The following is a 72,089-nucleotide window of genomic DNA, read 5'->3' as shown; positions in this document are numbered from 1 at the left end:
TAATTAATCAGTTTTAGTCCACATTATCGCTTGATTAATCAGCTTTGGTCCACATTATTAATCCAATCCCTACAGTTTTGCCCGGGCCTCAGCTACATGCACCCAACATTAAAGTCATACATGCAACACATGTTTATACTTAACAACATTAATTACACTAATATCTTCCTTCCACTGTTGGAATTACTTTTTAATGCATCTACAAGACTCATCTAATACTAATAAAGAAGTCATCTTAATGCCACATGGCATTATCTCATAATAAAGGGTTTTATCAAAATGACATGTGGCAAATTATTATATAACATTAACCATAATAAATAATTATATTTATATATCATCTCACTCAAAAGAAATTGATATACCATTATAATTGAGTTACTAAATTGTACTATATTATATATAGATAAAGATATAAGAATTATTTTATCTCTTGAATATACCGATTTTACATATTAAACAAGTTTATCTTCACCTCTATGACATACGATAAAGGGTCATTATATTTTTTTTAATATGTCTGTATTTAATATGAATATCCTTTAAAATCAAAAATCTTTTAATCATTAGTTTATTATTATCTATAACAAAACTATTATTATTATTTATTATTATTATTTATTATTATTATTATTATTATTAATATCTTCGATTTAATTATTTATGCATTATTATATTTACATTATTTGATAATATAACATCTCATTAAGATTAACCACATATATTTCTAAAAGCCAATGATTTAAAATATTAATTATAGATAAATATGATAAAGTAACAAATCTACTAATAAAGAAGTCCCCTGAATGTCACATGTCACTCTAATTTAAATTTTACTAAACATCAAATGTTATTTAACTTTTAATATAAGATTCCAATTATTGTCACGTGTCATTTTCTCCTTCAACCTTACAATTTAGACTTACATTTAATTTAAAAATATTTTTTAATCCTTATCCTTACTAATATAATAAATTTAATTTAAATATGTTAATAACCATATTAAGATGCACTATTCAATTAATTTTATAGATAAATACAATGTATTATTAATTATTATCATAAAATAAAAAAATATAACAATTAGATCTTTTTTAGTAAACCATCCTTATATTAATACTAGTCAGAAAAACGCAATAATCAGACTATACTAATATTACATTTTTTAACTATGTGATCAAGATTATATAGAAGTATGATTTACAATATTTTTTTTTTTATTTTACATGTGTAATACACGGATTTGTAACACTTATAAATTAAAATATTATCAATCTAAGGTTTTTTATATTTAATCCGTGTAATACACGGGTTTATAGACTAGTTCATAATAACCATGTGCCCTCGTTCTTAATTCTTAAATCGATATAATATTTTTCTTTTTTCATATTTATACACATATTATATTCATGTTATGTATACAGTAGGGCTCAAAACGTTGAAGCAATTTAATGTTTTTAAGTCTTTGAACGATGCTAATGGTTCATCGCTAAATCATGTTTAACGTCATGGGCACAAGAATGATTTTTTTTTTTTTTTTGGTTCATTTGCAATTGTCATTTTCGATCTCTTTCCAAATCATTGTTATCTTCATAGATCTTTTATAACCTTTTCTTTAATTTACAAACCTATGATAAAAAGGATAGGAAAGAAAATAAAAAATGTGATACTAGTGACATCAAAACTGAGGTATAACCATCCAAAATAAATGCATCAATGCATCAATACAAAACTAATATAAATAGTTCTAAGACTTTTACAGTCTTCACACATAAACAAAAAATAATGTATCAATAACTTTTTATATTTGTTAAATCGAAATTCACTTTGTGTGTGTACACATGTAGCATCATATTATATTGTCAAGTATAGTTTATCTAAGAACTCGAAAGGATCCATCTTAATCATAGATTAAGAGTAATCAATGGTTTTAATGTATCATGATAACATTTAGGTAAATGGTTGAGATTACCGACCGGGGGGGGGGGGGGGGCTTATATACCCAAAATTTTCGATAGAACTGGGGAGTCGAAAACGTATATACTCAAAAATTTCTATACAAAAACCACATATATTACATGCTATCAATATAGTCCGCTGAGCACCTTATGTTATTTATAGTTACTACCAGTATAATTAGTATTCTCAATTGAAGAAACTCTAATCTAATCAGTAGGGATAGATCAATAATGTCTCGACCGGGGGCTTTCTCTTTAGGGAATCAATTTGCAAAACTAAACAACATAGTGAGCTCTTTACGAGAAGGAGAGACGGGGAGTTCTTCTCGTAACCACCTTCCGACGTGAGAATAAGTAATGTTTTTTTTTATAGAGAAAAAGAGAACAAGTTGTGTGTTAAGAGTGAGAGTGGGGAGATCGGAATCCTTAAGCCTTTGGTGGGGTCTGATATTTATAGTTGAAGGGTTGGAGAAGGAGATGAGCTGATTGAACGAGACATCGCTGTCAAGGACTATCTTTTTGGTCCTCTATGAAGCTATGGGGTTGAAAGATTCATTGCAGTGGGAGTTTGCAATGAAAGATGAAATGAAGTCGCTTGAGATGAACAAGACCTATAATTTAACAAAGCTTCTAGCTGGGAAGAAGGCTCTTCAGAACAAATGGGTTTTCAGGGTAAATGATAAACATAATGGTACCAAACGGTACAAAACAAGATTAGTAGTTAAGGGAATTAAACAGAAAGATGAAATTGATTCCAATGAAATATTCTCTACAATGGTGAAAATGACTACTATGAGCGATGGCGAAGCTTGAGGTTTCCAACCCCGGGGGGGGGGGGGGTGTCAAAAACGTATATACCTAAATAATTCTATAAAACAAGAGGGTCGAAAACGTATATACACAAAAATTTCTATACGAAAATCACATATATTACGCTAATAAGTGAAAAGTTCAGAGGGTCGGACCCCCCCTCTTCCGGCCCCTTAATAGCTACGCCCCTGACAATGAGACTTGTTCTCGGTATTGTAGCAGACTAGCAGTAGAAGGCTTGTATCTTTTCTACATGGTGACATAGGAGAAGACAAGAAAACTTGGTGCGTAATAATCATTGTATTGAGTAAAAAATCGCGACCACTCATGATTTGTAGGGCTGTAAACGAACCGAACGAACACGAACAACGCTATGTTCGTGTTCGTTCGTTAAGGAAATTTGAATGTTCGTGAACTGTTCGTGAACACATGACGAACAGAAGTTTGTGTTCGTGTTCGTTCGTTAAGGAATTTTGGTTGTTCGTGAACAGTTCGTGAACACTAACCACGAATGCAAATGAACACAAATGAACTTTAATTTTGAAAATTAAAAAAAAGGCACTGTTAATCTTAAACATTGTACGCAAAGAAAGTAATTAAATATAATCATTTAAAGATTGAAGGGATGGATGATATTGGGTTCAATCGATTGGAGATAGGCTGAATGAAGGAGCGTGATATCAAAGAGGGAGAGGGCCAGAGAGAGGGAAATACATATCGGGGAAAGTAAAAAATTAATAAAACATTAAAAACTTTTAGAAAAATAAACATAAAATACCGAACACGATGGACATAAAAGAGCGAACATGAACGAACATATTACCGAACGTTCACGAACGCAGTCGAACAAACGAGACCTTTGTTCGTGTTCGTTCGTTAAGCTTATCGAACGAAATTTTTTGTTCGTGTTCGTTCGTTAAGCTTATCGAACGAACATAAACGAACTTCCCGCCGAACGGTTCACGAACTGTTCGCTGAACGTTCGGTTCGTTTACAGCCCTAATGATTTGATATCCCCATCCAACGGCTCTCATCCCACTTAACCCTCACTTCATCCTCCACAACCACATACGTCTCACACTACACACCCATACAAATAGGGCTACAGAATACCGACACAAACCTCAGACACCTTCACTCCGCCGTTTCTCCTCATCCACGACAATGGCAACCGCCACAACCTCCTTCTCCACCTTCACCCCGACCACCTCATCCTCACCATCTCTCAAAGTTTCCCCCAAAACCTTAGTCTCCAATGTCGGCTTCCTGTCTTCCAAAACACCCTCCAAACCCCTCAAAACCCGCTCCAATGTCGCTTCCGGATCTGCTCTCGGAGCCCGCATGGTTTCAGCCCCCCCTGCAATAACCAAACCTCCAACGCTTCTCGATTTTGAAACCTCTGTTTTCAAAAAGGAAAAGATTAACCTTGCCGGTCATGATGAGGTATGTATATGTATATTCATGTTCACTGTTCAGCCACGTGTCCTGTTTGTATCTAATTACTTTTTATATGTTTTTTAGTATATTGTGAGAGGAGGAAGAGATTTGTTTCATTTGTTGCCAGATGCATTCAAAGGTATTAAGCAGATTGGTGTTATTGGATGGGGTTCTCAGGTTTGTAATTTATTTATTTGATTAATTATTTCTATATTTTTATAACAAATTAGTGTTAATGTTAATAAATTATATATGGGATTAATTTAATAGGGTCCTGCTCAAGCTCAAAATCTCAGGGATTCTCTTACAGAAGCTAAATCTGATATTGTAGTGAAGGTAGATTTTAATTTTAAAAGGCTTCTTTTTGTATGTTAAATTGTTAATGGTAGTTACAGAGTATAAATGTTGACTGTTTTTGTGTATTGTTTTTGTGAAATAGATCGGTTTACGAAAGGATTCGAGCTCGTTTAACGAGGCTCGGGCTGCTGGCTTCTCTGAAGAAAGTGGAACCCTTGGAGATATTTATGAGACTATCTCTGGCAGTGATTTGGTTCTGCTTTTAATTTCGGATTCCGCTCAGGTTAGTCGGTCGGGCTGGTTTTGATCATTGTATATTACTTTTAACATGTAGTATAATTAACTCTAATGCCCTTTATTGTTGCAGGCTGATAATTATGAGAAAATCTTTTCACACATGAAGCCAAACAGCATACTTGGACTTTCACACGGGTTTCTTCTTGGTCATCTGCAATCGGTCGGGCTTGATTTCCCCAAGAACATAAGTGTGGTTGCTGTGTGTCCCAAAGGAATGGGTCCATCCGTAAGGCGTCTGTATGTTCAAGGCAAAGAGATTAACGGAGCCGGAATCAACGCAAGTTTTGCTGTCCATCAGGTTGTTTATCTTCTTTATGCTTTATATATACTTTGTTACATATAGTTTTTATTAATATTTATTGTTTATTTTAATATATATGTGTGCAGGATGTTGACGGACGAGCCACTGATGTTGCACTTGCATGGTCGGTTGCTCTCGGTTCACCTTTTACATTCGCCACTACACTTGAGCAGGAGTATAAGAGTGATATATTCGGGGAGCGAGGTGAGCCTTTTACATCACCTCACTAACCATAGTCTTAACGTTTTCAGTATGATGATTTTGGTAAAATTTAGGTATTTTACTTGGTGCGGTGCATGGTATTGTGGAGTCGTTGTTTAGAAGGTATACCGAAGATGGTATGAGTGAAGATTTGGCTTACAAAAATACGGTCGAGTGCATAACCGGCATTATATCAAAGATAATCTCAACTCAAGGCATGAAAGCCGTATACGAGTCATTGACCGAAGAAGGCAAAAAAGAGTTCTTGATGGCATACAGTGCATCTTACTATCCTTGTATGGACATTTTGTACGAGTGCTATGAGGACGTGGCGGCTGGCAGTGAGATCAGAAGCGTTGTGTTGGCTGGCCGTCGATTTTATGTAATTTTTTTTTATATTTTTTTATTAATCATAAACATATTATTGATCATTTGTATGAAACTATGAAAGTAATTTTTGGTATCTCTTTTCAGGAAAAAGAGGGTTTGCCAGCATTCCCTATGGGCAAGATTGATCAAACCCGAATGTGGAAAGTAGGTGAGCAGGTTCGGGCTGTCCGACCCGCGGGTGATTTAGGCCCATTGTATCCTTTCACAGCCGGTGTTTATGTGGCACTAATGATGGCCCAGGTGAGCCTTTAGCCTTTTTTCATAAGTTGTTAACTTGAGTGTTCCATCTGCATAGAGTTTGCATTTTTATTTTTGATTAAAATGCCATTTTTCGTCCCTGAGGTTTGACCAGTTTTGCAACTTCCGTCCAAAGGTTTGTTTTTCTGCATCCGGATCCAAAAGGTTTGAAATCTTGTGATTTTCGTCTGGCTCGTTAACTCCATCGTTTTTTCTTTGTTAAGTCTGGGGTATTTCCGTCTTTTTGCTAACTTAAAGTGCGATTCGGTCGTTTTCACATTATGTAAAAAGACTTGTCGAGTACCCCTAAAAAGGACCGAATTGCCCTTGAAGTTAACAAAAAAGACAGAAATACCCCTGACTTAACAGAGAAAAATGGATGAAGTTAACAAGCCAAATGAAAATGGCAAGATACTAAACCTTTTGGATCCATATGCAGAAAAAACAAACCTTTGGATGAAAGTCGCAAAACTGGCCAAACCTCATGGACGAAAATGGCATTTTACTCTTTGTTCTTTAAATTTTCTAATTTAAGTTAAACATGGCAGATTGAGGTGTTGAGGAAGAAAGGACATTCTTACTCCGAGATCATCAACGAAAGCTTGATCGAGTCAGTGGATTCATTGAACCCGTTCATGCATGCTCGAGGTGTGTCGTTTATGGTGGACAACTGTTCAACAACCGCAAGGTTGGGATCAAGGAAATGGGCTCCACGGTTTGATTATATTCTTACCCAACAAGCTTTAGTTGCTGTAGACAATGGGGCCCCACTTAACCAGGATTTGATCAGCAACTTCTTTGAAGATCCGGTGCACGATGCTGTTAAAGTTTGTGCAGAGTTGAGACCGACTGTTGACATTTCAGTGCCTGCTGATGCCGACTTTGTCAGACCTGAGTTGCGTCAAGGTAGCAACTGAGTGGGTTTTGTCTAGTTTATCTTGGCGCTATGCAGATTATTATTCTGTGTACGTGCTTCTTATGAATGTTGTTCCGACTTTGTTGAATTTTGTAATAAAAGTTGTTCGGCCTTGCGTTTGTTTACAAATATGTGCACACATGATCGCGACCAGATCAGTACACAGGTCGTTAGCCTCTTTACGACTCTAGGATACGTGACACACCAACCATCATCTTTAGGTGATAAACCATGGAGAATCGAAGGTCAATCGGTGGTGATCGCTGACAGAAAGCATCATGGCTCTCGTTAAGTGTTTATATCAATGTGAATAGATAATCGAACTGAGCGTATGGACTACCTAAACGAGTTGTATAAGATAAGTAATATGGGCCGTACCGTATATCAAGTCACATATACGGGCCATATAAGAAGAGTAATACGGACTGTATAATACTCATATAATACCTATAGAGGTCGTATAACTTGATCATAATGAAGAAAATCTATATTTTCAAGTTTTACAAGTTATGTGTATGGGAATTTGTGGATGCGATTCCGGATCGAATTCAAATTCTTTACACTATTGCGAAGAACACGTATCACGTGCGGAATCCGTGTACGTGTGTGGATCGACACAAGAATGTAATAATATGATGATTCTATTGAAGATTTGACAAAGTACAAAACCTTGAATCACCTAGTAGCACCTTCTCTCTCTAGATCTTCTATTTTCTAAAGTGCTAAAAGTTATAAAATGAACTAAAGCACTCCTATTTATAGGGCCCTCATTAAGGAAAGACTCGCTATTTACAATTATGTCATTCTTCTATATTTAACCTTGTAAAATCTTGTTTTGTTCAAATTCTTGCTACAATACGTGATTGACGGAAGTGATAGACACTATGCACTCACAAAATTAACGATGTTATGATGTCTCAATCATAGGACAACAAAAGAAACAAGAGTTTGTACCTGAGTTAAACAAGTGTTAGCGTAAGAGGAGGTTAAGGCGAGTTCTGTGAATTTGCGCATTTTACTGTGATTTTGGGTTAAGATGATACTTAAAAGAGTTTTGTTAAACATAAGATAAATAGCATTTTTGACAGAACTATGATTTTTGTGTTTAATCATGCAAGGGAACCTTTGGACTGCTTTTGGTATTGCAATTAAACCTTTGGACTCTTAATTTGATATTCCAAGTTCTTTGAGAACGTTAGGCCTAGGTTTACGTTTTAACTCAACACGCGTGCAATATCAGATTTAACTTTCTGATACGTGCTTTAGTTGAAACACTTCAATTCTTACAACTCCTATGTTCATGGTTATGGGTGTGGGAGGAACAATCAAGACACCTACGTGAAGGTAAAGGATGACAAGGAACACCACGCCCCTCCACAACCATAACACGTTAGGAACAATCAGGTTAGAAATCTTACGTGGAGGTGAGGGTATCCACAACCATAACACGTAGCCTTAAGGACTTATGAGAGGAGCTAAACACGTCCAGGTCATAAACAGGTCATCATAACTTACCTACTTTTCTGTATGTGTCGGGTTCCCCTAACCTAACCATCTCGTTTTGCAGCCAACAACCCGTTAAGATTTTTATTTTAGCAATTAAATTTAAAAAAAAAAAAAGAAATTCACCCTGCCAACCTGTTCCATTTTGTGTTTAAAGTTTTTTATATGTTTCCTAAAAGATTATCATGGTTACCTATCAAAAATTAGGTAATCCATTTATCTAAATTTTCTAAGGTCTCTAAACCCTGCCAAACTTTGCAAACTTCAATTCAAGCATTTCAATCACACTCTTAATAACAATCCAGAAAAAAATGAAGAGAAAAACAAAGGCATTAAGCATAAAAACAGCTAAGAGGTTGAGTTGGAAATGGATAGTCACTGAAAAGATAAAAACTACCAGATGGCCAAACCAATCCTCCAAAATCTAATCATAAACAACCATCACATCACCACCTTTAATCCGGAACCAGCACCAATGCATCTCTCATTCACTGAAATTAATCAACAATCACGAATTAAATCTAACAATAATGATGAGTTTCACCCCACAATATCCAGCTTTTAGGATTCGAGGATTACGGAAATTGATAACTCCTAAAGTCAAAAGATATGGACTATTTGGATATTAATACAGAAAGTTATGAAAATGAACCACCTACCTCTCCATTTTCGATCTCGCCGCCAGTTTTTGTAGCTCCATCGTGTTTGTGTGCATCTTCTGTAACATGATAATTATCGGGTCAAAATTACAAATTTGGTGCATTGGCACAAGTGATGAAACGGAAACTAAAAATATGGGTGCATGCTTGAAGTTTCTAAAAGAGTAAAATGCCAAAATCGTCCGCTAAGGTTTGGGCACTTTTGCTTATTATCCAACATAAGAATTAACTGGACCCTTGACGTTTAATTTTAGTTGCCATTTCCATCCAAATCACTAACTAACTCAGTTAAAAGACTTCATTAAATCATGGACGATTTTGGCAATATCATCAACTCAGGGACAATTTTGGCAATTTACCCTTTTATTTTTCTGTTTTTCAATTGTTTTGCCTTTAAATAAAAAATATTTATAATTATAATATATACATAATACACACATTTATATATACACACACTTAATTTTTACAATTATCTTTTTTACCTCTTTATATAAATGTGTGTGTATATGTATATATACATATACATACATGTTTTGTTTTTTTAGTTTTCTGTTTTTACCCTTAAATAAAAAGCAATAGAAATAATTATCATATATATACATAAAAACACACATTTATATATTTTAGTTAATGAAAATAGTGCTAGCATAAATATGGGTGCATATTTGAAGTTTCTAAAAAGCCGAGGCTACAAAAGACAAACATATCATATACACAGTATAGATAAACATGTTTTCTAGGAAACAATAAGTAGTATACGACATTAACAACTGAAAATCACAAAATAAGTACTTACCACCTTCTTCCGGAATGTCAGAAGTCCACAAAGTGAGGTTGTCCCTCAAAAGTTGCATAATCAACGTACTGTCTTTGTATGACTCCTCATTCAAAGTATCAAGCTCTGAAATTGCTTCATCAAAAGCCTGTTTGGCCAGGTGGCAGGCCCTAACAAAGATAAAAGCAAACGTTTAAAAACTATGTTTGTGCAAATTTCAACTTAACTTTACATAAAGAGCATACATACCTTTCAGCCGAATTCAAAATCTCATAGTAAAACACTGAGAAATTTAAAGCAAGCCCCAGCCGAATTGGGTGTGTCGGAGGCAATTCAGCTTCGGCTGTTTTTGTTGCTGCCTGAAAACATTAAAAAATAAGCAGAGTATGAGAGAGAATTCAAATGCTGAAAATGAGTAAACCAAAACTTCAAGTCATCAAGCATACCTCATATGCTTTCATTGAAAGATCAGCAACCTCTTTCTTGTCATTACCAGACTTAAATTCCGCCATATATCTATAATAATCCCCTTTCCTGCAAAAAAGAAGTATATATCATAAACATTTATACAATACAATTAGATTGGAAATACAAAAGAAGCACTAGCTATTGCATACGCTTTTTACCTTTTTGTAAAGAGCAAAATGCCATTTTCGTCCCTGAGGTTTGGCCAGTTTTGCGACTTTCGTCCAAAGGTTTGTTTTTCTGCATCTGGATCCAAAAGGTTTGAAATCTTGCCATTTTCATAGGCTCATTAACTCCATCTATTTTGATCTGTTAAGTCAAGGGTATTTCTGTCTTTTTTGTTAACTTAAAGGGCAATTCGTTTTTTTTCACTTTATGTAAAAAGACTGAATACCCCTGAAAAAGACCGAATTGCCTTTAAGTTAACAGAAAAGATGGAAATACCCCTGACTTAACGGAAAAAAAGGATGTAGTTAACAAGCAGGATGAAAATGGCAAAATTCCAAACCTTTTGGATTCAGATGTGGAAAAACAAACCTGGACGATAGTCGCAAGATTGGCCAAACCTCAGGGATGAAAATGGCATTTTACTCTTTTCTAAAAGTAATAAATACTTTTCTGCCTTTCATTTCCTTATTAGCCTTTTGCGAATCTAATCAAGCTATAAACCATTCATTACATTATACATTTCATTTCATGCCTAATCTGAACGACTAACCGTCAAACATACAATTTACGTGACATTTTAGGAGCACACAAAGTAGATCTTAAAGCCAGAAGTCAGATTAAAAGTACATTAATTTTCAAATATGGCAAGACATTTGACGCTGATCCAGAACTTGGATCCTATGCTCAAATGTCTTGCATCAGTTAGTTAAATGACAGATTTCTTTCCGAAGTTGTAAAGTATGTAACTGTTGAACTCACATCTTGTAATAGAAGACACTTGCTTCACCAGAACCACCACATGAAGGAATGAGATGATCATTGATGACACTCATGATATCATTGCAAATGGTATCAAGCTCCAATTCGACCTTTTGCCTATACTCCTTGATACGTTTCGCATTCTGATCATTCCCTCTTGATTCTTCTTTCTGCTCTATTGACGACAGAATCCTCCACGAGGCTCTCCTAGCACCAATCACGTTTTTGTACCCAACCGACAGCAAATTTCTCTCTTCCACAGTCAGTTCCACGCCTATCTTTGCAACCTTCTTCATTGCTTCCACCATTTCTGTCATTATCAAATCACAAAAAAGTCAAAACTAACATAAAAATGTATGGTGTTAGTGTACGCTTTTGTTTACGGTTAGGGTTTGTGTCTTGGATGAAAGAACAACGAGATGCGAATGAAGATTCGCCAGTCATACTTTGAAGAGAAAAAGAGAACTAATTTATATCTTTGGTTTGCAAGTTTTTATAAACGGTTTGGCAGCTTATTCATTGCTTCCACCATTACTTTCATTATCAAATCACAAGGAAAAAAAGTCAAATTAACAAAAAAATAAACTGTGAAACAAAAATTAAATTGAAAGAAAATCAATAACAAATAAGATTAGTAGTACAAAAACAAGCATAATTAATTAGATCAAGATCTTGTAAGCAAGTTATCAACTCTAAAACCAAATTAACACTACAAAAACCCTAAGGAAACGGTTGTGTTCATGCGCATTAGCCACTTGTACAGTACAAGTTGTTGATTTGTCAATTTAGGGCTCTAAACTTTCTATCTCCTTGACAAACAAGTATCACAAAACACATAAAATTCATATTAAAATTTTGATGATCAAATCAGTACAAAAAGAAGCATAACTAAAATTTTGATGATCAAATCAGTACAAAAACAAGCATAATTAGTTAGATCAGGATTTTGTAAGCAAGTTATCAACTCAAAAACCAAATTAGCACTTCAAAAACCCTAGAGAAACGACTATGTCCATGCGCATTAGCCACTTGTACAGTACAAGTTGCTGATGCGCCGATTTAGGTCTCAACTTTCTAATATTTGACAAACAAGTATCACAAAACACATAAATTCACAGTGAAATTCGCACAATCAAATCACATACAGGTAATCCGGATTATTCAATTAGAATCCAAGAGTAACAAGATCAACTTAACACTTCTTACTAATCAACTAATTAATGCAACAGAATAACGAGATCAAAATCATTTAATCTATTACTTAATAAATCAAATTCTACTAACTAACTGAAGGTACATAAAACGCATATGTTAGATCAGATAACTGTTACTTCTAGTACGATTAGCGGTGAAATCGAAGTGAAGGAGATAGATCGGGAGTGAGAGTGAGTTACCATCATAACGTTCGGCTTGCTCGGCGAGCTTAGCGGTGTAGACGAAGATCTCGCGATCGGAAGTAGCCATGGAGATGGATCTGTGAGATTTGATGAAGATGTAGATGAAGATGAAGGTGTCAACTGTCAAGGGTTTTGTTTTGTTTGCTGGTTGTGAGTGGGAAATAGAGACAGACAACAATTCGTCAGCGCACAGGAGATTATAAATTTATAATACTAGTCAATCAATTTTCTTCTTTGAATTTTATATTTTTTAGGTAAATTATTGTTTTAATATGAAAAAGTATGTTTGATGAGTTTAAAATGAACATAATTTATAATCTACTAGTTATAGTATTAAGCTACCTAATACACTATTAATCGAATTTATAAAATAGTTGATCATTTGCTATACTTTGCCGGCCTGTAGCTTTTTATTTGTATATGCTTAACATGGATAAATCATAATATAATAATAATAATAATAATAATAATAATAATAATAATAATAATAATAATAATAATATATAAATTTGAATAATATATGTTGTTATCAAAATTTGCATAGTTGGACTTTGATCTCGGTAAAATTGACAGATTGAGAGCTCTTCACGTCCATGATTCTCTTGATGATTGTGTATATGGGATTGTTCCTCGTTCCTACATGCAGACCGAATCTTGAGTTGTTAACACAAGAATAAATTGGTAGAAGGGGTCATGAGGTTCGTGACCCACCCTCTAGCGCTCAATTCAATAAATATTTCATCAGTCTAAAGATGTATGTGTATAAGATAGGTTGATATGATTAGAAATTTAGAACTCAGAAAGAGGGAGTGAGTGAGATTACTGTATTAGGCTTCTATCCTAACTCCTAAGGACCCAATATCGTTGGGCCAACCTTTAATGTATCTCCTATAGTCCTATACTCCTATATGTATTAGTTATTGATGGGCTTAAGCCCAGATCAAGAGTACCATCTATATTTCTGTTCCTTTGTACCTCAAATTTCAAGTTGCATCATATTGATATTTCTTTTCATTAACGAATTATTTTCTTTCCTAACTATATCGATTAAGTTATACACGATTACCTATTTACTCCACATTCAAAGCGATAGAGACGAAAGATCAAAATGAGCAACAAAAGTGGCTATTACAACAAAACAGTGGTAGTTTACAATGTGGTAAAAGAGCTAGCAATCAATCACACTTGGGAGAAATTTTTATAGGCATCCCTTTGGAAGGAAACGGGAGCGGATCCATGAGAATAGGCTCATCGGGATATACCAACGACCAGTTATATCGCGTTACAACATAATGCACCAGCACAAGAATATTAAGCTTTGCAAGTTGGTAACCCGCACATAGCCTTGGCCCCCCACCAAACGGTATAAACGCATAAGCTTGAACCGGATCCGCAAACCTACTCGGGTTAAACCTCATCGGATCTGGAAAATACTTTTCATCATAGTGTGTTCCATATGTCGTCCACAACACTTTCCAGCCTTTGGGGATGGTAACTCCTTCAAAATTAATGTCGGTTATTGTTTTTCTGAAGGATCCAAATATTGGAGGACATAGTCGCATGGTCTCACGTGCTACTTGCCACGTGTACTCCATTTTCTTCACATCTTCAAAAGTCAACGCTTCGCCTGCCCTTTTGTTGCTAGCAATCTCTTCATGCTCTGAAGTTAAAGATCATCATTAGTTCATCACTAATTGATAAAACCAACTTTGTAGAATAAAAAATGGTAATTAATTATATATATACACACAAGTAGTGGTTACCTTTCAGTAGAAGCGAGTAACAGTCTGGATGGTTTGCAAGCATCTTAAACGTCATTGTAATCGCATACGACGTCGTATCATGAGCTGCAAACACTAACAAAACCACATTATCCACAACCTCTTCTTCAGTAATCTCACCTCTAATAGAAGCAGCAACCAGTTTAGAAAATAACATGTCATCTTCTTCCTCTCCCCCACCTTCCATAGCCTCTCTCTTCCTTCTAATCTCACCAACCAACACCTTCTCTATCTCCGCTCTCGCTTTCTTCGCCCTCGCGAATTTCGTCCAAGGAACGTTCACTGGCGGAGACAAAACACCTTCCAACACCCGTTCAAACACACCGAACAAGGTCTCCGGCACAATCTCTATCCCAAACAAGCATTCAAGAACAATGGTGAAGGTCAGCATTTTGGTTGACCGATACAGACTGATTTCCTCACGGTCTAGCCAGTTCTTCTGCATGTGGTTCTCAATCGAACCACACATTCTTGGGACCATGGCAGTGAGTCCGGAAACGCTGAGAGTGGAAGTGACAATACTGCGAAGACAGCGGTGCGAGTCTCCTTGTTTCTCCATGATGGAATTCTTTCCCATTAATTCTACAGATGAAGTGGGCCATGAGCTTACCACCAGTTTAAACTCGTTGGACATGAAGAACTTGTTTGCTGCAGCCCCATTTACCACCACTGTTGGTGACCCCATCAGTTTTGTTTTGAAGATGTTTCCATGCTTCTTCATTCTCGGCTGGAAGAATTCCTCAAACAGTTGGTTCGAACGTTGCGCTTTGTAGAACTCGACCGTTTCTCCGATCCAAGGGAGACCCATGTCTCCACAAGGTAGTTTAACTTTGTTGGTGCGTCGTTTCGAGTTTCGGTATACAAAGATGATAATAAGAAGGAGAAAAGAGAAGGTGATAAAAGCAGCCATTGATGAAAGCTAGGTTTGAAGAGTTTGTTGTTTGTATAGTGGGATTTGTGGTTGAGTTTGAGAGTGTGTTGATGAGTATATATAGGTGGAAAGATTGCTGGAATTTTGTCAGTTATAACCAAAGTCAACTGTAGTTACAAATGTATGTATTATGCATACTAGCTGTTGGGGTGGCGGATGAAATCAGAAGTCGGGCCGACGAAAAGATTCATATTATTCAAAGCATGTGCTCCTTGCATAGGGGAATCCTTGTATTTTATATGGCTGACTTTGTTCCACAGTTGTCAAGATTATAACTAACTTAACCTCTCTCTCTCTCCCCGGTCCCCACCTGGTCTATTTTATGTTTCTTTTATGGGTACGATGTTTCTTATAACCAACAACAAAAAAAATGTACTAAACCTTCACAAACAAAATTACATCGGCATTTGACCACAATTTGGGGGCTTTGAACTCAGTCACAAATCGTACTATTACTTGACTTGCTTATTTACTAAAAAAAATAAAAATAAAAATGTTAAAATTTATATGGATATAACAATAGATTGAAGATTCTGTACATTAATTTAAAAGTGTGAAAAGTGTGAAAACTATTATGGAGATAACATGTGTCCTCAAACTAAATTAATTCAAAAGGGTAAACAATTAATTTTCTTATTTTTTTTTTTTTTTTTTTTTTTTTTTTTTTTTGAACTGCAAATTTCTTTATTCCTGTCGTCTATAGGACTTGAACCTAAGACCTCTCCCTCCCAAGGGGTTTAAAGGTTTTACCTTTGCCAATGGACCACCACCCCATTGGTTAATTAATTTTCTTATTGATTTAATTAATTGATAACCTTCCATAACCGCCACCCTTAATTATAGGAATACGAATTAAGAATTAATCTACGAATTTGTGTTATCTCGTTCGGAACTGTATAATGTTATATATTTTTATATAGTGTTATATAGTGTTACATAGTGTTATATGGTATTATATGGTGTTATATAGTGTTATTTAGAGTTATATAGTGTTACATAGTGTTATATGGTGTTACATAATACATAGTGTTATACGATGTTATATGGTGTTATGTAGTGTTATATGATGGATGTATAGTGTTATATATTTCTTGTAGCAGTTACATATTTCTGGATTTTTTAGAACGTCCGGATTTTAGAATAAGTTTAAAATTGAATCGCTAGAATTTAGGAGTGAATCGCTAGAATTTAGGAGAGGTTACCTAATTTGAAACATATACAAAGACACTATACCCATATAATTTTCAAATCAGTCCAAATAATTAAAACACAATCTATAATTTGGTCTTGTTGATCTCAACCATTAGATCAAAGATCTAATGGCTTAAAACACTTCTTACACTTCTCACACTTTAGACACTTTGTACACTATCCCTACCCTGTAATAACATAAGTTAAAAAAAAAACATTTAATTTTAGAGATAAGGGTTTACTTTTTAGTTAAAAACAAGAAAATTATACAAAAATTATTAAATTTTAGAGATAAGAGTTTACTTTTTATATACAAACAAGAATTTTTATAGTATTCTAATCTTTCTCTATAATTAGAGTAAACTTCTAATTTGATCTCAAGTTTGATCAAATTTATTGTTTTAATCATATATTTTTTTTTCTTAATTTCCATAAAGACATCCGTACTATTAAAAATTCGTCATTGTAGTCCAAGTCATTAATTTTTTTTCCGAGTTCTCAAAGGACACTTCGATCTTTTTCACTATTAAATCCAACGTACAAGCTTTTTGTCACACCCCGAATTTCCACGTGTATCACCGGTGGGCCTGGTGGGGAGTATCGTGACGTAATTGATGTCATCATAGTTAACCAACACAATATATAAATGCACAGCGGAAGCAAAAGATAAATATATTACATTCCGAATATAAAGTAATGTCAAAGTATTACAACGGAAAGTAAAGGATCCACAGGCGGATCAAATAAAAGAAAACTGTTCAACAGAATTTAGGCATCTAGAACTTGCAAGATTCCTTATTAACGCCCTGAGCTTCCAGCCAATTACGTTCAGTACCTGTCACTTAACCCTTTTTGGAAAATACGTCAGTTTACACTGGTAAATACAATTAACCGACTCATTTGAAAAGGTTTAATAAAATTGATTTGAATGCACGAGGCACAACATATCTTTTATAACTTGGGACAATTATCTTTATAATCTTGTATACAGATTTACATGTTCGTTGTACGTTCAGGGCCCGATGTAGAAATCGAGTCAAGATTAACAGACACGCCACAAGTATAGGCCCACAAGAGAGTGAGATACCGTTTCCCTTATGCACTGTCAGGGGTATGCCTATACCTCGTGCATAAGGCGTGGCCATTTTATAATACAATGATGTCAGAGATATCCGGGACATGGTCATTAACCCCTAAAGGCTTTTATTTCAAACAATACAGATTAAAGCGGGCTACCTCAATAATTTAATCACAATACGACTAAACATTCAATACCCGACCAAGCGGTATTATTATAATACCGTATCCCAAGCCCGTATAAGGAAAATAAGTTAAAAGTATTTACCTGAGCTAGCAAAAGCAATTTAAACTCAGCTGTATATTCTTAATCAGCAAGCGCAAGTACTTCTACTGGGGCTCTCAATCTGGAACGAAGGTTTTATTAACCTATTAGATTCCTAACGGGTCTTTAATTTAGCCTTAGCTTAGACCGGTCAGTTTCAAAGGATAAATACGGTTTAATCGCGTGAAAGGCGAAAACCGGGAATGGAATGTGGTTTGGACCCAACAAGTTTGAAGACTTGTTTTATATGGGTATAATAACCACACTCTGGATTTTGAAGTAAAAATGATAAGGTTTGACCCGTTTCGGCTAGTTTATGTAAGCTAGTTACATAAACCGAACCGTGCGCGCAAAAAGGCGTAACGGGTAACCGTAAGAGTCCTACACAAGTTTCCTAAGTTAATATACTCTAAAGAGGTTGTGGTATCAGTAGGATACCTTCCATAATGCTCGTAATGAGTTTAAATCCAAAATATGCCCCGAAGGGGTATTTCGGTCTTTTTAAAGATTATAAAAGAGATTTCCGAGTTCTACAGGAAATCTGAGTTTTCCGAACAGTTTATAAAGTCTAATACTTTATTTATTATTTGAAATCAGTAGCAACTGGAATCGGGTCAAAATACCATGTAGAACTCAAGTTATGTCCGAAAAGGGTATATTCGGTATTTACCGAATCGATGCCATAACCGCAGGTTATGTGCAGGTTAAAAATAATTAAAAATCTTTGAAAATCTCAAAATATTATTTTACATCAGTGTGTAAAAGGTTTGGTGTCGAAATTTGGGTTTAGATAGGCTTTATGCTAATTGCGCCGATTAATTACTAAAGTTTCCGTAATTGCGCTATCTAGCATAACTCCTATTCTAGACCTCGGATTGACATGAAATTTTAGGGACATGCTTAGAATTCAGTAAATAAGGTTATTGTCCTTTCACATGTCCAAAATTCTTGTTTTAAAGTAAAAAGGGCGTTATGGTCAACTTTTAAGCGTTTAACGGAAATGTGTAAAAGACTCGGACAAACAACGAACCAGTCACAGAGGGTTGCACCATCATGTAACCTGGTCCTAAGAGTGTCCTAAGGCATATCTAAATCATACCACAACGGGTCAGAACTGAAGTCAAAGCAAAAGTCAAAGCTTTGCGACTTTCGGTTCCGAACCGGGTCAAAATAGTAAATGGTCAGATCAAACAAGCTTAGAGTAGTTAATATACTTATTATCATGTTATGTGAGTGTTAAAACAGGTTATACGCCTTCTACATTGCTACTTATGCGCTAAATCGAAAATTAAGCTTCTGTTGACTTTTTATAAACAACTTTGACCCGACATTTGACCTAGTTAGAATGGGAATCAGAGGGTGCCCTTTTAAGGGTTTAAAGCCACATGATTACAAACTTATAACCACCTTCGATTCGATCAATCGCTGGACCAATAGTGATTAATCATTAAGTCGACCGTTACTTACGACGGTTTGACTTCTAAGCTAAAACTAAGCGAAAACTCAATAAGGAAAGGTCAAGCATACTTACAAAGGTCCTATGCACGACTAGGGAAGCTTAGAAGGAGGTCTTGAGCTCCCGAAATGATCAGATGGTGAAGGAATGAATGAATGATCAAAGTGTGCAACAATGGCCTTTATATAGTGCCTTAATCACCTTAGATCATTGACAAATCATGCTAGCAATGGCCATGGATGATTAATAAGTGTCCCTAAATGTCTAGGGGTTGTTTAGGCAGCTCTTGGGAGTGTTTAAAGGCAACATAAGTCGGTTACATGGGCTGAACAGGCAAAAGAAACAAGTTTCAGCATCTGGGCAAGCCAGGCGGCCCGCGTAAGATTCTCACCAGGCTTACGCGCCCCGCGTGGGTCTTCTGATCCGATTTCCAAACTTTTCACTATTTGCAGGTTGGCTCTTGGCTCTTCGAAAGGTCAGCTTAACTTATCTCTTGCACTTTGACCCCTTCCAAATTACCTACAAGGGCCCCTAGACTTTTACCCATCAAGTTAAGTCCTTGTTATTACCCGAAAGTCATAACTTTCAACGTTGACGCTTTTAACCCCTCATGTACGAAATTGATGTGAGTAAAATGCAACATATAAATTACATCAAATGAGCCATAAAACTAACCCTTTTTAAGTACTAATGTTGGAAAAAGTGTACTTTTGTCTTCCTTTTGTATTTTTAGGGTTAAAAGAGCTTAAATGAACAAAAGAAGCAAAAATGCAGCCAAATCCAACATAAATACAAAGAAAAGGAAGAAACGTGGTATGCCGGACTCCTCGACAGCATCTCCCAAAGCAAAAACAAGAAGAAAGCTGAGCATGGGGTTGTGCCCAGCTGAGCATGGGGCTGTGCCCAGCTGAACACGGGGCTGTGTCCAGCGGACACGGGGCGTGTCCAGCTCAACACGGGGCCGTGCTCAACGAGCACTGGGCAGTGTCCAGGATGGTCAGCCCTGGCACAAAAGACAAAGTGGTAGAAGCTTCTATTGCCCACCACGGGGCCGTGCCCAGCGGACACGGGGGCGTGGTCAGAGTGCTGCAGGTGCATTTATTGTAATTGCGAATTACAATTAATGAAGAGAGAGAGTGTCAGACGGGCACGGGGCCGTGTCCAGCGGACACGGGGCCGTGCCCAGGCTTCTGTTCAGCCTATAAATAGGAGTGCTTGGCTTCATTTCAACTCATCCCTTGGCACACCACCTCTCTCACACTTCATCCACCACCCACCACCACCATAACACCATCATCCACCACCATCATCCATTGTCCATCATAGAGTGTGTGAGTCGTCTCGGGATCCAAGATTGATCGTAAGAGTTCTTGACAATCAAGGCCATGTTTGCCTAAGTCTCTTACATCACTTGGTGAAGACAAGTGTTTAGTATAATACTTTTTATTTTTAATCTTTTGCACTTTTTATTTGGTTTTGTATTAATGACTTTAATAACTAGTTACTTATGTTGAAGGTGATCTTTCCTTATCGTTTGTCCGTGGTGTCTTGGCGTTATTTTACTGTCTATATAAAATAAAAGATTTTCACCATTCATATCTCCACGGTCTATATGGAGGTATGTTGGCTACCTGGTCGGGGGTTAAGGGAACGGTTTGGTAAGGGTCTTGCCCTTGTTCAGCGTTTAGAGGTCCTGCTTGGGACCTGGGTCAAATTTAGTAGGATCTCCTTCAATACTCATAGGTATTGGATGGCGGGGACCCAAACTCTTTGACCCCCTCATAAGTTAACTACTATTAATACTATAACCCGGCTATTTAGGACTGTATCCCTGCTGACTCAGACTACTTAGCCGAGGGTAACGTCACCGCCAAAAGCGGGGCCTACCACAATTTGCATTAATAACTTAATTCATTATCTTTCAATAATCCGACCCTTTAGGATTGTATCCTTGCTGACTCAAACTACTGGGTTGAGGGTAACGTCGCCTTCAAAAGAGGGGCCTACTACAATAACTAAGATAATCTCTTAAACAAGTGCAAAAGTGCGAAAATAATCAAAGGTTATACTAACACATGTGTCGGATCCAAGTGATTCATCTTGTCTATCTGTTTTTATTTTATTTTATTTTTCAGCATTTAGTTAGTTTTTATTTTTCTTAGTTTAAAACATTTTTTTCTCACTTTTTGATTTGATTAGACGTTGAGGATAAACCGGTATTAAAAGCTCTTGTGTCCTTGGACGACCTCGGTATCTTACCAACACTATACTACGTCCACGATGGGTGCACTTGCCCATATGTGTGTTTAGTGTTAGTGAATATCGTGTTTTATAAATTTAAAACTTGGCTAAAAGTGTAAAAAAGGGCTTACATATACATCTAAAATATAACACACTTCACGCACATCAAAATCGATCATAACTTTCTCATTTTACAACGGAACTTTATGAAATTTTAATCACTTATTCTAGTGAGCATAATTTACCTTTACAAAGCTTCGGGTTTGCTAAAAGGTCACTCAGAGGTATAACTTAAACATGTTGACACATTTAACCCCTGTAGTTTGTAATTTCTCACTTTCTTTCACAATGAGCTTCGTATGATCCATGAATCATTCGTTTAAGGGTATAAACATCATGTAGGGATATTGTAGGGCATATTTATCCATTGGTGACATTTTGAACCCTTGAATTCTCATACTTTCTATGTTTGTCAACTTTAGTCCCTCTATCGTATTTATTAACACGTTCAAGCTTATGACACGTGTCAATACATTATAGGACGCAAATTTTCGAGGTGTTACATCCTCACCCCCTTAAAAGAAATCTCAACCTCGAGATTTGTTAATGTAAAGGAAGTATTTTCTGTCTTATATTGGGCTTAATCTTCCCCAGTACCTTTGAGCCTCTAAGGTACTCCAATTGACCTTTATAATAGGTACATGTATCTTTTTGGGGCTTCTAATCCTGTCAATCCTTAATCGACACAGGATGCTTATCACATCATAAATCTGCATATCATTGTGTGATAGTGTTTCCTGACTTATTGGTGAAATACATCCTTCAGTCACTAGTATGCAGTATATTGCGAGCTCCGTCAAGCTTTTTAAATAGGTTTTAGCTTATAAGCTACTTGATCTTGATACATTCGATTTCCTTCGAATGATTCTTTATATATTCCGGGCTTAACTAGCCTGAAAATTTAACAATTTGGCACACCCTTCCTGGGTGATATCTCTTGTTGAACCTTATTCCTTATCAAGAATCTAGGAGGTTCGCTATTTTCCGTAATCCTTGATTCTCTGCCGAATATTGGCTTCTTTCAGATGATTAGGGATTTGTATGATCTTATTTGTTGTTTCCAATGCAACTTTCAGATCCTGAATATTGGGCTTACCAATCTATTGTCCCAACAATAGATGTTTAACATTCTACCTATACAAGGTCTCCAAAGGAGCAGCCTTGATGTTTATATATCAATCATTATAGAAAGCTTATCTTAAGGTAAGATGGTTATTCCAACCACTGCTTAATTAATTTCAGGGAATAGCTAATCCTTGTCATTAGTCGAACAAATCGACGATCCTGGGCAGTTGATGGAATTTCCTGATCGATGCCTATTTTAGGGTTGCGGTAATAATGCATAAGCAGAATGATCCGTCTTACTTAATTAACTATACCGAACTCTCGGAATATTGAGTTAGACTACATGAATCCTCTATTTCAAAACTTACTTAATCAGGGTTTTCGACCCTTTCCAATAATGGTACTAGCTGTCTTGGAGAATTCGTAATAATGATGCAGCCCTAAATGGGATATAAATCTTAACTCTACTCGCCTCTCGGGAGGCAAACAGGGTAGTCCCAGGAGAAGATAATCAAGATACAAGGAGATTACAGAGATTTTCCAAATCTCAGGCTCCTGTTCATCCATCCTTGCTTGTGTAAAATGAGCGACTCATGTACGAGTTCACAAATTTAATTAAAGACACTTACTTGAAAAGAAATTTTCCATTTTATAGATATCCTCTTTGAATACTACTGGTTGACTTTGGTACCATATGATTATTTGAATATCCTTGCGGTTCCATACATTAAACCCCCATACTGATCAGGCATGGAAGCAATCTATGGAACATATTAGGATACACAAATCCTCATATGGCGCTTTCGTCATACCATTCGGTATTCGAAATTAATGGAGATCAAAGGGATATGAATTTTATAGGATGCTGTACTTTATTTGGAGAGAGAGTACATTAGGACTTTATGATTGAAGATTTCTGACAGGAATAGAAGGAATAGTTCCTGTGAATTTTCTACCCGTAGGTTTTACCTTACGCTTAATATATAGGGTTTTATGAAACGTTTTTAAAAGCTTGCTATACCTATCGTGTATGAAGGATTTATTGGTATCCGAACCAAAATAAAAACTCTTAGCATTTAAATTTCTGATAAAAAGTTAGGGAAAGTACCTGAGGCCATTATTTATGAACTAGCTCAGGTATTTAGGCGCTTTCATTCTTAGGCTTTCCTTCTTTAGCCGCATTTCCTTTGACATATTTAGGGCACATGGTCTTGATGTGGCCTTTCTCATTACAGCCGAAGCAGACTGCATTCTCCATGTCCTCGCAGTCCAACGTTTTATGTTCCCCTGATTTGCAGATCCCACAAACCCTTGGTTGTGATTGGGATTTTGGTTCGAACCTGCACTTTCCATAATGGTGTTTCTTGCAGGTCTTGCATACTGGTTTCTGGTTGGACTTTTGTTTGTTCTTCTTCATAGAGCTCTGGGAGTTATTTTCCTCCCCTTTCCTTTTTAGCTCATCTTTTGCAATTGAGGCACGAACAAGATCCTCCTTATGAGTAAGGAAATGTGGTCCTAGATAAAATTTGGATCGAGTAGCCTGGGGTTCCTTGAACTTTTTCATAGCCTTCCCAACAGCTGCGTCTATCATAGTTTGAAGAACACCTTCGGAAATTCTAAGGCTCACAATCGTAGCATCATTGGCATGTGTCGCATCATTCATAACACGATCAATGGCTGTCTTATCTGAGTTTACCATACTCGATATTGGTTCCTAACACCAATAAAACAATTTCTTAGCTGCAATCCAACAACTGCTATTCTTCATCCTGATGGCCTTAATATATATTAACCATGGTATCTATAGACCATACAGGCCAATAAAGTACTAACATTCTTAATGAATGTTATTTAATATATATATATATTCATTATGTTTAGCCTAGGTCACGAAAGACCATCAATGGCATTTAAGGTTTGGACCTACTCCATAATCTTTTTGACAGGGGATCACAATGTCACATTTGTCTTTATTATATTGATGAATTTTGGATAGCTTGAAAGCTTGTCATCAGGGTATTAGAAAAGAGAAGTTCCTAATAGATACAAATATCAATCTAAGATTTGTTGGAGCGTTTTCTTAAGTATCATCGGCAAAATTCCATCTCGCATTAAATGACCGAAGTCCTAAGCAGGCGGAGACAACAGTTCTCAACAATTATTATTCATTATAGAATTATATGTGCCAGTAGTAACTAATTTCTGCATAACTGCTTGATAAGGAAAGGTACCTGCTATATATTTATCATACTGCACCATCTCCTGGGCGTTCATCCTGAAGACTCATGCGTTTGTTCTCTTGGCTTCTTCGGGCTTCTTCTGATTTCTAGGGCAGTTAGTCTTGATATGCCCCTTTTCGTTGCAACCGTAGCAGGTTGCATCCTTCAACTTCTTGCATTCCAAAGTTTTATGTTCTTTAGACTTGCAAATCCCACAAGGTAGAGGCTGAAACTCAAATCTGCATTTACCCAGGTGGTATTTCCTACAGGTTTCGCACCTGGTCTTCTCACCCGACTGCTGGCTGTCTTTCTTAAACCCGAAACTCTTCTTATCCTCAGAGTTCCTCTCTGTCTTCTTATCGGAGCGATGAGAATCCTCATCCTCCCTTTTACGCTTTCCATCTTCAGAGGCTTTGGCTGCCTTGTTTCTGACTATATCAAGTGTAAGAGATAGCGACAGGTCGGCCGCTGACCTGAACGTAGCAGGTCTTGATGCTTTCACACTTGCCTTTATTTCTGGGGCTAGACCCCCAATAAAGCGAGCTATACGCTTTGGTTCCGGCGTGATTAAATAAGGAACCAATCGAGACATAGTATTGAAACTTGTAAGGTATGCTTGACAATCTAAGTTCTCCATGACTAATGTCAAGAATTCAATCTCAATCTTCTCAACTTCATGTTGAGGACAATAATTTTCTTTGATAAGAGCAACGAACTGATCCCAAGTCATGTCGTACAAAGGGATCTTCCCCGTAGCTTGGATCAGTGACCTCCACCAAGCTAGAGCTTCTCCTTTAAAAGATTGTGAAACAAACTTCACAATGTCTTCTTCTGCACATCCACTGATGTCAATAACAGTGTCCATCTCATCGAGCCACGTCATGCAGTCGATGGCTCCTTTTTCTCCTGTAAAGTCCTTGGGCTTGCAGGAGACAAAATATTTATATAAGCATGTCTTAACTGGTGCCTCTTGATAAAGCACCACCTGTCTAGATGGGACACTCTTTTGATTTGACGAGTTACGAACATCGTCTTCCTTTGACTCGTGTGATTTTGAAAGGGGCTTACTACGAGCCACAGATAGAGTCTTAGAGTGAGTATCACTTAATTCATCATACTATCTGTCGAGAGCTTGTGTAACGACATTATCTATTAATGCCCGCAGTTCCACACCAGTTATATTAACTCTGGGAGCATCATTATCCTCCCTTGGATGGCTGTTGACCTCATCCGATCCAGTCATGTACCTTGATTGCTACATACATAATGACAATTATTTACTCAGAGGTTATTTTGGAATCATCATTTTTGACGATTCATCAACCATGGTAATATGAACCATATTGGTTAATTTGTTAGTTATATTTTCATTATAATTTATCCTAGTTATAAAACATTAAGGATATTAAAGTGGCGCAAAAGGCCTAGTCACAAGGACTGTTTTAATTATAAGCCATGATTTCAGAGAATCTAGGCATTAAGGTTTGAACATATTTCATTACCTTTTGTTGACAGAGAGTCAAAGACATCAACTGTATCTTGTCCCTCAGGACGATATGTATGGCCCGTAGGCATTTCATCACTTATGGATGTTTATAATATGATCATCTTCATTTGATGATCTAAGCCATGATTCTAAATTACTAGGCTAGATAAGGGTTTGGAATTTCCCAATGTAAAGATGACAAGTGTAATTTCATCATATTACTGTTGTCAGGAGCGTTAACATGTTTTCGGATGTTAACAAGAATCTGAATCTCTTTTAAACAGGTTTTTCCATCATAGCTAGGTCTTTAATGACATTCAAGCTAGGCTTTACCTCTTTAAGATTCTTTCAATATATATCCTGGTAGATCAATTATGAAAAGGGATAATAATTTGATTTACTTGATATATTATATTCATACGAAATGATAAAAGGAGTATATAATTGCCCTAACGGGACTTGAAAGGGATGATGTTGTCCATGAAGGGACAAAAAGGTAAACATGTCTTCACAAGGATTTATTAAATATATGATCTTCGGCAAAAAGGAGTTTTCACCTTATCTCTGAATGTTTTCTCCCTGGATGCACGTTTTATCCTAGTCGTGGTACGAAGTTCAGCATTTCCAGGCTCCGGATGAGGAGAAATCCTAATACAGCTTATTCGCTTGGCGACGTATCCAATATATAAAAATAATTGGAAGCAATAAATTCCAGATTAGAATCGAGAGTATTCCTATGTTGAGTCTAGACTCAGAAGTTTTTAAGGAATGTGCTACTGTGTCATTGAGATTAAACACAAAAGGCTAGTGTTTAATTCACTCAATGTTGGCTCTGATACCAACCTGTCACACCCCGAATTTCCACGTGTATCACCGGTGGGCCCGGTGGGGAGTATTGTGACGTAATTGATGTCATCATAGTTAACCAACACAATATATAAATGCACAGCGGAAGCAAAAGATAAATATATTACATTCCGAATATAAAGTAATGTCAAAGTATTACAACGGAAAGTAAAGGATCCACAGGCGAATCAAATAAAAGAAAACTGTTCAACAGACTTTAGGCATCTAGAACTTGCAAGATTCCTTATTAACGCCCTGAGCTTCCAGCCAATTACGTTCAGTACCTGTCACTTAACCCTTTTTGGAAAATACGTCAGTTTACACTGGTAAATACAATTAACCGACTCATTTGAAAAGGTTTAATAAAATTGATTTGAATGCACGAGGCACAACATATCTTTTATAACTTGGGACAATTATCTTTATAATCTTGTATACAGATTTACATGTTCGTTGTACGTTCAGGGCCCGATGTAGAAATCGAGTCAAGATTAACAGACACGCCACAAGTATAGGCCCACAAGAGAGTGAGATATCGTTTCCCTTATGCACTGTCAGGGGTATGCCTACACCTCATGCATAAGGCGTGGCCATTTTATAATACAATGATGTCAGGGATATCCGGGACATGGTCATTAACCCCTAAAGGTTTTTATTTCAAACAATACAGATTAAAGCGGGTTACCTCAATAATTTAATCACAATACGACTTAACATTCAATACCCGACCAAGCGGTATTATTATAATACCGTATCCCAAGCCCGTATAGGGAAAATAAGTTAAAAGTATTTACCTGAGCTAGCAAAAGCAATTTAAACTCAGCCGTATATTCTTAATCAGCAAGCGCAAGTACTTCTACTGGGGCTCTCAATCTGGAACGAAGGTTTTATTAACCTATTAGATTCCTAACGGGTCTTTAATTTAGCCTTAGCTTAGACCGGTCAGTTTCAAAGGATAAATACGGTTTAATCGCGTGAAAGGCGAAAACCGGGAATGGAATGTGGTTTGGACCCAACAAGTTTGAAGACTTGTTTTATATGGGTATAATAACCACACTCTGGATTTTGAAGTAAAAATGATAAGGTTTGACCCGTTTCGGCTAGTTTATGTAAGCTAGTTACATAAACCGAACCGTGCGCGCAAAAAGGCGTAACGGGTAACCGTAAGAGTCCTACACAAGTTTCCTAAGTTAATATACTCTAAAGAGGTTGTGGTATCAGTAGGATACCTTCCATAATGCTCGTAATGAGTTTAAATCCAAAATATGCCCCGAAGGGGTATTTCGGTCTTTTTAAAGATTATAAAAGAGATTTCCGAGTTCTACAGGAAATCTGAGTTTTCGGAACAGTTTATAAAGTCCAAAATACTTTATTTATTATTTAAAATTAGTAGCAACTGGAATCGGGTCAAAATACCATGTAGAACTCAAGTTATGTCCGAAAAGGGTATATTCGGTATTTACCGAATCGATGCCATAACCGCAGGTTATGTGCAGGTTAAAAATAATTAAAAATCTTTGAAAATCTCAAAATATTATTTTACATCAGTGTGTAAAAGGTTTGGTGTCGAAATTTGGGTTTAGATAGGCTTTATGCTAATTGCGCCGATTAATTACTAAATTTTCCGTAATTGCGCTATCTAGCATAACTCCTATTCTAGACCTCGGATTGACATGAAATTTTAGGTACATGCTTAGAATTCAGTAACTAAGGTTATTGTCCTTTCACATGTCCAAAATTCTTGTTTTAAAGTAAAAAGGGCGTTATGGTCAACTTTTAGGCGTTTAACGGAAATGTGTAAAAGACTCGGACAAACAACGAACCGGTCACAGAGGGTTGAACCATCATGTAACCTGGTCCTAAGAGAGTCCTAAGGCATATCTAAATCATACCACAACGGGTCAGAACTGAAGTCAAAGCAAAAGTCAAAGCTTTGCGACTTTCGGTTCCGAACCGGGCCAAAATAGTAAATGGTCGGATCAAACAAGCTTAGACTAGTTAATATACTTATTATCATGTTATATGAGTGTTAAAACAGGTTATACGCCTTCTACATTGCTACTTATGCGCTAAATCGAAAATTAAGCTTCTGTTGACTTTTTATAAACAACTTTGACCCGACATTTGACCTAGTTAGAATGGGAATCAGAGGGTGCCCTTTTAAGGGTTTAAAGCCCACATGATTACCAACTTATAACCACCTTCGATTTGATCAATCGCTGGACCAATAGTGATTAATCATTAAGTCAACCGTTACTTACGACGGTTTGACTTCTAAGCTAAAACTAAGCGAAAACTCAATAAGGAAAGGTCAAGCATACTTACAAAGGTCCTATGCACGAGTAGGGAAGCTTAGAAGGAGGTATTGAGCTCCAGAAATGATCAGATGGTGAAGGAATGAATGAATGATCAAAGTGTGCAACAATGGCCTTTATATAGTGCCTTAATCACCTTAGATCATTGACAAATCATGCTGGCAATGGCCATGGATGATTAACAAGTGTCCCTAAATGTCTAGGGGTTGTTTAGGCAGCTCTTGGGAGTGTTTAAAGGCAACATAAGTCGGTTACATGGGCTGAACAGGCAAAAGAAACAAGTTTCTGCATCTGGGCAAGCCAGGCGGCCCGCGTAAGATTCTCACCAGGCTTACGCGCCCCGCGTGGGTCTTCTGATCTGATTTCCAAACTTTTCACTATTTGCAGGTTGGCTCTTGGCTCTTCGAAAGGTTAACTTAACTTATCTCTTGCACTTTGACCCCTTCCAAATTACCTACAAGGGCCCCTAGACTTTTACCCATCAAGTTAAGTCCTTGTTTACCTTGTTATTACCCGAAAAAGTCATAACTTTCAACGTTGACGCTTTTAACCCCTCATGTACGAAATCGATCATAACTTTCTCATTTTACAACGGAACTTTATGAAATTTTAATCACTTATTCTAGTGAGCATAATTTACCTTTACAAAGCTTCGGGTTTGCTAAAAGGTCACTCAGAGGTATAACTTAAACATGTTGACACATTTAACCCCTGTAGTTTGTAATTTCTCACTTTCTTTCACAATGAGCTTCGTATGATCCATGAATCATTCGTTTAAGGGTATAAATATCATGTAGGGATATTATAGGGCATATCTATCCATTGTTGACATTTTGAACCCTTGAATTCTCATACTTTCTATGTTTGTCAACTTTAGTCCCTCTATCGTATTTATTAACACGTTCAAGCTTATGACACGTGTCAATACATTATAGGACGCAAATTTTCGAGGTGTTACACTTTTAGTGATAAATAAATAACCCCACCCTATACTCCCTCTATCTCTCTCTCTCTCTCTCTCTCTCACTCGCTACTATCTTCATCTCTATCTCTATCTCTATCTCCATCTCACTCTCTTATGAACCAGACCTTTGTATCGTCGATTACACAAACCCCTGAAGATGAAATCATGGGGCTTGTATCTCTAATGTTTAGCAAAACCCCAACCCTCTCCCTCTAAAGATTGACAAAAAAAAAACTTGAGGTACACTGGTATACCCGAAACATTCTGAACGGGTATACCCGAAATCTGTCAGGTATGGAGACTTGGTATTTGATTGAAAAAAAGTACTTGACGAGTATTAGATTAGGTATACAAGAACCGATTACCAGAAACTATATACATGTTTACCCGAATCATACACCCGCAATTTTTTAATTTTATTTTCCATTAACTTTTCTTCAGTAAGGTTTTGATTCTAGTCTATAATCTATAATAAAAGAAACATGTTTTGAGACACTTGTCATTCTCTCATTTAATTGATTAAAATTATTAATAATACTAATAATAATAATATCTAATCTAAATTAATACAAATTCTTATTATTAATAATATTTAATCAAATCTAAAATCTAATCTAATACAAATTTTTATTATCAATAATATTTAATCAAATCTAATAAGGATTGATTGATTGGTCCAAACCGTTTCCACCGCCAATATCTTTCAATCATATATTCAACTTCTTTCAACATATATATATATATATATATATATATATATATATATATATATGATAAGGTTATTAGATTCTTACTCTACATCTTCTTTATCTACAATTTTCATTTTTTAGCAACTGATTCTACAATTAATATAAATCAAAAAGTCACAACTCATGACCCTTTAATTGTCTGCAACCGCAACGTGAATTTACAAACCATCACATCGGTACATTTTACATTTTGTGATTTTGTAGTGCGAAATATATGGATTATTGTTAGGTTTAAATTGGAGGAATTAGTGATTGTTTTGTGTGGATCGTTGTTTTGAATGCTGATGAGTTTTGATTTTTTTTATTTTGTGCAACTATGAGTTTTTTATTTGTGTGTGGGGGGTTTTTTAAAATATAATTTTTTTTTATTATTTGGTAAACAATATTAAATTTATTCAACCCGTGTAATACAATGGTTTTAATGATATAATTTTTTTATTATTTGGTAAACAATATTAAATTTATTCAACCCGTGTAATACAATGGTTTTAAAGATATAATTTTTTATTATTTGGTATATAATATTACATTTATTCAACCCCTACAATACATATGGTTCTTATAGATATAACTTATTTTATTATTTAATATATAAAATTACATTTCTTCAACCCGTGCAATAAAGGAGGCTTTTAAAAAGATAGTGTTTTATTATTTGGTATATAAAATTTATTTATTTAACCCGTGTAATACACGGGGTTATAACCTAGTACTTTATTATAAAAAAATAAAAACTTTTCTTTGTGATATATATTTTGAAGAGACTATTTATATTTTTATGCTGTGAAATACGTAATTATCATTTGAGATTTTGAAACTAACGGATTGAGTTGATATGGAGTTGGTAAGACTCGTACCGACTTAATTTTAGATGTATAAACATGACTAATGTATTCGTATTTTAGGTGTATAAATTTGTTACATTGGAAACAAATTGCCAAATACATGCAATGTTTTAAAAACCGGTATTTTAATTGTATCGGGTTAGACTCAGAAATAGTTCAACCGGTTGAACCGGATTGTACCGGACGGTTTAACCGTGTTAACTAATTAACTCTATAAATTCATAAAATGTAATTTAAACTCAAAAAATAATCCAAAACTACATCATTCCATAATAAAAAAAAATATATTCCAAAAGTTAATCCATAATCAAAAAATTATCCAAAAGTTCATAATTAAATACCCATTATAGAGCAATTAGCAAACACTATAACAATTAACAACATGAATGATTGAACAAAAGTCAAAAGAACGTAAACGTGGATGAACGGTTGAATAATTTAATTTGAAAAACCCAATGATTTTCTATCTTTGAGTGTGGAAGAAATTTGATCGAGCGGATTGTCAATTGTGAGCGCTAAGTTTTACACTTTAAATAAAAAGGTAAATAGTCAACTTTTTTAGGCACCTAAAAATTAAAATAGATACAAAAATTGCAACTGTACCTAAAAAATGCAACATTTAAAAGTTTCAAACCATATTTTGTACACACCATTATGATACATGTATACATGTAAATTAAAGGAATTCATATCAATATTACATGACCAAATTGGATTTTAATAATCGTATATTTTGTCGGTTGATCAATCATAATCTCAACTGAGGTGCTAGTCTCTACTTTCCAACTATTTTTTTTTTCAATGAAACCTCCGATAAAAAAATTGATATCTATGTTATGATTTATCTTCTATCTTTTTAAAATATAAGTTAATCTTCTTGGTGAATTGTATCTGAAATTAAAAAATATATATAAAATTCAAGATTAACAACATAACAAATACGTTACCTGTCGAAATGAGGGAGTTGTTGCCTTGTTGGATTTTGCTTTGGTGGCTGGGGGAATCTAAGTAGAACAAAGTCAACAGGTTTTCCAAGGTTATGTAAATATCATATTGCATCATGTGCCTTCCTAATAATTTTGAATCTTTTCGTCGGCCCGACTTCAGATTGCATCAGCCACCCCCATTATTTATATAAACTACTAGTTGACTTTCCCAACTGTCAACTTCCCAAATTCGATCAATCTATCTGTTCCAAATCACTATATATACTCCCACACACTCCACTCTCTTCATCATCTCAAACCAACTTACACAAAACAACCAAAAAACAATCTTAAATTCTCCATCAATGGCTGCTTTTACCACCTTCTCTTTTCTCCTTCTTATCATCATCTTTGTATACCGAAACTCGAAACGACGAACCAACAAGGTTAAACTACCTTGTGGAGACATGGGTCTCCCTTGGATCGGAGAAACAGTCGAGTTTTACAAAGCGCAACGTTCGAACCAACTGTTTGAGGAATTTTTCCAGCCGAGAATGAAGAAGCATGGAAACATCTTCAAAACAAAACTGATGGGGTCACCGACAGTGGTGGTAAATGGGGCTGCAGCAAACAAGTTCTTCATGTCCAACGAGTTTAAACTAGTGGTAAGCTCGTGGCCCACTTCATCTGTAGAATTAATGGGAAAGAATTCCATCATGGAGAAACAAGGAGACTCGCACCGCTGTCTTCACGGTATCGTCACTTCCACTCTCAGCGTTTCTGGACTCACTGCCATGGTCCCAAGAATGTGTAGTTCGATTGAGAACCACATGCAGAAGAACTGGCTAGACCGTGAAGAAATCAGTCTGTATCGGTCAACTAAAATGCTGACCTTCACCATTGTTCTTGAATGCTTGTTTGGGATAGGGATTGTGCCGGAGACCATGTTCGGTGTATTCGAACGGGTGTTGGAAGGTGTTTTGTCTCCGCCAGTGAACGTTCCTGGGACGAAGTTCGCGAGGGCGAAGAAAGCGAGAGCGGAGATAGAGAAGGTGTTGGTTGATGAGATTAGAAGGAAGAGAGAGGCTATGGAAGGTGGGGGAGAGGAAGAAGACGGCAAGTTGTTTTCTAAACTGGTTGCTGCTTCTATTAGAGGTGAGATTACAGAAGAGGAGGTTGTGGATAATGTGGTTTTGTTAGTGTTTGCCGCTCATGATACGACGTCGTATGCGATTACAATGACGTTTAAGATGCTTGCAAACCATCCAGACTGTTACTCGCTTCTACTGAAAGGTAACCACTACTTGTGTGTATATATATAATTAATTACCATTTTTTTATTCTACAAAGTTGGTTTTATCAATTAGTGATGAACTAATGATGATCTTTAACTTCAGAGCATGAAGAGATTGCTAGCAACAAAAGGGCAGGTGAATCGTTGACTTTTGAAGATGTGAAGAAGATGGAGTACACGTGGCAAGTAGCACGTGAGACCATGCGACTATGTCCTCCAATATTTGGATCCTTCAGAAAAACAATAACTGACATTAATTTTGAAGGAGTTACCATCCCCAAAGGCTGGAAGGTGTTGTGGACGACATATGGAACACACTATGATGAAAAGTATTTTCCAGATCCGATGAGGTTTAACCCGAGTAGGTTTGCGGATCCGGTTCAAGCTTATGCGTTTATACCGTTTGGTGGCGGGCCAAGGCTGTGTGCAGGCTTCCAACTCGCAAAGCTGAATATTCTAGTGTTGGTGCATTATGTTGTTACACGATATAACTGGTCGTTGGTATACCCTGATGAGCCTATTCTCATGGATCCGCTCCCGTTTCCTTCCAAAGGGATGCCTATAAAGATTTCACCAAAATCTGACCATAACTAGCTAGCTTGAATACTCATTGTACATGTCAACCACTATTTAGTTGTATGTTATGATTTTATTTTTGTAATTTCCGCTACACGATGAATTTAAATTCGAAATGATCAGTCTTTCTACATAATAATCTTAACACTTTAGGTTTCCGACCAATCGATGTGACCAAAATCTCGATCATATGTTACTTTTGTAAAGATTTCCTCATGTCTAACACCATGTAAGACCGACCGTCTATAATAAATACACCTAAAAACCTTTCTAATAAGTTGTCATATTAGAAAAATCATTATTTTTTTAAATACTTAAAACCCACCCAATGAAAAAAACCCAAAAACTTTTTAATGTCTTCACCATCTTTTTATTTTTAATCACTCATTTATTTCTAGTTTACGTATAAAAAAGTACATGCTCGAATAGTGCCACCACAATCTGTTTTTTTTTTTTTCTATTTCTTGGCCAACAACACTTCAAAAACAGTGCCAAAACAAGCTCCATGTGACATTTTTTTAGGCTAAAAGGGAGAAAAAATGGCTTATTGGGCCATGCTCAAATAGGATAAAGAATAAAATAAAAGTGATTTTGATTTACAAAGATTTTTGTTGGTTAATTGAGATGCTCTTGTTCCCAATTATCAAGTCTAACTAGCCCACCATTGATATGAGTCAAAGATGGAATGCAAAGCAGATGAGACAGTTTGTCGCCTTCATTAGACAATCGAATAACAAATAGTTGTAGAATTTCATTCACTTGGGAATATTAGAAAGCAGAATTCTAAAATACTTTAATAAAAGTAAAATGATATTTGAGAAAAATTATTCACATCCAAGTTTTTTTTATGTAAGACGAATAGGTGTTAGAAAAAATATTTAAAACGATTGGTTCTTTTTTTTGTGTGTATGTGGTCAGTGGTAACATGATGGCTTTGGAGTTCATAACTTCAAATTCAATTCAAAACTCTAAAACTTAAAAAGGTTGAGTTTACAGTCCCTAATTGTGAATTCTATTTTCCTGAAGTCAATTATTTTTTTACTTTTTATTTACCATAAAACTTAGTTATCTCTAATACTTTATAATATTAAAAAAATCTAAAATTACTTCGTATTATTTATATCATTATTTTTTATTAGTTTTTTAGAACAACTCACACTTTTAGTTCTACTAAATTACACCTATGTGTCAATCGCCAAGATTGAACTTCATCACTTGAAAAGACAAAGCCTTATCAAACACCTTGATACTACTAGACCAAAATCCGGTTAAATAACCAGACTTCATTTCTTCTTCAATTGGCTCTCTTCAAAATATAATACAATTGTTACATAAATATATTAACCGTCCTTAAAAGACATGGTGTGGTGGACTGGTGGTAAGGTATATAGAGGGTTAAAATGCTGCAAGGTGTAGTATATGTGTACAATATGAGTAGATTAGGAGCCGTTCTAGAAAAAGAAAAAAAAACATAATTAAATTAAGCCACTTGTAGTGTGGCCACTTGTAGTATGAATCTTTTAGTCGGCCCGACTTGAAGATTACATCCGCCACCCATTGCATGCAACACAACTGGTTCTATATAAACAATTAGTTGACTCTTTACAACTAGACTTGTTATTTCTTAATTAATATCATCCCAACAAATTAGTAACCCTTTGCTTTGCTTTGCATGCCTCTATATAAACTCATCAATCACATATCTCTTACCTTTAAAAATTAAAACCCACAATGGTTTCTTTCATCTTTTCTCTCTTACCTCTATTCTTCTTTATCATGTTCCTCATTTACAAAACATGGAATCAAGCAAAACACTACACTAAAATACCCTCGGGCCGAATGGGCCTCCCTTGGATCGGAGAAACGATTGGTTTTTACCGAGCTCAACGTTCAAATCAACTGTTTGAAAACTTTTTCCAGCCGAGAATCAACAAGCATGGGAAAATCTTTAAAACAAAGCTGATGGGATCGCCCACAGTGGTGGTAAACGGGGCTGCAGCGAATAAGTTCTTCATGTCGAACGAGTTTAAACTGGTGATAAGCTCATGGCCCACTTCATCTGTAGAGTTGATGGGTAAGAATTCCATCATGGAGAAACAAGGAGACTCACACCGTTGCCTTCGTGGTATCATCGCTTCCACGCTTTCACCAACTGGGCTGCCAACAATGGTGCCAAGAATGTGTAGATTGATTCGGAAACACCTGATGAAAAACTGGGGACAACGCGATGAAATGATTAGTCTACATCGGTCTACAAAAGTACTTACTTTTGCCATTGTTCTTGAATGCTTGTTTGGGATCAGGATTGATGCGGATACAATGTTTGGAGTGTTTGAGAATGTTTTAGAAGGTGTTATGGCTGCTCCGATTAATCTCCCCGGGACAAAGTTCTCGAGTGCTAAGAAAGCAAGAGCCAAGATACAAAAGGCGTTGGTCGATGAGGTACAAAAGAAGAAGGAAGCAATGGAAGCTGGCGGCAGAGATGAAGACGACGCGATGCTGCTTTCTAATTTGGTGGCTGCTTTGATCAGAGGTGAAGTTACAGAAGATGAAGTTGTTGATAATATAGTTTTGTTAGTTTTCGCCGCTCATGATACAACTTCTTACGCGATCACGATGATGTTTAAGATGCTTGCTAACCACCCTGACTGCTACACTCTTCTTCTTAAAGGTATCAACTATAGTTTATATACATATATCATGTTTTCTGGTTTTATGATCTTATGTTCTTAACTGACTAACAGAACATGAAGACATTGCGATAACCAAAAGACGAGAAGAAGATTTGACGCTTGAAGATGTGAAGAAAATGGAGTACACGTGGCAAGTGGCTCGCGAGACAATGCGATTGTGCCCTCCGATATTCGGGTCGTTTAGAAAAGCTACAGCTGATATTGAATTTGAAGGGTTTATTATTCCTAAAGGGTGGAAGGTGCTTTGGACTGCATATGGAACACATTATAATGAAGAATATTTTCCGGATCCAATGAGTTTTAACCCAAGTAGGTTTGCGGATCCGGTTCAAGCTTATGCTTTTATACCATTTGGTGGCGGGCCACGGCTCTGCGCAGGGTATCAGCTAGCAAAGCTTAATATTCTTGTATTTATGCATTATGTCGTTACACGATATGACTGGTCGTTAGTGTACCCTGATGAGCCAGTAGTCATGGACCCGCTCCCGTTTCCTTCTAAAGGCATGCCTATAAAAATTTCTCCTAAACACGGTTACTAATTCCATCTATAGTGTTTATTCGTCACAAGTCACCGATCACAGATCGAGCACGCTGCTGCCTGCTGATCATGAGGCTAGGCAGAATATGTTATCAAAGCATGTAGGCTGATAGAGAACATGTGCTTTCTAACTACTTTTCAGAGTTTTATTCTCTCATCTCTTTATATATAAGCATAGATTTGGAATTTTATCGTTCACAGATTTGTTCTTTAATTCCCATATATACTTTCCACATGTATGTATGCATTAATTAATATATCACAAATATGACAATTGGTCTAGTATCAAACACTAGGACAATGGATCTCTATGCAAGTGAAGCTTTGTAACTACATGAATATTTAATATTGATTGTAACCAAATGACATGTGATCTAGATCAAGTTACGACTATCCAAATCCGCAACTGGATCCACAAATGTTGAGAGATTTGACCATTACATCTCTCGATCAAGAAGGAACTGGGGTCCTGTACCCGGAGTCTATTTATATGTAATATATGTTACCAAAAGTCGATTGAGCTCGCAGGTTTTCAAATGATAACGCTATAAAAATTAGTGGAGAGTAAAAATTCAAAACTGATACAAACAGAGTAGTTAAACCCGCCTTCCCTCAATTCAAGGACAAAGGTTTAGCGTTCGAACCCTACTCGAAACACTTTTTTGTTTTTTTTTATTTTTTAATTTATTTGGAGTGTAGGTCGCCTAAGTCGACTAGGCCTTTTCTTTGTGTACCAAGCTTTTTTCGGGTGGAAACATCTACACCCGCTCACTAAGCTCCTAGGAAATGCTGCTTCTCACAACATCCTCTCTCTTACTGAAAAACTAAAATTTATCCTCGGCTTGCTGCTGAAACAGTCCTCCTACCGCTACCAACCGATAGCCAACGGTCCAATAGTCCAACAGCCTCGTAAAGTCTACTGAGCTTTTCATTAAAATATATTCTATAGTTACAAGATGTTTGTTAAGTTGTATTCCCTCCTAAGCGGTGAAAGTTCAAGCCCGCTATTGGCAAATTAAAGTTTTAAGGGTATTTAGTTTGCCGTTCAAAGAAAGTCGCAAGTATATATATGGCGTTGTAACTTTATTATATGACCCGACTCGTATTGGAAATTTTGCAACTCAAGTTAATAGATATCCAAAGAACAAAAACCGAGTACCCATAGAAAAAGTTCATGAGTCCACATGTGATTGGTGTATCCTGTTGCTAAAACATGTGGGCTGTATTGGACACTAGACCAGATTCCATCAAATTATTTAATGAGTTCCAGAGGTTTGCTGCATGAACAAGGTTATATTTGCTGGCTTTTAAAGCTATTAAGATTTTTGACTTTTGATGCATTTGGAAGGTTTTGATTTTGCCATTGTATTCCATGTAAAGTCTTCGGCTGGATGAGGTTCGAGTTTTTATTCATCTTTTACAAAAAGTCAACCTTTAACTCTTACAACCCCGTTAACCTTTTATCTGTAGTTTTTTAGTTTGACCCGTTAGGACACGTCCAAGATACTAAATGTGAGCACGCGCATTAAAACTAAAATACTAGCATTAGCATATGCTTGTATATCATAAAGCAGCTCTATATAGAGAACAAGATCTAAAAGCATATAAATAAATAAACAATTTCAATCTAATTTGCATCATAGCAGATTGCTAAAGCCGACGAGCTTGAAGATGATTTTGAATCTGAAACAAAACCAAAAACCAATTAAGTCAACCGCTTGACTACAAAGCAGGTAGTTAATTTCAACCCATTTACTTGCAAATTCGGGTGTAAATTGTCATTTTTTCCCTGAGATTTGCCCACTTTTGCGACTTTCATCCAAAGGTTTGTTTTTTCGCATCTGGGTCCTGGTGGATTCAAAAGCTTGTCATTTTCGTCCCTGGGGTTTGGCAATTTACTGCGACATTCGTTCCTCAAAGTTTGGCTCTCAGGGACGAAAATGAAACCACGAGAACCCAAATGCGAAAAAAACAAACCTTTGGATGAAAGTCGCAAAAATGGCCAAATCTCAGGGACGAAAACGACAAGTTACTCTATATTGGGTTATGTTTTAGCTCAAAAAGGTCACATGGTTCAAATCCAAAACATTTGAGTAAAGCCGTAAAGAGTCAAAGTCTCCAAAAGTATTTCATTTTCACCTACAATCTCCTGTATCGGTTTGTTCAAGAATCATTTTTTATAACAAATCATTTATAAGAAATACTAGACAAAAAAAATGCTTCAGTCAACCCAACCCAAAGTCCAAAATTTGACCTGTCTTGAAATAAACATATTTAAACCCGTTACCTAACCCATCCATTTTATCGCAGTTAGTGCATAGTAAATTAGTAGCCAGACACATAAAAAAGAGGAAAGACAAACCTTCTAAACCGTTTCGCATCCAATCTTGTGTGCAAATAAGGGCTTGCAAAGTATCCGCACTTAACGAGCTTCTATATTGATCAAGAACTCTATCTCCAGTGTCAAAAACCGAATCCAACGAGACCTTCGACATCGGAATACCCAAAATGTTTCTCGCCATCATAGATAAAACAGGATACCGAGGAGTGTGAACTCTCCACCAATTTAATATATTAAAATCGACGTTACGAGGAAATAACGGCTCCTCAAGATACTTATCAAGGTCAGACTTCACATTTTGATTTTGCGAAGTCTCATGAAGAAACCGGTCAAACCCGGTCAACCGGTCTCGGGTATCATTCCCACCGTCACTCCCACCTACCTGACTGTTAGAAGCTAACGTAGAGTACACATCGTGCCCGTTGTAAAGCGCCCTCATACAATTCGAAACAATATCGACACAATCGGGCGCATCACCGCCGTAAATTTGCGGGTAATAATATTCCACTAGTTTCATTTTAAACCGAGGGTCTAAAATGGCTGCAACTGCTAAAACCAAACTGCACTTCTTCCAATAATCATCGAATTTACTTTTCATTTTTAACGATAACGAGCTTATAAGTTCATCCCGGCTTTGACACCAATCGATTAACTGTAAATGAATATCACAAACCTCGGGAAAATATATATTTGCGGTTGGAATCTTGCTTCCCGCAAAAACCGTCGCCACTTCGACGAATAACTTCAAAAAACTCGTTATCGTGCTAGCTTGACTCCATTCATCATCGGACGGACACATTGTGTAAGCGAAATCATGTTCTTGAAGACGCGAAAACGCCTCACGGTATTCCAACGCGACATCGAGCATTGTGTAAGTTGAATTCCAATTAGCGGGATTATCGAGATACAATGATTTCTGGCTGTCGGCTCCGACTTCTTGAACCATTTCGTTAAACTTTTCGTGAATTGATTGTGAACTTTTTATGTACCGTATGCTTTCGCGGATCTTGCAGATTGTTGAATCGAGAGCTTCTAGACAATCTTCAACCATGATTTTGATGATATTTACCGCGCATCTTACTTCGAATATCTGACCGTTACATAACAGAAACCGGTTTTGCGATAAATGTTCTCTAACTTTACAAACAATACTGTCGTGAATCGAACAACTGTCACACGTCATAGAAAACAACTTCCGGTCAATATCCCATTCCATTAATCTCGCCATTACAATTTCGGAAACCACGTCTTCGGTTTGAACCGGGTCTACGTATATAAAACTTAATATCTTCTTTCGTAAAGCCCACGAGTCGTCAACCGAATGTGCAGTCAAACATAAGTACTTACCGTCACCTTTTGCGGTCCACGTGTCGACACTTAGGCTGATTTTCCCTGGAAGTTCATCCAACATTTCGCATACTTTTTGTTTCTCTTTTACGTAAATTTCCTTACAATCGGCCACAACTCCATCGAGCGTCACGAGCTCAAACAACGGCTGAAGTTTTCTAACGAATACTTTAAACCCAATATGTTCCACCATAGCTAGAGGATAACCATGTAAGATAATCATTCGGGCTAGATCGAATCGACTTCTTTTGTACTCAAAGTTACCAGCGGTTCCGTTAACAAGCCCGTCTTTTAACGGGGCTTGTTCGTATCTAATGAGATTAGGTGTGTCGGTTTTTGTATGATCATGACTGTAAGTATAGTTGACCGGGGTCAAAGATCCTTCTTTTTTCTTTCTTTTTGATGTTAGCAACTGAGAAACGTCGTGATTATTTCTTCTTCGACATCTGATTAAGTGATTTCTTAAATGAGACGTGCCACTTGTACTTGAACCACTGAGTTTCTTCTTACAATGCTTACAAACAGCAACACATGTGTCACCTCGTTTGACCCGGTCAAAGTCTTTCCATACTGCTGATTTTAATCTACTACAATCTACTAGAACTGTCTCTTCAGAAAGCTCCATTGAATCTGCATGTGCACCCAAATAACGAGTGTTGTCAACCAAAATAAATAGCGTCGAAGTTTTTTATGATGGCTATGAACAATCATATAAATAATATACATCAAGTTATCAACTATCACATGCTTTTATATGAAAACTTAAAGAATCCATGATGCATAGATGGCAAAAAGAACGAAGAAAATAATATCACACACTAATCAAAAAAGGAAATGAAAATAGACGATAACAAAAGTATGGGTCAATATTGACGCCTGCAGACTCGGTGTACTACATTATAATGTTGTTACATAGTAAAAGGTGAGTGAAAGACAAGACCAAAAAAGTTAGATTTTAAGAATTATAGTAGTTACAGCACCATAGCAATAGGAAGCTTCAAGGATGCCATGTCAGCATAGTTGTACAGCAACAAGTCATTCAAAAATGCATTTTACATATGTATGTTGTTTACTTTAAAAGTACAGAAAACAGTAGTCGCACCAACAAACAGATCACCATATGACAGAATGATACTAGTTAGCAGACGCTCGTAATCGCACCAAAATTTGTACCCATTATCAATCAAATGGGCATGAATAACAAGAAGCTAACAAATAAACGGGTACCACAAGACCTCCCCGTTGAGACGGCTTTCACCATCAAACCACACACATGTTCTATTTAATATTTCTTTCGCAACATAATACACAAGATTATAAAAGAAACCGAAGTATAGCCACAGAATATGAATGTTTAAGTTTAACAAATGCTATATCTGTTAAGGGACTTCCCATTATCAACCAGAAAATATCTGGGAATTAAAACCAATGGCTCAGATTTAAAGAATGCAAGAAAAACACCAAAAAACATTACAAGAAAGAATCTTTCTACCTTTTCAGATGCTGCAGCTTAACTAAATTTCTACATTGACAGATTTAGAAATGTTTTGACACAAGAAAATCAATCCCTTAACAGTAGCCACAAGAATTCCTTTAAGTGGATGATCACATATTACCATAACACTATAACAAAGAAAAGAATATAGAATCCATAACCAATTAACCATAGAACAACAACCCTAAATAACTACTCAGAAAATACCAAAACTAATGTGAAACAATTTTTTTTTTCTCCCATACTTTGCCCTACAAAATTCAAATTCAAGCCAACAACTTATGCACAAATTAACTACAAAAAAAAAAAAAAAAAAAAAAAAAAACACTCATAATCAAAATTGAGGCGCTGATTACCAATTTTGAAAATTGGCAACCCGTATTTGACCCGAACAGGATCCGAATACGACCCAAGAAATCGGGTAAAGCGAATTTTAATTAAATAAAAAGCCCTAATTGGTATCGGATCGGGGAAAGTGCCGATTCGATGAATTCGGACTTCGGGTTTGAATATATTTTAAATAAAATATAAAAGTTGAACGAGCATTGGTGAAAGTAAAGAGATAAATACGATTGATGCATAAGAAATTGATGAAGAGAAAACATACAGAGAGAGAGAGTGATTGCAGAGCGAAAAATTGAAACGGTTAAAATTAGGGTTTATATGGATGGATAGCGTTAAAAGAGGGTGTTTGCGTGACGAGAAAATATGGGTATTATTATTGGGTAACAATTGGAGCAACCGCAAGAAGGCGCCAACCCGATGGTTAAAACATTTGGGCCTTGGCCCAAACTCTTTTTGGGCTTAAAACTACTTGACGAGGTTCTTCCATCTTTTGTATTCGTATTTAATTTTTTTTACACAACTAGAGCCTAAAGGTGCACATTTTGGTTAAATTTCAGTAACTGGTTTCGGTTAACAAAATTGATGGTTATTTTCTCATTTTTGCTTTAACCAGTGATTACTATAACTGATTTGGTTATCCGCTTTAACCGCTTCAGCTAATAACTGTTTTTTTTTTCCGGTTAATTAACCAGTTTTTACCTTTTTTATTTGATTTTTTCAGTTGGTAATCCGGTTTAGCACCGGTTAAAATTTAAAAAAAAATATCAACCGGTTAGGAACCAGAAGTAAAGTTAACTTTAAACAGGTTACTAATCGAATGGTTATTAACCGATTCAAATTAATAAACCGGTTATCATGTGCAGCTTTATTTACAAAGGCATTGTATTGGGTTTAAATCTATCTATTACAAAAAAAAAAAAAAAAAATGATTAATATCCATATGATACTATGAAATTCACCGCATTGCTTGTATTTTGTGGATAACTATATAATAATAACTTAATATGAATAATAACTTCTTCATTTTGGTAAATATTTATTAAACCATCCATTTTTATAAATATTTTTTTTCGACTTATACAATTTTGAAAAAATAAAAAGCTCTTCTTTCTTTCGCTAAGTTTTAATTTCATCTTTATTAATTTAGATATCTTTAACTCAGATTAGAAAAATCAAATAAAAAGTTGATTTTGCCTAAGTAGCCTAGTAATACATATTAATCTTTTATTTTTTAAATCAATGACTAAAATTAAAGTGTATGAAAAAAATGAATGTAATTTTAGAATATTCATATAAATTCAGACTTATGCCCGTTATGCTGGGAGATTGAAGAAGATAGTGATCATCTATTTATATCATGTTTGGTGACAACAGTTATATGGCAAAGGGTGTCGTCTTGGTGTACAATAATCAAAAGTGTACGCATTTTCTATCTTGGGTCTATTAAAGGTTCAAGATGGAATTAATGGCTCGGATTTAAAAAAGCGAATGGTGTAGTCGATATACTAATCACATGCTAGATAATATGGAATGTTAAGAGTGAAGTTGTATTCAGATCGAAACAGATGGAAATTGGGAACATGTTGGATGAACTTTGAACATTAGGGTTTTTCTGGGTCAAAAACGATCAAAATTAGGGATTCTGGATTTGAGACAATGATGCAGCTTTCAGTTTTAGTATTAGTATTTTAATGTAACAAACGGTAGTTAGTAGACTGAATGTACATATGGGGAGAGTCTTGTACGGGTAGGGTTGTAAATGTATGTGGGTGGGGGCCTTTTGTTGGGTTGAGTAAAATTGGATTTTCAAAAAAAAAAAAAAAAAAAAAAAAAAACTATGTTGTATATTATCATATTTGTGTTGATTTTTTTACTAAATTTTGGTCCTGTCTTTTTTGTGTTGTATTTATTGTGATAGATTTTTTTTACTAGATTTTTTGTGTTAGATTTTCGAAAAACAAAAAGTGAGAGTTTTTGCTTTAGGACCAAAATGTTCTTTAATCATACCTAGATCATGTGTAGTGGAAAGGTGAAGTGGGTGTTAAGTTGCCCCATAACGTCCCAAAATGTCCCGTACACCGCCCTAGGGGCGTGATCTTCATTTTTTTTTGTCCAAGGCGTGTTAGTGAAAACGTCCTATCTCAATTGAATGGACCAATAGAATTGTTTTCCTTTTGTTTTTGTTTTTGTTTTATTTTCCTAAAAAATAATAATAATTGGGTAATTATTATTTATTACAAGAGCATTATACTACTACACCCTTTTTTAACTTCACGTTCAATAATGCCCCCCATCCGCCACACATGATCTTATAATGAGTCAACTTTTTAGTAGATTTTCCCCATCTTTAGTTCATTTATTTTTAATAACATTTTTATATTTAAATTCATCCCTGTAGATAATATATATTTTAACATATTTGATTTTTTTATAATAGTTCAATTATTATTTAATTTTTATTTTTAATTATAAGGGTACTCTTATCATTCACAAAAAAAAATATTTGAGAAAATGTAACAGAGTTACAACTTCGGACTCAATGGGTAATAAAATGAAAATCCAGGTACTTAGGTAGTTAATTTTTTTTATTATGAACTTAAGTTATTAAAACCACTAAATGATAATTCTTTTAATAACCATGAGATACGAAAAAAAAAAATTAAAAAGACAAAAACTATCAACTAAATATATAAAATAATATCACGCTACTTACTTTATTTTGGATATGTGAGGTTTTGCTATGTTTTAAAGGCTGCATCAACGAAAATAGTACAAGTCAAACCAAATACAAAAGCATGGAATAGATCTCACGAGGAAAACCAAGCAACCTTACTAGCCTGCCCCACATTTCCTTTTGTAGTGGAGGTAAAGTTAATAATTTTGAGGTACATGTTACAATCAGACAAATAGATCCAACTATTAACTATTTTGTTCCGGTTAATTAAGGTTGTCATTCTTAATTAAACAAATATATTTTAACTAGTGTGAATTACACGTAAAGGTATTAACCTTTTTTTTAAATACTCAACTGGTTCTGGTGTTTTTTTTAGCAATAACAACTGGTTCAAGTGTTTTTTTAGCAATAAAAAAGTTAAAAGTTAAGTTTGATACCCTTCTAAAAATAAATTAAAATATTGGTCTGTTGGGACGTTGGGTAACCAGACCTTAATTATTATACTAGACTAGATTGGGCTTATATATCAGCCCACTTAGAAAACAATGTCTGGTAAATTACTCAAAACTAGTGGCCGAAAGCCGGAAATCAGAGCCGACCCTGAGAATTCGTGTACCTTATTCGAGCTCGAAAAAATGTGCTCTTAGGCCTTAACGAAATTGGGTATTTGGCTCACTAAAGGTCTAAACCTAATGCCAAAGGGGTTAATAACTAATCTAAACCATAAGAATAGTTTTGTAAGGGGGGTTATGTTGGTGTTTGTATGAATGTTCCCGATTAAAAAAATATTTTACATATACATATCGGGGTTTTTTCATAAAAAAACGTACCCCTCGAAATATCGGGCCCTGGCCGGTGGTCCTCCCCGCCCACTCCCAGGGCCGGCCATGCCGGAAATCACACGTTGTTGAAAGGCTCGGTTTCAATGACTAAAAAAAGTTTATTTACAATAGTTTTATTATACGTGTGATATGATTTAACCCGAAAAATAAAGTCGTATTTACATTGATCGAAAATCATAAAAACGAATATCGATATCAATGTTGTTTGTTTGGTACTGACTCAATTTATCACCGTAGTGCTATTTCGAATATGATGTCATTTTCAGTGGAACTTATAAAAGTATATCGAGAAAAAAAATACAATCGAGTCTTTATTTTTCATAAATAAACTAACAAACAAAAGTGACAATAACATGATAAAAACTATTCCGTTAGAAAGGCATATTTTATCTATATTATAATGTAGGGATGAGCTCCATTCCATTTCCAACCGATATCAATACCAAAAATCTCAAAAAATGGGTATCGGTACCGAAAATACCAGTTGGTACGGTACGGTACCTGTATTTGAAAGTAAAAACTGATAAATACGTACCGGTATCAAAAACACCAAATGTCGACACCGAAAATATTTCAGTTTGGGAATTCAGTACCGGTTCCAAAACGGTACTTGATATCATTTGCTCATCCCTATTATAACGAGTGGAACTGAAACAAAAATGAAGATGAAGTTACTATTTACCAAGTCTTACAAATGTTTTAAAGTTATTAAATCTTATGCTATACAACTCTTTTAACTTTACAATAGAAAGGAAGGGTACGAAAACCCATAGGATATAAAACATATATTATAAGATGATTCAGCTTTAATAAACCCGCACGAGGCGTGTGTACGAACGTACGTATGTGAGTAGGTTGATAGAAATATACGTGTGGAGTAAAGTTGACAAAAGTAATTTGAAACATGAAGCAGAAAGTAAAAATAGTCGGTGGGTCCATCTTACATCTGGAAGTCTTGTCCCTTCATCAACCCCACCCCACATAACTATTATAACATTCTTTCTTTTTACCAGATAACCATGCTTGAGTTTTTTCTTATATTCTTATGTTTAAATTATACATATAATATTAGCTTTTCCAAATTCATAAACATATTCCGGAGATAGCGGATACGAGGAAGAAGATGGTGAAATCAATTATTATCACAGGAAATTTATAGATAATGTTAACTGGTTAGGAAAAACCCCGTCACGTATAATTTCATCAAGATATCGTGTTTTTTAGGATAATTACGAGACAACTTTCGCATAGTTACTTGATTTTAAGCATGTGCAACATATAACAATCGGTATCCGACTTTAACAAATATGCTAACAAATAGTACACCATTTTAGATGCAAAACTATATACAGTGTTACATGTAGAACAACGTGGTTCTATTAATTCCGCACCAACAACCTCTAAACGTTAACCATTAACAAGTGCAACTAATCTTCAACAAGATGACAGCTCATAAAATCAAACATATAATCACTAGTCACATGCATGGTTGATCGGATCTGGGCATTGCGAACCAACTAAGAGCATGCGGTAGTTGATCTTGTGATGCGAAACACATCCAAAACTGCTATAGTGACTTCTACGTCCAAAGGGAGCAATGAGAGGGGCGGGAGCACCACCCCATGATCTTTAGGGCCAAATGGAATCGTGGGAATAGCGGATGTCCGTTATGCATTTCCGCCACCATAATATCAGTTGTTCTTTATATTTATATAAAAAAGTGAAATGTATTATTTTAAAATTAAAAAAAAGATGATCTCAAATACTTTAATTAGATATCCATAGTATATAAAGTAATTACGTATTATTTATTAATATAACAATTAATATGATGATTATTAATTAGTTGCAATTAAACAAGACAAGAGAGACCATTTGTAACAATATTATTCATATTTATAATTTTTGTGATTTGGCCACAATGTTTTATTTCATTTTCTTTCTAACCATAGGATAGGTGTAGTGATTTTCTATACAAATGAGTCAAACAATTAATAATTAAAATAGTCAAAAATGGAAAGAAATATCCAATCTCTGCAGCATAAATCATGCTTTTAGAAATTATTATTATTATTATTATTATTATTATTATTATTATTATTATTATTTTATCATTATTATTATTTTATTATATAAGACACAACTTTAAGATTTTATTGCCTTTCTTTTACCAAATTTACAACAATGTCATTTAACTTATAGTCTTTCTTTTGTATTCAACCCTTTAACTTTTATTATTGTCAATTACATTCTCTAATTTTTTTAAAAACATATATTAAATTATATCATCTTAGCTACAATAATGTTTTTTTTGTCATCAAAAATTTTTCTTTTTTTTTTTATTTTAGCCACATGAAATCTAAGCATATTTTATTTTATTTTTATAAGCCACATAGGGAATACAAATAACTAATAATTTTGTACTCACATACTTTTTTTCCTATGTGTTAATTATATTAAACAATTGAGTGTTCTATTTTTTATATTTTTTATTTTACTAAACATGTTATCATCACCTTTTATTAAAAATCGGGTCACCCCACAGTTATAATAAATAATATTAAAACACAACTTTCTGGTCAGCAAACTCTATCGGCCACAACTGTGAGTGTCCGCTGTAGTGGTTGTTGCAAGTTGGTAATCTTCGGCGTGTCAGGTCGTAACAACACGTCATAAGTATCACATCAACGTTTTTCTTCTATTCATTATATTTTATTCCGTTATTTTGTTGTTTTACATATTTATATTTTGCAGCTTTGTACTGGTCTTTACCGTTTGATTCATACGTGGATTCCCCATCGCAATACGCGGTGAAGAAATCCTAGTTATAAACTATAAATAAGCAACATATATATGCATATGGAAGTTGTATTATAGGTTTTGGGAGTTTTCCAAAAAAAAATGGATTTTTCCTTTATAACCCTAAAGTTTAACTCTTTGACAATTTAAGTTTAAAGTTTCATTCTTTGGTAGTTTGAAACCCTTTGATTATTTTGGTTTTTCACTTATAATTCAAAAGTTTCTATATTTTGCAATTTAACCACTTTGATTTTTTTTTTTTTTTACTTTTAACTCAAAGTTTTACATCATTTGCAATTTAACCCCAACTTTTTTTAACATTCAACTTTGATCCCTTATACATTTCATCTTTCGCAACTTTTCCGTTTAACGTTTCGTTTTAAATTTTCCTAGTTAACACGCTGCAACATGCGTGTGCGGTTTCAATGTTTTTTCATCTATTTTTTCCGGTTTGACAGACCTTTCGCAGCGCATCTATTTCCCTCGTTTGATAAGTCTGTCGCAATGCGCGGATCAGAATCAACTTAGTTATTCTTTTTATGTTTTACACACAGGTTCACGGTCATGTAAGAGATATTTGACTTTTATCTAATTTGATATATAACTAATGAATACCCGCCGTATTGCGGCGGATGGTAATTCTATTCTATTCTATTCTATTCTAGTATATATTAAATCACAACTCCTTATCTACAGGAAAGTTGTGATGTTTTTACATTTTACCACAAAGTTGATGTTTTTATTTTTTACCACAACATTTTGTGGTTTTTGATCTTGGCAAAAGTCCCTTATTTAGTTTCTATGCTTTTTAAATTCAAAAATAAAACTTAATATATATTCCTATTATATATTATCAAGTTAAACGATATCAACATTTAATATTACTTTATTATTATTATTATTATTATTATTATTATTATTATTATTATTATTATTATTTTTAAGCATATTTTATGTTTTCTTATAACTTTTTAAAATAAGATTGTGAGTAAATTACAAGTTTTGTCCTTTATGTTTACACCAAATTGCAGCAGCTGTCCTTTAGCGCAAAAGTTTACGAGTTTTGTCCTTAACGTTTCAAAATCCTGCACGTTATGTCCTTTAAGCCAAACCCAGTTACATTTTTTGGTTAAATCTGGTCATGTGCCTTACACATGAGGGTATTGTTGTCATGTCACCTTCTTAAGGGCTATTGTATAAAGAACTTTTATTGAGGGACTATTTCTGTAAAAATGAAGATGTAAAGTATAGATAAAAAACCTTTGCACACATCTCTCTACCACTTGCCACCACCACTCACCACAACCCACCGTCACCATCTGCCACCTACCACCGGAAACCTACCATCACCTTCAAACCGTTTCCTACAACCACCTGAGAGAGATAGAGATGAGATTTCAGATAGAGAGATTTTAGCCCTAAACACTTTAATTTCCCCAAATTTACCCGCCAAATCAGCCATGGACGACCTTCAAGCAACCTACAAAGACGATCTAGACGAAGACACTTCCAATTCCCCAACACAACCACCATGCATTTCATACTTCTTCAAGCGAATAGGTTGTAATGTTGTAATTCTTTCGATGATGGCAGAATTGTTTCAGATCTGTTGTTGTAGTTGATACTTATCGGAGAAGGTGTGCGGGTTTTGAAAGAATATTCTTTAGAGTTTCAAATTGTGATTAATCAGACCTGAGATAGGAAGACAATAGTTAATTGTTTGTGAAAAAAGAATCGGATGTTGTTTGATATTGTGTTTTACAAAGACGAAGATTGAGTTGCATGTTGTTTTAAATCAACATACAGAAGGCAACGACTGAATTGAAATTTGTAGTAAGATAGTGTTGAATGGCTACTGATTAGTAATCGAAGAAGAAGATAGTTTTTGAAAGAAATTATAAAAATACAGGTTGGTGTAGTGACGAAAGGTGTGAAGAATTATAAAAAAATTAGAGTTCTTGTGTGTTGTTGAAAGAAATTAGAGGAAGCGGGTTATGTTTATGGCTTGATAATTTTGAAGGCACTGCATGTTGGGTGGGAGAGATAGAGAGATATTGAGATAAGATAGAGATTATATAACCCTTTTATTTTTTAGTTTGTTATAAAATAGTCCCTCAATAAAAGTTCTTTACACAATAGCCGTTGATAAGGTGAAATGACAACAATACTCTCATGTGTATGGCACATGACCAGATTTAACTGAAAAATCTAACTAGGTTTGGGCTAATGGACATAACGTGCAGGATTTTGAAACGTTAAGGACAAAACTCGTAAACTTTTGCGATAAAGGACAACGCCTGCAATTTGGTGTAAACATAAAGGATAAAACTTGTAATTTACTCTAAGATTTTTTCTGAATATTTGACTATGCAATTAAAGTGTTCTTATTTTTATCTATGTCTCATTATTAATTTTACTCAAAACCGAGTTGTGAATAGTAAAATATAAGTGAACGAAGCATAAATATATATGTCCCCAAATTTGTATCATGGTTTAGTTTTTTATATAATTAGACGCTCTTGACTTCTTTTCGTTATTTTGATAATAGAGTTAAATCCTTCATAAATTTTCCAGTATACCGTTGTGACGTACTTACTTTTATTTACGTTTTGAGAAAAGTTGATTTTTTATATAAATTGACGTGGGTTACTGTTTTTGTTATTTTAATGATATAGTTGAATGCTTTATAAACCCAATCAATACCGTCCGTTGTCATCGTAAACGAATCGAACATCATTACCGTTGTACCGGTATTGGCAATATTATCCGAATCGGCATCGTTATTAGTTTTTATGATTTCTGATTGTTAACAACATTTGTAGATATCATCTTGGGTGTATGTTTTTCGGTTGTTTATATTGAGCGTTGATATCGCATATGTTTTGTTGTAACAAATCAAAACAATACCGACCGAATGTCCACCGCATCGCGACGAATCCCACTAGTAAGTTATGAAAGCTGATACTTTTTATGAAAATTATTTTTATGAAAATTCGAACTAAACAATATATAATTAACATAAGTAGAATAGTGTATTTTGTACATTGTAAGTGTAGTGATGTCCAATCAAATAATGCAGCAATTACGTACAAACTCAGGTGTATGAATCTCGTATTCATTGTTGTAATCTTACTTTCAAACAAAAACCTGCACTTGTCACATCATATATCATTTACGGCTTTCCGAACCTTACGGTCCTTTTTAAATTCCAACCTATTCATTCAATTCAAATAAAGACGAAAGAATATAAAAAAAAGTATTTTATCTCCTGTTATCAGTAGATATAATGATATAAAAAAATGTTATACTATTTAGCAATTCATGGTCACACCACACTTTATAATAAAGCTATAAAATCAGTAAATAAAATAATTTTAACTTTTGATAATTTTTATCTAAACACTAATATTTGAGCTGATGTAGCACTCAATTAATTAGAGCTTCTCAATGGTGATTTTGGCTTCAAAATTGGGGTCAAAGATTTTTGTATACGGGTTGAGGTGGGATCCGTATCCTGTTGTTATGACCCGCCTTTAATTGTACGCACATACGTTAAGTTTGCAAAACCCTAGATTTGAGTCTTCTTCTCCCTTCTGGTTCTGGTGTGCTCCTTCTCTTCTCCCTTATGATACAATCGTTCATCGAAACCCCAACCGCTCCGTTTTCAAGTATTGCATCCCTCATTCTCTCCGGAGATTTCTTAATCCGCATATATATACTCTTCCTCGCTTAATCTGGGTATCTTCTTGATCTTCAATTTAATCCATGTGCACGATTTAGGTGGTAACAATGGGGATTTTTCGCCTAGATGTAGCGCCAGCAATGACGCAAATGTTGTATTCCATTTTCATCATCCTATTCCACACCATTCTATAATAAACAAAAATATTTGGGCTGATGTAACACTCAATTAGAGCTTCTCAGTGTTCATTTTGGCTCTAAAATTCGGGTCAAAGATTTTTGTATACGGGTTGAGGCGGGATCCGTATCCTGTTGTTATGACCCGCCTTTAATTGTACGCACATACGTTAAGTTTGCAAAACTCTAGATTTGAGTCTTCTTCTCCCTTCTGGTCCTGGTGTGCTCCTCTTCTCCCTTATGATACAATCGTTCATCGAAACCCTAACCGCTCTGTTTTCAAGTATTGCATCCCTCATTCTCTCCGGAGATTTCTTAATCCGTATATATATACTCTTCCTCGCTTAATCTAGGTATCTTCTTGATCTTCAATTTAATCCATGTGTACGATTTAGGTGGTAACAATGGGGATTTTTCGCCTAGATGTAGCGCCAGCAATGACGCAAAAGTTGTATTCCATTTTCATCATCCTATTCCACACCATTCTCTACCACTTTTCACACACATACTCTCTGATCCAGAGAGTTCACTTTGGAGTTTGGGATCACTCCACCAAATCACTTGTAATAGATTTGTTTGAGAGAGAGAGAGAGAGAATTTGTAATCATCAATCTTCAAGAAGTTATTTGTTTTTATACTTGTTCGACATGATCCTTTCCATAATCATTATTTGTGAACGAGTTTGTATGGCCATTCTTGGCTAAACTTCGTGTATTGCTTAGGTTGAAGATGAAACTTGGTATGAGTTAAATGTCTAAATTGACAAAGTAGTGTGTTATGTTTTTTAGAATTCTTTTTACACTTCTCCGTTGGTAATGGGATTCATTCTTCAGTTTTGATTTTTTGATCTTGTAAGTGTTCTTGATAAACTTAGTAGTGTGAAGCTTATTAGTACACTCATGGTGTGTGACAACCCATATACTACAAGAAGGATCCCATTTTAGTAGTGGATAACCTATTTGTGATTTCACATCTTGTGATTAACCCTCACTTATCAAGAGCTTCGATGGAGCATGTACGATCTATATACCAGGCTTCAATGTTAAGCCAAATCTTGGTTTGCCGACTTGATCTAACACGGTCTTTATGCTAGGTTTTGGCACGGACAAGAGTTGTTGAACTCATATTAAAAGGTATAAAATTTTATATATATCTTATTATTATAGCGTCACTTGTTAAATAAAGATCAATTACTCTAAATAAGAACATGCCACATTAGCAACATTATCACCAAGTATCTATCTCTGTGTTTTTGTTGGACCCAAAAAGGGACCACGATTATAAAGGCCGTGAGATGTAATGGTAGAAGAAGAAGGGTAGTTGGATGTCTTTAATCTGGACCTAGGTTGGTGGCTTTGTAAACAAGCTTTCCTCTAGAGTCTATAGGCAAAGGGAATAAGGTAAGCTTAAGTGGATCCTTCCATTCTAACTTTAAAAATATAATTCATAAATTTATTATAAACCTATCGGTAACCTTAGCTAGGAGTCGGGTCTTTTTCAATTAAGTTCACCACACCACTAAGCCAATAACTTAGCTATATTCATCCCAAATGGATTCAAAAACCCAAAGCAATACTTCTCTTGATCTTGATATTCTCTACTCATTATGATTACTTGCATTAACTTTTTGTTTTTATAGTTAGTCTATTAAACAAAGCAAGCAAAAGATAAATAACCAACTAGTTGGTAACTTAAAAATTGAGTAGTAAAAGTCGTATCCTTTAAGTTCAATACTTGGTTCTTACATAAACTTTACTACAGATGGTAGGTACACTTGCCTATTGTGTGTGTTTAGACTAACTAATAATCATTTCTTATGAATTTAAAATAACAGTGTTCCAAAGTTAGTAAAACGTCTAACCACTACTAAACACGCTACATCAAGTTTTTGGCTCGTTGTCGGGCGCATGCCAATTTTAAAGAAATATTTTCTTTTAGTTAGTAATCTATTTTTTCTCCATCTTTTGTGTCTTCCATTTCTCTTTCTATATAGGTGGTGCATGACGTTCTTGTTCGGGTAACTAAAGTACTCGTCTAACCTGAAAGATTCCTCATGCACTCTTCACGGCCTACCCGATGAAGATCCCCATATTTATATTGCAAATTTCCTTACTTTCAAGCTTCACAATAACACACCCAATGTCATTCGTCGTCGCATGTTTCCTTTCTCACTAAAGGATCGTGCAAGGGCATGGCTAAATTCACAACAAAAGGGTACGATCACTACATGGAATGATCTTGCCCAAAAATTCCTTTCAAAATATTTTCCACCCATCAAAACCGCAAAGTTAAGAAATGATATTACCACATTTACCCAAGAAGACGGTAAATCACTATATCCGGCGTAGGAACGTTTCAAGGACATTCTTCGAAAATGTCCTCACCACTACTACCCACGCTTGATAACCGTGTTCCAAAGTTACTAAAACTAAACACTACTAAACACGCTACATCAGCCCCACCCCTCCGAACATGGTGTATTAAGTTGAAATGGTGATGGATACATTGACGGTTAATGGTAAACACAAGAACCTCTGCTTATTTACTTCGATTTCAATTCTATTTTACTCTATTTGGTTTAGTGTAGGTTAGATTGGAACATGATACAACTTTACTTGAACATTTGTAGCCATCATTAGGGTCAATGGTACCAACACCCACCCCGTTTCCACTTGAGGGTGGTTTTGAGGTTCTTGAACAACTTGACCTTAGATTTTCGTTTTTCATATGGAATGCAAGATAGGATCTAGTAGACTAGTGTTGCTGCCTAATTATGTAATTATGGCTATATACTTTTGTAAAACTAATATCTGATCCCCCTACTTTTAATGCCTAATTATGCTAATTATGTAGGTTATTTTGTAAATGGTTTGGTTTGCTTGTGTATACAGTTGGTTTGGCTTGGCTTGAGATTGCATGAATTGTTTAGTTCGAATGGGTAGCAGAGTATGCTTACATTTATTTGAAGGGTTGGTTTGTTTCATTCAAATGGGTCAAAATGGTTAGGCTTTTGTTTGGTTCATGGTTAACATGCATGTAAGTATCTCAGTATGGTTCAAACGGTTTGGTTTCATGCATGCAAGTATGGGTTGGAATTCATGGTTAATATGTTTATTTGTAGGTTTGGTTTGTTTCGTTCAAATTGGTCAAAATGGTTTGGTTTGTTTGGTTGAAATGGTTAGGTTTCATGCCTGGTTTGTTTGGTTCATGGTTAACATGCATGTAAGTATCCCAGTATGGTTCAAATGGTTTGGTTTCATGCATGCAAGTATGGGTTGGACTTCATGGTTAGTATGTTTATTTGTTAGTATACAGTTCAAATCATTCAGAGGGGTCAAAATTGGTTTAGCTGGTTTGGTTTCATGCATGTAAAGGTTGTCGATTCATGTTGGGAATGGTTAGCTAATTCATATTGGGTTTGGAGGGAATGAGTTTGTTAATATGGGTATGGGTTTTGGAAGGAAAACACAACTTTTTTAGATGAAATCTAACATTCAATAGCATGGCCGGCCCTATGGGTGGGTGGGGGGACCACCGGCCAGGGCCCGATAGTTTGAGGGGCACGTTTTTTATGAAAAAACCCGATATGTATATGTAAAGTACACCCATAGAAACACCAACATGGCCCCCCTTACAAAACTATTCTTATGGTTTAGATTAGTTATTAACCCCTTTGGCATTAGGTTTATGTAACAACTCTCGGTAAAAACAACACCCTCATAAATAGGTTCCGACACTCTTATAAAATGTCCCAAAATGTATTATATTATATCCCGTATGTGAAAACCGAGCCGAAATATAACATAACCTATAAAATAAATTAAAAGCAGTAAATATTAAGTTGAGGCGGGCCGCGTAGACCCATGATGTGTGTAAAATGCAACATATAAATTACATCAAATAAGGCATAAAACTAACCCTTTTTAAGTACTAATGTTGGAAAAAGAGTGTTTTTGTCTTCCTTTTGTATTTTCAGGATGAAATGAGCTCAAATTCACAAGAAGCAAAAAGACAGCTAATTCTAACATAAATACAAGAAAAGGAATAAAAGTAGACTGCCCGAACCCTCAACGGCATCCTCCCAAGCAAAGAAGAGAAAACAGAAGACTGAACACGCCCCGTGCTCAGCCAGCATGGGGCCGTGCCCAAGAAGCAGCAGAAAAGACAAACCTGTAGAAGCTTCTATTGCCCACCACGGGGCTGTGTCCAGTGAGCACGGGGACGTGGCGAAAGTACAGCAGGCACATTAATTGTAATTGCGAATTACAATTAATGAAGAGAGAGTGTCAGACGGGCACGGGGGCGTGTCCAGCGGACACGGGGCCGTGCCCAGCCTTCTGTTCACCCTATAAATAGGAGTGCTTGGTTTCATTCCAACTCATCCCTTGGCACACCACCTCTCTCACACTTCATCCACCACCCACCACCACCATAACACCATCATCCACCACCATCATCCATTGTCCATCGTAGAGTGTGTGAGTCGTCTCGGGATCCAAGATTGATAGTAAGAGTTCTTGACAATCAAGGCCATGTTTGCCTAAGTCTCTTACATCACTTGGTGAAGAGAAGTGTTTAGTATAATACTTTTTATTTTTAATCTTTTGCACTTTTTATTTGGTTTTGTATTAATGACTTTAATAACTAGTTTCTTATGTTGAAGGTGATCTTTCCTTATCGTTTGTCCGTGGTGTCTTGACATTATTTTACTGTCTATATAAAATAAAAGATTTTCACCATTCATATCTCCACGGTCTATATGGAGATATGTTGGCTACCTGGTCGGGGGTTAAGGGAACGGTTTGGTAAGGGTCTTGCCCTTGTTCAGCGTTTAGAGGTCCTGCAAGGGACCTGGGTCAAATTTAGTAGGATCTCCTTCAATGCCCATAGGTATTGGATGGCGAGGATCCAAACTCTTTGACCCCCTCATAAGTTAACTACTATTAATACTATAACCCGGCTATTTAGGATTGTATCCCTACTGACTCAGACTACTTAGCCGAGGGTAACGTCACCGCCAAAAGCGGGGCCTACCACAATTTGCATTAATAACTTAATTGATTATCTTCCAATAATCCAACCCTTTAGGATTGTATCCTTGCTGACTCAAACTACTGGGTTGAGGGTAACGTCGCCTTCAAAAGAGGGGCCTACTACAATAACTAAGATAATCTCTTAAACAAGTGCAAAAGTGCGAAAATAATCAAAGGTTATACTAATACACGAGTCGGATCCAAGTGATTCATCTTGTCTATCTGTTTTTATTTTATTTTTATTTTTCAGCATTTAGTTAGTTTTTATTTTCTTAGTTTAAAAACATTTTTCTAACTTTTTGATTTGATTAGACGTTGAGCATAAACCGGTATTAAAAGCTCTTGTGTCCTTGGACGACCTCGGTATCTTGCCAACACTATACTACGTCCACGATGGGTGCACTTGCCCATATGTGTGTTTAGTGTTAGTAAATATCGTGTTTTATAAATTTAAAACTTGGCTAAAGGTGTAAAAAGGGCTTAATTATATATTAAAAATATATTACACTACACACGCATCAAGTTTTTGGCGTCGTTTCCGGGGACACAAGGATTTTAAGAAAGTTAGGAGTCAACGGCCTAATCATATTTTTATTTTTATTTTTAATTTTTTAGGATTTTCTTAGTTTTTCAGCTTCTGCAGAGCTCAGCACGGGCCGTGCCTGGTCGGACACGGGCCGTGCCCAGCATCGTTACTGGCAGTTTTTAGTTTTCCAAGTTACAGAAGGCTGACCACGGGGCCGTGTCGGTGCAACACAGGGTCGTGTCCAACTTCCAGTAACTGGGATCTGGAAAACAATCACTGTAACTCCGACCACGGGCCGTGTTCGCTGAACATGGGGCCGTGGTGAACCTTCTGACCAGCATTCTTTTCTGTTTTTATTGCAGGACTTGGAACCAGACGCCAATCTTACATAGTGTATGAGCTCCAGTTCTAATAAGGACATAAAAGAACCTCTAGAAGAACCCGAACGCTTTCTCAGAAAAAGATTAAAAGCTAAAAACCAAGAGAAAGTTTCGGGTGATCCACCTCCAATGGCGGACCAACGTACCCTCATGGATTATCTACGACCCACCGCAGGTAACCTAGGCGCCGCTATCAATGCTCCGAATGTTGAAGCTAATAACTTCGAACTTCGGCCGCATCTGATACAAATGCTCCAAAACTCCGCAACCTTCCATGGGCTTGCGGACGAGGATCCCCATCTACATATTACTAATTTCTTAGAAATATGTGATACCTTTCGGATCAACGGAGCATCAAATGACGCCATCCGCCTCCGAATGTTTCCTTTCTCACTAAAAGACCGAGCGAAAGCTTGGCTCAACGCCCTCCCAGCTGGATCGGTAAACACCTGGGATGAACTAGCCCAAAAATTTCTATATAAGTATTTCCCTCCAGCTAAAACGGCTAAATTAATGACTGAAATTAATACATATTCACAAGAGGACGGGGAATCCTTATATGAAACTTGGGAAAGGTTCAAGGAGTTATTACGCAAGTGTCCACATCATGGCCTTGCGATATGGCAACAAGTATCCACTTTCTATAATGGACTGTTGCCACACACAAGGCAGACACTTGATTCTAGCTCCGGGGGACTTTTAGGTAATCGACGCCCGCATGAAATATATAACCAAATTGAGGAAATTGCTCAAACCAATTTTCAATGGCACACCCCCCGAGGCAATAAAACTATTGCCCCGGGCGCCCATAAGGTCGATGAAAGCACTTCTTTACAAGCCCAAATCGAGGCCCTTTCTTCAAAAATAAACAAATTAGAAATGACAAAAACAGTCTCGGTTATGGCTTGTGAAGGGTGTGGTGGGCCACATGAAAATTGGAGTTGTATGAAAGAAACGGACGATCAACAGAATCGGTAAGCTACCTTGATAATAGACCTAGGCCGTCGGGTCCTCCAACGGGCACTTACAACCAAGGATGGCGAAATCACCCAAACCTTGGTTGGAGAGTGTTAGTGCACCTACGTCTGCTGACTACGTCTTCCATCGAGTCTTGAAGAATGAACAGATCGGAAATGACACGGATACCTAGAAACAGGAGATTGTATAGGGATCGCTTATATGTACATGTTCTAGGACCGCTTATGTGTCATGATAGGCTGGATCGCTTATTAGGTCAAATGTTTGGACCGCTTTTATGTCATGATGGTGGACCGCTCATACGTACATGTCGTATGAGCGGACCAGAATGTCTATATATAGGGCATATGAGCGAATCCAAAACACATAGTTGATGGTGTATTGTTCCGGTACTCTGCCGAAGTGCTGTCTGATTGTGTAATCGCATTTGATATCAATAAAACAGCAGGATTAAAGTGAATACAGCTTGAATAGCACCGAATTATTAGTTTCCGCCTCTTAATTCGGATACGAACTTCTCTGAATGACTCAAACAGGTCGACGAACGATCCTACAAGTGGTATCAGAGCTCAGGAGGAGGAGTTCTTGCCATTTTAGCTGCTATTTTTCTGATTTTCTACACTTTCTTCACTTTTTCAAAATTTTTCACGGTAAAACAAGCTCAAAATCACACAGTGCACTCGGAATCATGCATTAACAAATCCTTGAAGTTTTCAGAACTAAAATCGACCTAGAAAGTTGTTTTTTAGGTGATTTGCTTTTTCAGATTCGCGCAAAAGGTGACATCAGCATCTGGACCGCTCCAAATTACGTGTTTGGACCGCTTCAAGGATCATTTTTTAGTTGGACCGCTCGAAATTCTAAGCTTGGATCGCTCATTCGAACATATTTGGATCGATCATTAGTACAGTTTATCTGGACCGCTTGAATTGAAATTGCCTGAACCGCTCGAATGAACAAGCTTTTGAACCGCCTTTAGTGACATTGTTGGACCGCTCGAACTAATCCTTGTGAACCGCTCGAACGAACATCTGTTGGGTCGCTGGAAAGAACAGTGTGTTTTGGACCTCTTATTTGGTCGGATCGCTCGAACGGACATTGTATTTTGGACCTCTTATTCAAACATTTATCATATAGTTGGTTCGCTCTTTTGGACAGAAATATAAGATTTGAAACTATTGTAAAATTGTGAACAATTTGAACAATGGATACTGAATTTTATAACGCTTTTGCTACCCCTGCCTCGATTACTCAAAGTGCTTTGATTAAAAATGAAACCGGAATGTCTCAGAAACCACCGAAACTCATGGATATTGATGATTCCAACGTGTGGTCGGAACGATTCGGAAATTGGGTTGAAGCCTATCATCTTGATGCGTGGGAACACACCGAGGAACCATATGTTAAACCCACAAAGGACGATGTTGTGAATGGTACTCCGCTAACACTTAGAGAGATGAGTACTGCAGACAAAAAGAAATATCGAGATGAAAAACTGATGGTGAGTCTACTTCAGCAAGCGATAAAAGAAGATATTTTGATACTGCTTCAACATGACGGAACTGCATATTCGATTTGGACAGAATTGGAAGCAAAGTTTACGGGAAGTGACGATATGTTAAAGAACAAAATGTCTCTTATGAAGAAGGAATTTGATTTGTTTCGGGGATTGAAAAATGAAACCACCAAGCAAATTATTGATAGATATTGTAACTTGGTGAGAAATATGACAAAGTTAGGTATTAAGAAAGATACTGATGAATTAATTGAAAAACTTGCAGATGCGCTTCCATATGAAATCTGGGGAACATTTTTGATGATGCTGAAGTCCAACAAAGTGGAATATAAAAAGATGAAACTAGGAGACTTCATAAAGCATTTGGAAGCTCAAGAGATGGAGCAGAGAAAGATCGCTAGGATGAAGAACTACGATGGAGAGCAGGATATCAGTCTGTATTACAAGCATGGTGCTACTGATTCAACAAAGTTCTCTCCTAAGATCGAAACTGCTTACAGTGTTAAAGATTCTACTGAAAAGAAGACATCTCAGGGATCAAGCAACAGCACAAGATTTTCATCTTTTGATCCTAATATATCTGTAACAAAGAATGGTAGAAAACTTCAGTGTAACATTGTGTTAAGCCTTGAAAATGATCAAGTCTACACTGAAGACATTGCAAAAAATCAAAAGTCTTTGTTAGGGATGATTTTAGAGTCTTATAGTTGTTTTGTTGCAGGAAAGATCGGAAATCCAATGCTCACGAAAGAGGATTACGATCAAATTGATGCTGCAGAAATGGAATTGATGGATATAAAATGGTGTATGGCGAGTGTGATAAGACGCGCTGAAAAGTTCAAACAAATTACTGGCCGTGATGATTTTCGTGATGCAAACGTTTCAACTTTAGGTTTTGATAAATCTAAAGTTACATGTTTTCGTTGCAGGGAAAAGGGGCATTTCAAGAGAGAATGCAAAAACCGTGAAGCTACCGGTGCCCAGAATCCTTTCGGAAACAATGATTATCACAAGAAGGCCATCTATCATCAAATCACTCAACCAACACAGCAGCATCAGGCACAAACAGCTCATGGGAGAGATGTGGTTGATAAAAAGGCATGTGTTGTTAGTCAGGGAAAATATGATAATTTTACCTGGGAAAAGTATCTTCTGAAAGAAAGCAAAGTGTGTTTAGCTGAACAAAATGACGAGAAGTTGGCTGAAGGATTTACTTGGGATGATTTCTGTACAGATCAAGACTTTATGGCCAAAAATACTTCTCATGCTTTCTTTGCTAATGCCTATGATTTGAAATGTGCAGAAAGATGCAGAAAAGTCATGGAAGCTGCTGAAGAGAGACAAAGAAAGAACAGAGAGGAGGCAGAAGAGGAAGAGAGATTGAAAGAAGAAGCAAAAGCTGAGAAATTGAGAAGAGCTCAATTTTTAAATTCAAGCAGGACAGTGAAAGAGGTTCCTGAATTCGAGATTAAAATGGATGCTGAACCGGTCTTGGTCCAAGAAAAGTGCATGAACTGTGAATCACTGATTAAGCAGAACAATGAGTTGCTGCACAATATTCACAAGCTGAAAGAATCGTATGATACTATGAACAGAGAAATCAACAAATATACTGATTCTGATGGTGAACAAGCTGAAGCTATGAATACTTTGAAGATAGCTTATCTGAGACAGCTTGATACGGCGAACTTTAACATAAAGAAATGTACAGATCTCGAGCTTGAGTTGGCAACACAAAAGATAGAAACTGAGAAAGTTAAGAAATTAATAGACAGTTACTCATGTTCTACTTTTGTTGTTGACAGGATTTATCTGGTGGTGAAAGATTTGAAGACGTTCAAAGAAGAGCAGACATCGGATGAAGAAAAGTGTATGACAAATGAAGAAGAAAAATTGAAAGCTTCTGGTAAGAAACCGAGTGTATCCTACAATAGATGTCCGCCCCCGGTTGAAAATGGATATTCACCTCGAAATCCAAATTCAGAAAGAGTCAATAAAGCGATCAATTTGAAATGGGAGTCTGGGTCGTCGGATAACTTACCAGAAAGTATTGATGTCACATATACGTCATCAGACACTGATCATGAGTCAAAGTTGATAAAAAGTATGGTCGATCAGGTGTTAGACAGCGATGACAATGAGAAGCCAAAACCGGAGTCCAAACCCGAGTCAAAGTCTGGGTCAAATACGTCAAAGCCGACAAATAAAAAGGACAAACGGGTTTATGATAAAGAATTTTTACTTTCTAAATCTAATTTGAATGATGAATCGGTCAAAGTGGCATATACTTTGAAAGGTTCTGACAAATTATATTCAGATGAAAGTTTTCCAATAAGAAGTGTTAGACTTGAAATGATTCAAAATAACAGAAATTAATATTTCTGAAATAAAAGATTTCAATCTTAATGGAAAACCTAAACAATACACTTCAAGAGATCAACAAAGAATCAACAAGAAAATGGGTTACAATTATGGTTATAGTTTTCAAAAGAAATCAAACCATAATCATAAGTACAAAAAGAAAGGACTTGGTTTTGTTCCACAGAAAAACTACAAAAATGAAAAAGTTTATAAACCAAAAACAATGTTTGTTGCAGGAAAAACTACAGAAGCTGAAAAAGAAAAATCTTTCAGAAATCAAACGAATCAAGAATTCCTTGCTAAGAAGCAAGAGGACATGAAGAAGAAGGAAGATCCAAAGAAGGTTGAAAAGAGATCTTGTTTTCAGTGTAAAGCTGTGGGTCATGTTGTGAAAGATTGTCCAAAGACATTTCGACCAAAACAAGAAGTCTCAAGAAAAATGAAAGAAAAAGTTGTTGAAAAGACTGAACTGTCAACCCGGAAATTTACTGGCTTTGAAAATTCAACTTTCGAAAAAGGAGAATGTTCAAAGAGTGCTTCAAAAAAGAAAAAAATGTGCCAAATCAGAAATGGGTTGTGAAAGGTTCAGGTAATTGTTCTGGTGATGAATCTGATTCCATAAAATCAGAGGAGCCATGTGTTGAGAAAAAGGTTGAAAAGAAAGTTCTGAAAGTGGACGATGTGAATTTTCCGCCACTAAGTGCTAAAAATTACAAATCTAAAATCGGAAAAGTTGAAATTTCAAATCAGTTTTATTCTGACAAAAGGAAAATTGATGTTGAAAAAACTTTTAATGGAAATGTAAAACGCATCTTTGGAAAAATGGTCAGTGGTAAGGCCCAGAGCATTAAAGATTTTTATGCGTCCAAAGGATGGGTTTACAAGTCGGTTGAAAGGAACGAGGAGAACGATGAGGTTACACCCAAGGAAGGTCAGGCTTGGGTGGATATATTTTTTCAAGAATGAAAACCTGACTTGCCGGAGATCCCAAGATGGTATTGTGGATCATGAATCGGCATCTTTCTAAGTCTGTTTGTGAGGTGTTTGCAGGACTTGCCGGAACTCCCAGGTGTGTAAGCGAGGAGTAGGAATCGGCACCTTGAGAATTCAACCAAAAGATGGTAATTGGTTGAAAAACAGGTTTGATAAGCTTAAATTGCTAAATCTACAAGTGGTTGTATGTTGGTGGATGTTATAAATGGTTCAGAACGAGAACCAGTTGATCTTTCAAGTGGTTAAATCAGGGTCATTAAATTGGACTTGATTTAATTATCATTCAAGAATTTGGTAAACAAAGTGATAATTTGAACCCCATTTTAAAAAGATAAAAGCAACTAAACTTATTTTCCGGAAAAACCATTCTGATTAAAACAAACTTGAGTGTTTTGAAATCATTATGGGAAAATAGTTTGTTGTGAGGGGGAGTTCTGATTGTTTAAGCCAAACGGATGGAGAATTGAAGTGTTTTGATATCAGTTGTCATGTTTTGTACAGTTTGTTTTCAATTTTCTTTAGATGTATTTGAATTTTAGGGGGAGTAAGAATTTTTAGAAAATCCAAAAACATCAGAAAATTTGAAAAAGCCAAAAACATATAAAATTGAAAAATGAGTTTTTGTTGCATAAAAGAGGAAATGATAGTACATCAGTGGACTATCACAGCACGCTAAAGAATTGTAAAGTCAAAATGTGATAACCAATCTTACTGTGGATGTGTCAGTAGATTTTCGCACATTTAGTATATTGAAACGAGATATAAACCAAAATCAAACTTACTTAATTCGTGGGTAACTATTCTTGAATATATGGGTAACCCCCGAAATCTTGTTTGAAAGGTCCCGTATTCTGAGATACTAGGTCTTTATGCTCAGTGATATCTGGGGTATTATTCCGGGACTTCTGCTGTATGGAAATACTGACCTAGTCCCCGAATAATACTTTCTGCAAAAAGCTTTGAAACATAAGCGCCGCCCTCAGCAAACTGATTAAACAATAAAATTGGTAATCTTTGTTGTTGTAACAAAAGATCCTCTAAAGGGGACCCACCAAAAGTCGAGCCGTCATCTCTCTGCTGAACGGAAGTTCTGACCTGAGCTCTCACGGTTTCGCATTTACCCCTTTACATATATCATCTGTGGTATACTCACCTGTAAGACTGAATATTTGGGATCTGGATACGGGAGTATATTCAAGTGGAGTGATACACAATTAAGTTTAAGTCTTTAAAACATTAATATCGTATCTCGAATCAGTTGAAATTTGTGTGAAAATTTAAGTGGACAAACATACTGACAATCTAGGTAAATTGTTTAGAACTTACAATGTAATTAAGCTTAACGGTGTTTGTGATATGTTTCATAACTGATATGATCCTCTTGCACAAACTCACAAAAATATTGTCTGTAAATATTTAAATTTCTGCATTTACTTTCATTCAGAAAATCCAAAAAGATTTTTGGTGTGTTTTAGCATAAATTTTGAAAAATCAAAAAGATTTTCGACAACTAGTGTTGAGAGGCTGATTTTCGAAATTCAAAGTGCTAAACTTAAAGAACTGGTTTGGAGAGTGTTTGTGTAGATGGTAAAGTTGTTTTAATAAGAACCAGTAATCATTTCTAGAATGCAAAATCATTATTGTTTTGGTTCAACATAGTTTCTAAATTGTTGAGAAGTTTTAATCTTTGTAGAAACTTATGGTTAGGTAGAGATTGTGCAGGTACAGGTGTTAAAGTGCCAGGTTACGATCTTGAACCTGATGGGAGCCTATTAACGATTTTAGAACCAGTGAAAGTTTGAATTCCAGACTACGATCCCAGTTGTGTAAGAGGGGGAGTCTGAAGACACCGAATCAACTTTCAAGAAAGAAGAGTTTGATAACGATGAAGATAGAGAACGAGGATTCTTGGAACGACAGATATTTCAGAGGCAGATTGTCGAATGATGAAGATTGTAGATAGTTGTGTGCGAAGACTCTATCAAGACTCCGTCAACATCCGAGGGGGAGTCTGTTAGTGCACCTACGTCTGCTGACTACGTCTTCCATCGAGTCTTGAAGAATGAACAGATCGGAAATGACACGGATACCTAGAAACAGGAGATTGTATAGGGATCGCTTATATGTACATGTTCTAGGACCGCTTATGTGTCATGATAAGCTGGATCGCTTATTAGGTCAAATGTTTGGACCGCTTTTATGTCATGATGGTGGACCGCTCATACGTACATGTCGTATGAGCGGACCAGAATGTCTATATATAGGGCATATGAGCGAATCCAAAACACATAGTTGATGGTGTATTGTTCCGGTACTCTGCCGAAGTGCTGTCTGATTGTGTAATCGCATTTGATATCAATAAAACAACAGGATTAAAGTGAATACAGCTTGAATAGCACCGAATTATTAGTTTCCGCCTCTTAATTCGGATACGAACTTCTCTGAACGACTCAAACAGGTCGACGAACGATCCTACAGAGAGACCCCGGCAATGGTAGTAACCAACAAACCCAACGAACAAACTTTCAACAACCAATAAATGAGTCACAAAATTTCACTCAACAACCAAGTGGACGAGAAAGGCTTGAAGATACTATATCTCGCCTCGTCTCCGACACTGAAAAGAAAAACTCGGAAAGATTTCTACAATTAGAATCAAATTTTAGAAATCAACAAGCTAGTATTCAAAACATAGAAAAACAATTGAATCAAATAGCTCAAAATTTTGCTGAGAGACCACAAGGTGCATTACCTAGCAATACCGAAACAAACCCAAAAGCGCAAGTTCATCTCATCACGCTACGAAACCGCACCGTGGGGCCTGCAGAAGCACCACCACCGACAGAAGAAACGGTATCCCCGCTCTGCAGGAGAAGGACTCCCCTCCGTCTCCAGAGCCTACCAAGGCTCCTCGAGTCCCGTACCCCGGTAGGTTAATTCGTCAAAAGACCAATGAGCAATTCGCAAAGTTCAAAAGTCTATTAAAACAATTGCATGTCAATATTCCTTTTATTGATGTCCTAACCCAAATGCCCAAATACTCTAAATTCATGAGGGACTTCCTCACTCATAAAAAGAAAATTGAAACTTTGCAATTAGTTAACTTAGGCGAAGAATGCTCTGCCCTCGTACTCAATAAACTTCCCCAAAAGAAAATCGATCCCGGAAGCTTCACGATTCCCTGCTCAATCGGGGAGTCCCCCGTTTGTAATGCACTAGCCGACCTCGGGGCTAGCATTAACCTCATGCCCTCATCAATGTTTAAAAGACTCGGCTTGGGAACCACGAGTCCTACAAAAATGAGCATACAACTCGCTGATCGATCCGTCAAATTCCCACAAGGTGTCATTGAAAATGTCTTAGTAAAGGTAAGCAGATTCGTCTATCCAGCCGACTTTGTCATACTCGATATGGAGGAAGACACCGAGGTCCCCCTCATACTAGGGAGACCATTTCTTGCCACCGCACAAGCGGTGGTAGATATGAATGACGGAACACTCACCTTGAGGTATGGGGATGATGAAGTAAAATTCGGAGTTGGGAAGAGAATAGAGGACGACGACCCGGTCAACTACATGAAGGTTATTGATTCGAGCTTTGATGCTGCTCTCCGACGGTGTTACATGGGACGCCAAGCATCCCACTCAGAAAATATATAACCTCACATTGGGTCTAGCCAAGGACCCTTATAAACGTGGCGCACCACGGAGGCATTCCGCGGAACTATCCTTAGTTTAGTTTAATCTTTTAGTTTTAATTTGCAGGAATAAAACACACTCGTGGTGGTAATGGATGAAAAAGGGAACGAGAAAAATAACCCCATGCACAAGAACGAAGCAACCCGACACAAATCTCCATTACAGAAGGCTCAACACGGGCCGTGCTCAACCAACACGGCCCCGTGCTGAGCCACCTGCAGAAAAACGCCCAGTTCAGGTAACTGGACACGGGCCGTGTTCACCAGACACGCCCCCGTGTCCAGGCTTCTATCTCATTTCTTTAATTTCTGTTACTGGCACCTAAACATGGGGCCGTGTCCGGTCCCCACGGGGCCGTGTCCAGACTGCCAGTAACATAAATCTTTGCTTTTTAACACCTCATTACACATCCAATCAACCTAAAAATTTATTTTTGAGACACATTGAGGACAATGTGTAATTTAAGTGTGGGGGGGGGGGGGAAGCTAACACTTTGAAATTTTGCAAGTCCTAACAACAAGCCTTACACAAAACTCTATTGGAACCGCTAAGCACCCCAAATTTTTTAGAAAAATTTTTCATTTTTTTTTACTTGTCTAAAGTTTAAGTTAGGATTTCCAAGATTAATAAGGTTATATTTTTATAAAATTTACAACCGAGAGCGTCGTGATAACAAGAACCAACATAAGAAAATTATGAAACGACATAACAAGTCTAGTTAAAATTTGATTATATATACTTGATCACATTAAAAACCCATTCCCACAAAAGTGAGTTTTGAGCCTTTATTAAGCATACAAATTTACATCCTTAGACTAAATGCTCATTTTTCGTTTCTTGTGTGAATAGCCGCTTGGTTCTTACAACTCTAGAACTTGCCACGACGATTCATTCCCGGTCCTTACCAACTTAAACCCAAGTAAGTAAATGATGGAGGCATTAGGACTAACCATTTTTCTTTCTACACCATTATTTTTTATTTTTTTTACCACCTACCAAAAATCCCCCTAGTTAACCCCTTTGAGCCTAAACCTTTCGTTTCTTTACCCTAAACCCTTTTTACCCACCAAAAACCCTTTTTATTTTTCACCCTTTATTTTAGTAACAAGCTCGGTTTTTCGCAAGCTCGTTCTTTTATGTGACTAAAAAAAATGATGAAATGATGAAATTATGAAGTTAAAAACAAACAAACCTATGCAAACAAAAGCTTGTTTGGAGAAATACTTCAAAATTAAAAGTCACTAAAAACAAAGTGTTTTACGAAAACCGACGCTTTTTACGCTTTTCGCCCTTTTACTAACCACTAACCCAACCACCCACCTTTAGCCCAAGCCTAACCCTTCACCCAAAAAGTCCTCTTGATATTTACAAAGGTATAAAGTTAAAAAGGAGGAGGATTGATTGCTTGGCAAGCCTATGGTAGGCGTAAGTTCCATGCCGCTCTCGAGTGATTCACTAAAAAAATACACCTTCGGCCGAGTGTTGAGTGATTTCTCCCGTGAGGTATGTGAACTTGTATATAAATGAAATTTTAAAAAGGCATGTTATGCCCAAATAAGTAATTTATCCTATGAAACGTTCTAAATAAATCATAACGAATAGGATTGTAAATAAATAAAAATAAAGCCCAAAAAAATCTTGGATTCCCGACACTCTATGACAAGCCAAAAACCTTCTCTTCTACCCATTCCATTGGGGAGTGTAAGCCACATTTAAAGAGTTTTGCTTGAGGACAAGCAAAAGTTCAAGTGTGGGGGTATTTGATGTGTGTAAAATGCAACATATAAATTACATCAAATAAGGCATAAAACTAACCCTTTTTAAGTACTAATGTTGGAAAAAGAGTGTTTTTGTCTTCCTTTTGTATTTTCAGGATGAAATGAGCTCAAATTCACAAAAGAAGCAAAAAGACAGCTAATTCTAACATAAATACAAGAAAAGGAATAAAAGTAGACTGCCCGAACCCTCAACGGCATCCTCCCAAGCAAAGAAGAGAAAACAGAAGACTGAACACGCCCCGTGCTCAGCCAGCACGGGGCCGTGCCCAAGAAGCAGCAGAAAATACAAACCTGTAGAAGCTTCTATTGCCCACAACGGGGCCGTGTCCAGTGAGCACGGGGGCGTGGCGAAAGTACAGCAGGCGCATTAATTGTAATTGCGAATTACAATTAATGAAGAGAGAGAGTGTCAGACGGGCACGGGGGCGTGTCCAGCGGACACGGGGCCGTGCCCAGCCTTCTGTTCAGCCTATAAATAGCAGTGCTTGATTTCATTCCAACTCATCCCTTGGCACACCACCTCTCTCACACTTCATCCACCACCCACCACCACCATAACACCATCATCCACCACCATCATCCATTGTCCATCGTAGAGTGTGTGAGTCGTCTCGGGATCCACGATTGATAGTAAGAGTTCTTGACAATCAAGGCCATGTTTGCCTAAGTCTCTTACATCACTTGGTGAAGACAAGTGTTTAGTATAATACTTTTTATTTTTAATCTTTTGCACTTTTTATTTGGTTTTGTATTAATGACTTTAATAACTAGTTTCTTATGTTGAAGGTGATCTTTCCTTATCGTTTGTCCGTGGTGTCTTGGCATTATTTTACTGTCTATATAAAATAAAAGATTTTCACCATTCATATCTCCACGGTCTATATGGAGATATGTTGGCTACCTGGTCGGGGGTTAAGGGAACGGTTTGGTAAGGGTCTTGCCCTTGTTCAGCGTTTAGAGGTCCTGCAAGGGACCTGGGTCAAATTTAGTAGGATCTCCTTCAATTCCCATAGGTATTGGATGGCGGGGATCCAAAC

General features: G+C 36.2%; 6 protein-coding genes and 2 non-coding genes across 9 annotated transcripts; 3 read left to right on the top strand and 5 right to left on the bottom strand.

The window, feature by feature from the left end:
- Positions 1-3,825: 3,825 nt before the first annotated feature.
- Positions 3,826-6,973, top strand: LOC110926456 (ketol-acid reductoisomerase, chloroplastic-like). Its single transcript, XM_035986766.1, has 9 exons — positions 3,826-4,211; positions 4,290-4,382; positions 4,476-4,541; positions 4,645-4,785; positions 4,870-5,097; positions 5,187-5,304; positions 5,376-5,683; positions 5,776-5,931; positions 6,477-6,973. The coding sequence occupies exons 1-9, from the start codon at positions 3,933-3,935 to the stop codon at positions 6,843-6,845; spliced, it is 1,758 nt and encodes a 585-aa protein (XP_035842659.1). The 5' UTR covers positions 3,826-3,932; the 3' UTR covers positions 6,846-6,973.
- A 1,620-nt stretch (positions 6,974-8,593) lies between these two features.
- LOC110926457 (14-3-3-like protein D) lies at positions 8,594-12,785 on the bottom strand. 2 transcript variants are annotated; one of them, XM_022170217.2, is made up of 7 exons: positions 12,568-12,785; positions 11,174-11,483; positions 10,228-10,315; positions 10,031-10,140; positions 9,803-9,951; positions 9,007-9,065; positions 8,594-8,838 (listed from the first exon to the last, which is right to left on the bottom strand). In XM_022170217.2, the coding sequence occupies exons 1-7, from the start codon at positions 12,635-12,637 to the stop codon at positions 8,836-8,838; spliced, it is 789 nt and encodes a 262-aa protein (XP_022025909.1). In that variant the 5' UTR covers positions 12,638-12,785; the 3' UTR covers positions 8,594-8,835. The 2 variants fall into 2 exon arrangements, with proteins under 2 accessions (XP_022025909.1, XP_022025910.1); XM_022170218.2 differs by having other exon boundaries at positions 9,806-9,951.
- Positions 12,786-13,699: 914 nt separating this feature from the next.
- Positions 13,700-15,192, bottom strand: LOC110922748 (taxadiene 5-alpha hydroxylase). Its single transcript, XM_022166960.2, has 2 exons — positions 14,334-15,192; positions 13,700-14,230 (listed from the first exon to the last, which is right to left on the bottom strand). The coding sequence occupies exons 1-2, from the start codon at positions 15,157-15,159 to the stop codon at positions 13,746-13,748; spliced, it is 1,311 nt and encodes a 436-aa protein (XP_022022652.1). The 5' UTR covers positions 15,160-15,192; the 3' UTR covers positions 13,700-13,745.
- Positions 15,193-33,352: 18,160 nt separating this feature from the next.
- Positions 33,353-34,933, top strand: LOC118488802 (taxadiene 5-alpha hydroxylase-like). Its single transcript, XM_035986165.1, has 2 exons — positions 33,353-34,280; positions 34,385-34,933. The coding sequence occupies exons 1-2, from the start codon at positions 33,353-33,355 to the stop codon at positions 34,873-34,875; spliced, it is 1,419 nt and encodes a 472-aa protein (XP_035842058.1). The 3' UTR covers positions 34,876-34,933.
- Positions 34,934-36,501: 1,568 nt separating this feature from the next.
- On the top strand, positions 36,502-38,340 carry LOC110925911 (taxadiene 5-alpha hydroxylase). The gene is made up of 2 exons (XM_022169709.2): positions 36,502-37,528; positions 37,602-38,340. The coding sequence occupies exons 1-2, from the start codon at positions 36,589-36,591 to the stop codon at positions 38,087-38,089; spliced, it is 1,428 nt and encodes a 475-aa protein (XP_022025401.2). The 5' UTR covers positions 36,502-36,588; the 3' UTR covers positions 38,090-38,340.
- A 1,273-nt stretch (positions 38,341-39,613) lies between these two features.
- Positions 39,614-43,787, bottom strand: LOC110920634 (zinc finger BED domain-containing protein RICESLEEPER 1). The gene is made up of 3 exons (XM_022164811.2): positions 43,628-43,787; positions 40,451-42,406; positions 39,614-39,771 (listed from the first exon to the last, which is right to left on the bottom strand). The coding sequence occupies exons 2-3, from the start codon at positions 42,399-42,401 to the stop codon at positions 39,716-39,718; spliced, it is 2,007 nt and encodes a 668-aa protein (XP_022020503.1). The 5' UTR covers positions 42,402-42,406; positions 43,628-43,787; the 3' UTR covers positions 39,614-39,715.
- Positions 43,788-56,074: 12,287 nt separating this feature from the next.
- LOC118489466 lies at positions 56,075-56,181 on the bottom strand. The gene has a single exon (XR_004887487.1). It is a non-coding gene; the product is annotated as a small nucleolar RNA R71 (small nucleolar RNA).
- Positions 56,182-60,235: 4,054 nt separating this feature from the next.
- LOC118489663 lies at positions 60,236-60,342 on the bottom strand. The gene has a single exon (XR_004887680.1). It is a non-coding gene; the product is annotated as a small nucleolar RNA R71 (small nucleolar RNA).
- Between the last annotated feature and the right edge of the window lie 11,747 nt (positions 60,343-72,089).

This window comes from Helianthus annuus, chromosome 17 (genome assembly GCF_002127325.2).
Source record: "Helianthus annuus cultivar XRQ/B chromosome 17, HanXRQr2.0-SUNRISE, whole genome shotgun sequence".
Lineage (NCBI taxonomy): Eukaryota > Viridiplantae > Streptophyta > Magnoliopsida > Asterales > Asteraceae > Helianthus > Helianthus annuus.
Note: the sequence above shows the minus strand (reverse complement) of the source record. Positions and strands in the feature narration are given on the sequence as shown.

Coding starts and splice junctions, on each gene's coding strand:
- LOC110925911 (XM_022169709.2), top strand. CDS start 36,589: ATGGTTTCTTTCATCTTTTCTCTCTTACCTCTATTCTTCTTTATCATG. Junction 37,529..37,601: donor CTACACTCTTCTTCTTAAAG/GTATCAACTATA, acceptor ACTGACTAACAG/AACATGAAGACATTGCGATA.
- LOC110920634 (XM_022164811.2), bottom strand. CDS start 42,401: ATGGAGCTTTCTGAAGAGACAGTTCTAGTAGATTGTAGTAGATTAAAA. Junction 39,772..40,450: donor GATGCGAAACGGTTTAGAAG/GTTTGTCTTTCC, acceptor GTTTTGTTTCAG/ATTCAAAATCATCTTCAAGC.
- LOC110922748 (XM_022166960.2), bottom strand. CDS start 15,159: ATGGGTCTCCCTTGGATCGGAGAAACGGTCGAGTTCTACAAAGCGCAA. Junction 14,231..14,333: donor TTACTCGCTTCTACTGAAAG/GTAACCACTACT, acceptor CTTTAACTTCAG/AGCATGAAGAGATTGCTAGC.
- LOC110926456 (XM_035986766.1), top strand. CDS start 3,933: ATGGCAACCGCCACAACCTCCTTCTCCACCTTCACCCCGACCACCTCA. Junction 4,786..4,869: donor TAATTTCGGATTCCGCTCAG/GTTAGTCGGTCG, acceptor TTATTGTTGCAG/GCTGATAATTATGAGAAAAT. Junction 5,684..5,775: donor TGGCTGGCCGTCGATTTTAT/GTAATTTTTTTT, acceptor ATCTCTTTTCAG/GAAAAAGAGGGTTTGCCAGC.
- LOC118488802 (XM_035986165.1), top strand. CDS start 33,353: ATGGCTGCTTTTACCACCTTCTCTTTTCTCCTTCTTATCATCATCTTT. Junction 34,281..34,384: donor TTACTCGCTTCTACTGAAAG/GTAACCACTACT, acceptor CTTTAACTTCAG/AGCATGAAGAGATTGCTAGC.
- LOC110926457 (XM_022170217.2), bottom strand. CDS start 12,637: ATGGCTACTTCCGATCGCGAGATCTTCGTCTACACCGCTAAGCTCGCC. Junction 9,952..10,030: donor ATTTTGAATTCGGCTGAAAG/GTATGTATGCTC, acceptor TATCTTTGTTAG/GGCCTGCCACCTGGCCAAAC. Junction 9,066..9,802: donor TGACATTCCGGAAGAAGGTG/GTAAGTACTTAT, acceptor ATCATGTTACAG/AAGATGCACACAAACACGAT.